Below are 72,089 nucleotides of genomic sequence, written 5' to 3' on the forward strand. Positions count from 1 at the left end.
CCTTCATTGCGGTGTGCACCAGTGCCTTGCAGAACAGCCGTGAATGAGAAATGTTCTAGTATGATGACCTGAATCGGATCACTTACATTGTTCTATGAAAAGTAACCTGAAGGATCAGAGGCAGTTATTAGTATTGGATGCCACCTTGTGGTAATCTGGGACACTGTCAGTGATGACTAAATTATTATCATTGATTTATAAGGTGCCACGGTGCTCTGCAGTGCCGGACAGTGGGGAAAAAAAGAACATACACAAAACAGGGACAATACTTTACAGCCTAGTACTTTATTATTACTGTTTATTTATATAGTGCCACCATGTTACTGAGAAACTCCCCCTCCAAATGGTGGTAATGAAATAAAGCATTTTTTTCTAATAATATTTAAGTTGATTTTTTATTTTTTTACTATTTTATATATATTTTTAAATATGTTTTATTTTTTAATGGAAACCCAAGTCCGGGCTTCCACCTTCGCACGTGGGAACTGGCAGTCGGTCACGCATACGCGGATGCATACTGAGTACTCTTACCGCTGCCCTGGCAACATTCTCTTGGTATAAAGCGGTGATAGGAAATCTTCGATATTCCCATACTATTATGGTAAACAGGCCTTTAAATGAAAGCTTGGGGTATATTTACTAAACTGCGGGTTTGAAAAAGTGGAGATGTTGCCTATAGCAACCAATCAGCCTAATGTGTTCCTGGAAGAACACCTTGCATTGTCTGTGATCAGAGTGGAGAGGAACCAACCCTGTAATGTATATATGATAACATGGGTGATATTGAAAGATAAGCATTGTAGTAAAGCAAGATATTCATGAGCCAGTTAAAATGTAACACTATGGGGTCTATGCATCAATAACTTGCGGTACAGCTAAATATGCATCACTGCACATCGCAGTGATGGATATTTAGGTACTGCTGAGATGCACCCAGGGGAGGATCTAGCAGTTTATTTTACAGGGGGGCAATTTAATCCCCGTCCCCTTTTTGACAGCTAAGGCTGCCTGCGACTGTACACTATGTGCAGGTCTGTTTGGCAGAGACAGGCAGGGAGAGTGTTCTGCCCGGCTGCTCTGATTCAGAGCGGCCGGGCAGCACACTCTCCCTGCCTGTCTCTGCCGAACGGACCTGCACATAGTGTGCAGCCACCGGCAAGCCCCTGCTAGGGGGGGCGATCGCACCTCCCCTGGATCCGCCACTGGATGCACCATGCAGGGGCTACTCTGGGGGCCCCTGCTAAGTGACCCCTCTCCTGCGGTCCGTTTCTCCTGGACCGCAGGAAGTGCTGTGCCATCCTGAGATAGCGTTACCTGTCAGTGCAATGCGAAGCTTATGAAAGCTTCATGCATTGCAGAACATCGCAGTCCCCATAGTAATCTATGGGCTGCGATGTTGATTGGTATTTGCCTAAACGGAGGAGATTTCTGTGAAGTCTCCTCCGTTAGGCAGTTACTGCATAACAAATATACAGCCGTTTCCGCTTCTTTTAAGTAGATATTAGCCCGATGCATAGAACCCTATGGGAGGAATTCAATTCTGCCGCAAGTAAAGCAGTGCTAAATCTATTACCGTTAATACGGTAATTGTAACCCTGCTTTCTGCTCGCGGCTCAGGGAGCCAAGAGCAAAAAGCCGGCGTTGAAATTACCGTATTAATGGTCATTATGCGCACCGTTACTGTAATAACGGTAATAGTGCGCAGGCTGCGTGACTTTTTACAGTAATGCGGCCAATTGAATTCCCCCCCCCAATGAGTACAGATGGTAAACTATGCACACTATTTATATATATATATATATATATATATATATATATATAATTATTGCCATCAAATTTAAGTATTGGGGGATATGAATTTGTTAAACACCCATTAATCTCACTACATATACATATATGTCTACATCTATATATATATATATATATATATATATATATATATATATATATATACATATTGATAGATATATCACTATTTTCCCAGTACTTTAAACCAAAATATACAAAAAAAGGTCTAATAATAAATAATGGAGGCTCTGTGTGTAATATCAGACCTGCCTGGGACACAATCCGGGCGGAACGTGTGTGAGGGCGGAACCTTCATAATCCCGGTCACAGTACAGACGGAACACATTAAGTGACGGACTGCGTGCTGCTTCCGGTGTGAGGAGAGAGAGCCGGTGAGTGGGGGTGATAGTAGTGACCCGGTCGGGTGTTATTATTGGGGTTTTTGGGGGGTACAGGGGGCTCTGCTCCCCTTCCCCGTGTGTTATACTCACCCTGAGGTCGGTGGTCTCTGCCCTGAGTACTGGCAGCTGGAGAGACACCGTGTTACCCGGATGTACGCTGTATCCTTCCCCAGTACTGTGTCCCTGTCTATGTTCCCGACCACCTCCACTGTAGTATCTACACGGGGTCAGAGCACCATGTATTACACGGGGTGACCATCTGTCCTGCTCCAGTGTGATCTACTCCAGTGTGATCTGCTCCAGTGTGATCTGCTCCAGTGTGATCTGCTCCAGTGTGATCTGCTCCAGTGTGATCTGCTCCAGTGTGATCTGCTCCAGTGTGATCTGCTCCAGTGTGATCTGCTCCAGTGTGATCTGCTGCCATGACACTCAGTCTTTACTTCTGCAGTTTGTCTTCCTCTCCTGTCTGATGTTTATTCATATGGATGAATCAGGCTGCGATGTTTTACAGGAATCTGTCCATCAATCTTCTATCATTTAGTGCTTTGATCTGGTGGTTGGAGCATCTCCTCTATGTCTGCACTGCTTTAGTGGCTGCACTAATCAGGGTTGAATAGAATTATAATTAAAAATGTTATTGGCCACTACTACTTACAGCATATCTATCATTCCCTTATAAATGCAACAAGTGGAAGCTCTTAAAACAGCATAGAACTTTTTTATATGATTTCATCCCTCACCCAGAAGCCAGGCCGGTCACCTGATATTGTACAAATGATGTTCAGAGCTACAATTCTGTGTTAAAGCCACAGCAACCCATCATAATCACCATTTATTTATATAGCACCACTGCAGGGCTGTAGCTAGGGCTGAGCGACAGGGGCGACCGCCCAGGGCGCAATGCTGAAGGGGGGGGCACAATTTAGTAATATTTTAGGTTAATTTGGTTGAGGGCTAGGGGGGCGGCTTTTGTCTTTCTCGCCCCAGGCGCTAGAATTCTAAGTTACGTCTTTGCGCCACTGATTCCGCAGCGCTGTACAGAGAACTCACTCGCATCAGTCCCTGCCCCATTGGAGCTTACAGTCTAAATTCCCTAACATACACACACACACAGACACACACACCCAGACTAGGGGCAATTTTGTTAGCAGCCAATTAACCTACCAGTATGTTTTTACTTCTTGTTTAATTAACATTAGACAGATAAAAGCTAATCGGGTGATTTAGTTTTAGTGCAGATTTGCAACTTTGAGCATTGTTATTAAATAACCCTTGGCCAGTAAACTTTATATGAAATTAAAGTCGCCCAGTGACCAATATATTATGCACAGTTACGTAAGAATATAGGATGGCTTTTGCCAGGTGGCTACTACCCACCCATTGCAATAGAAATATAAGGGCACACCGTGGCAGGTATAGAAAGTGATATAAATATTTATCATCACAGGTTTAAGGGAACACGTTCATGGTCGAGCAGCAAACATTGGAAAACAAAGTGAAAATATACAAAACGGTGTTATCTGCTATGTGGCTGAGGATTATTTGTACTTTGTATGCGGTGTAGAATTCTCAAAACCAAACCATTGTCTGGTGGGTGCAGTTAGGGGTCAGTCTATTGTTTGCTGCTGTGTGTTATGTGAATTTGAACATTCCTGCTTTTCAGGCTGATCAAACATAAAACTTTAAAAGCCAAAGAAGCGGCTGTGCATTATTTGGTGCAGGTATTTTATATATCAGTGAATGTAACATGATAACTTATTATATTAGCTTATGCTTCTGGTTTAACATCCCTTTGGTGCATTAAAGCAATGCTTGGCAGGTATTTACACGGAAAAGGCCACATATAAATTGCAACTCTTGTGGTCCTTTGATCACCAGTTGGACAGCCATGCCTAAGAGGAAAACCTAAAGCTTTGAACACCTTATTAGCCCTGTAAATCCTAGTGCTTACATTAGGGAGCTAGTTTTGCTTTCTCTGCACATATGTGTAGCTCCATGACCTGTCTGAACCCATGGATTACACTGAAGACATGACTGGACATTGTGTGTTTACATGGGGATAATAGCAGTGGCTCACTGACCTTATCATTGTTTCTTTTCCGCTTACTCTTCCGCCAGGATTTGACATGCCTTGTATTCCAAAAACTCCTTTGAAATGCTCACTTTTTCTTTTGTGTTTTTGTATATTTGTTCTCTTTAGGAGTTGCAAGATACTTATTGATGCCACAAATCCATTGGAAGATTGGTTCGCGTCTAAGGAAAGTGTCCTACTAGGAAGTTAACTTCGCTCCTCCTCGTATACTTGAAGCGGCATGTTCCTCTGAGGCATTGGTCTGGTGAACCGCTCTTGTGGAGGCCCTCAGCGGAGTTTGGAAGGGGGCCAGTGGGCGTGGTCTCGCCATGGAGAAAATGGCGAGGGTCACCACGGCCCTGGGCGGGAACACCCTGACCGGCCGAACCATGTTCTGTCACCTTGACGCCCCTGCCAACGCCATAAGTGTTTGCCGCGATGCCGCTCAAGTGGTGGTTGCCGGGCGCAACATCTTCAAAATCTACTCCATGGAAGAAGACCACTTTGCGGAAAAGCTAAACCTAAGGGTAGGCCGCAAGCCTTCTCTTAATTTTAGCTGTGCCGATGTGGTGTGGCACCAAATGGACGAGAATCTCCTGGCGACGGCGGCCACCAATGGGGTAGTGGTGACCTGGAATCTGGGCAAACCGTCCAGGAACAAACAGGACCAGCTCTTTACCGAGCACAAGAGGACAGTAAACAAAGTCTGCTTCCACCCCACAGAGGTCTACATGTTACTCAGCGGCTCCCAGGATGGCTACATGAAGTGCTTTGACCTGCGTAAAAAGGACTCTGTCAGCACCTTCTCAGGTGATTTGAGGGTTTTATAATAATATGGGGAAAATGGCAAACAGTTGTGGTAAACGCATAGCATCCATATAGGTTTCTGCTCTGATTAGTCTAGTAACTTTAATGAAATCAAGCTTCTCATTGGTTGCGACAAGTTAGAACATGTTCACGCTTTTTATTAAATAGCAAGAAGACCACGTTTTGACATTACTCTATATCAAATGCTGTGTATCACGGAGTGGCATAATGAAGTATTTATGCTTATGGAAGATTAAGACGTAAATTAGAGGTTCTCTCCTTTGCTAGCCCAGACACACTGCTCCTGGGACCAGTCCACTAATGCGGCCCCTCACCTACCTTTCACTTGCCGGTTGAGAGAAGAGGAGCCGTCATCTTCTAAGCTCTACGGTGCTAGAGAGCTGGAGCCACTGGGTGACGTCTGGTGAGTGTACACTTAAAGGTGCTTAAGGTGGCACCCTTAGGGTTCAAACAAGTGCCAGCAGGGAGTGTACACTATCTGGCGGCTCCATCTCTCCAGCTCCTGACGCTCAGAGGATGGGGTTCTCCCGCATCTGTTCAAGCGGTCAGTGTAAAGGAGTGATACAGCCCCACTGTACCTAAGTTCGGAGTGGAAGGTTGTCCATTGTGCTGTCACAGGAGATTGCATGGGCTAGAAGGGTGAACCAACCTTTTGGCCTTTAACAAACCTTTTCATATTTTAGACATGTGTAACACGCTAAGTCTGCACACGTTACAGCAAACATGATTATTTGTGTCCTGATTCGAAACACTCTACACAACAGACTGGTCTGTAAAGAGCCGCTAGTGCTCGTGCAGTGCTAGATGTGAGTGATGCGGATTTTCTCCACATAAATGTTTGCAGTCTAAAATGAACCTGTAATTCTACATATGTGCGAGGGCTGCAACGTAAAGAGCTTCTCAGTCTGGTATCTCTCCACAGCAGCACAATGTAAGTGACAGACTTGTGTAGCAGAATTGCTGTAAGTGGATTGTCGTGTTCATAAACAGGGGCTTGGCTGGTAATGTCACAGCTAACTGCCATTCTGTGCTTTTTAGTTTGAGCTTTTTGCCCTGTATCAGATTTACGTAGTGTCTTAAGGAAGTGTAATGTAGCTTTGACTGTCTGTAATGAGGGGGATAATCCCACATTGACTAAGAATGAAAAGTACATTTGCATTCATGCTTCATAATTGAGGTTTAATTGTCATTGAAGTGAGCTTTTATGCATCATGTGTATTTTCCATTACTATGAGATAAGCCCACCCACTGGCTTAGGGTAAATGTAGTGTTTTATATAATCCTACATTCAGGGTACTCAGAGTGTGATACATGTGACATGCTGAGATAGAATCCTATTTATAGATTGTTTTGTCCTGATAAGACTCATCAGTGCAGGGTGTGTATTTCTTAGGGCTTCGATAAGGTCGGCTTTATAATTCTTCCTGTACCCAGTAAAAGGCCTGTCCTACAGTGATGAGCAGGTGGAAGCAGACCATCCATAGGTGAGATTTCTGTTTCAACCTGAAGCTTGTTGCGTTGTGAACACCAGTTTCATAAAATATTGTCTTCAAAAGCTGTCTGTCATCTACATTACCCAGGAGTCCTTGCTTCTGAATTGGTTTTATTTATAGTGCTGCTAGGTAGTCCTTCATCTCCTTAGTGCTAATATCCCCCTAACCTTTCTAATTGTTATACGCAGCATGTCCATGGAGCCATTACTCTAATTGTGGGAAGTGAAGACCTCTGCTTGGAGTGACCCATTAGCTCTGCCTCCATTGTATATTATTGACAGGTACACATTCAACACAATGATTTGTCCAGTAAGAGCATTGTACTATTGGAGGTCTATTGGTTGGTACCTAAATGTTTGCCAGGTAAACACTAGTCTTGCTCCCTCTCGGGAAGTATATTGTGATATCTACAAATCCTGTGGACGTCTGCGAACCCCAGAGAAGACTTTGGTAGGCAGGGCTTGCAGGTTTTTAAACTTGTGTGGATTTATATACCGTGTACCCCCAAAAATTCTTACACCCCCATGCATCCAACTTGTATCTGTAACAATGTATACCCACCCCTTGTACTATGTATATGTCGTGTCTCCGGCCCTGATTAGTACAATCCCCCCTTACAGGACAGTCGGAGAGCGTGAGAGACGTACAGTTTAGCATTCGGGACTACTTCACCTTCGCCGCCACCTTCGAGAACGGGAATGTACAACTGTGGGACATCCGGAGGCCGGACCGATTCGAGCGCATGTTTACTGCCCACAATGGACCCGTCTTCTGCTGTGACTGGCACCCTGAGGACCGGTATGTACCCTGAGTGTGAACAATGGGGGTAACTGTACTGGAAACTAACAAGCTACCTTTATCATAATGTCACATTGACTCGTCTTAAATGGGAGCTGTCACATTTTTCAAAGTTCTTTATCTTATAGGACACACACGGTTTATTTTTAGTCACCATTGAAAGCATGGGAATACATTAAAATACATGGGGTGCAATGTTTTTATTTCAGATGTGGCATTGTAAACAATGATGAGCTTGCAGTTTTAGACTTAAGGGGTATATTTACTAATGTACGGATTTGAAAAAGTGGAGATGTTGCCTATAGCAACCAATCAGATTCTAGCTGTCATTTTGAAGAATGTACTAAATAAATAACTAGAATCGGATTGGTTGCTATAGGCAACATCTCCACTTTTTTTAAACCCGCACTTTAGTAACTATACCCCTTAGAAGATTAGGAACAGTGACTCGGGATTCAGGCACCATCGACATGTGAAGGACTAGGGGCATTATAGCTAAATAGTAGCAATAATTTTCTACTAGGATAAATGGCCATTTAACCTCCGTCCCTTTTGTAGGATATCGTGCTAGGGATCGAGAACTGCGTTTTATATGTACTTAAGTCACTCATCCAAAATCGGCAAGTTCTTTCTGAGTCCTTGGCCCGGCAGACTAATACACAAATAACAACTTTTGTTCCTCCTCAGGGTTATTAGTTCATATGTCCCAGTCGTCTGTAATTGATTCTTTTCTTGCAGAGGATGGCTGGCGACTGGTGGGCGTGATAAGATGGTGAAAGTGTGGGACATGAACACTAACCGAGCCAAGGAGATCTACTGTGTACAGACCATCGCCTCCGTGGCCCGGGTCAAGTGGCGGCCTGAGAGGAAGTACCATATAGGCACCTGCTCGATGATGGTGGACCATAACATCTACGTGTGGGACGTACGGCGACCGTTTATTCCATTTGCTACTTTTGAGGAACACAAAGATGTAACGACGGGCATCATTTGGCGTCACTCACACGACCCTTATTTCTTGCTCTCGGGCTCTAAGGACAGCACTCTGTACCAGCACATCTTCAGAGACGCCAGGAGGCCGATAGACAGGGCTAATCCGGAAGGCCTCTGTTATGGTCTTTTCGGGGACTTGGCCTTTGCAGCCAAGGAAAGCCTCATTTCTTCCTCCTCCTCCTCGCATGACTCCAACAGGAAACCCTACGACCGGCGGCATCCCATCTTCTTCCTGAGGAAACCGGACCCCATGGAACAGTTTGAGAACATCTCTAGCGGTCTGACCGTGTTTGAGACGGGGGGTGGAGACATGGGCTGGTTTGTAGCCACAGCGGAGAGATATGTGCTGGCGGGGCGATCTCTGACAGAACTTTGTGACCATAACGCCAAAGTGGCTAGAGAACTCAACAGGTGGCAGGTGAGTCCCCGGATACAACAGGAAGTGGTTAAAATGTGCAGCGTGGTCATTTGTTCTCCATCTCAACAGGTTTAGATGTCTCCTGTCTGAACTGTATGTTTGATATGCTATGCATCCCATTGAAGGACCAACGAGGGGCATTTCTTGTCTGTCTCAAACATGTCCCCTGTCTCTACTCTCCTGCCTCCAGCAGGTCCTCACTTAGCTGCCTACGAGGTTCCCCACTGATCCGTAGATGGGGGTAGTCGCAACTTTTCATTCCTACTGTGGATGATCCCAAACTCCAGGGCCTGAACAGGTTGCAAACTAGCTCCACCTGTGCAAGACTACTCTACGAATTCAGAACTGCATTGTCTGTATAGGTTGCTAGCTCCGGTCCAATGTCTAGTAACGGGCTTTCAGGAGTTGGCGATGACGATAACACCGACACACACGAGACCTACAAGAAAAACACGATTGAATGAAAAAACGACAGGTATATTAACTTTCTTCCGACTGCCCAGCTCTCCGGCGGTGCTGTGTGACGTCAGTGCGCCCTTCGTGCCTTTAAACTTAAAACGGCAATGTCTGGACCCTGTTTAAACTGTCCCTGCAGGGTCCCGACATTGCCGTTTTAAAATTAAAGGCATGAAGGGCGCACTGACGTCACACAGTCCTGCCGGAGAGCTGGGCAGTCGGAAGAAGGTTAATATACCTGTCGTTTTTTCATTCAATCGTGTTTTTCTTGTAGGTCTCGTGTATGTCAGTGTTATCGTCATCGGGTAAGCGATTACCACCGTTCAGGAGATGGCCTAGTAACCTAATGTGTCGAAGCACACACTCAGCCAGGGATGGGTAATCTATGCCACCAACTGTACTAGAACTACAGGTCACACGCTGCCCCCCCAGTTTCTGTCCTGGGCAGGTTTACAATAACTGAAGAGCCGCAGGTTGCGAACATTTGTCTTAAGCTGCTCTGGTATCGCCAAACATTTATAACCGTACTGCTGTATGTTAGTTAGTTGGCAATTTATATTCTCCAGTTCTCTGTGTTTCTTAAAGATGGACCATTACTGGAGTGATATTCATTTAATAATTGGCTGCTCAGTCTATGATGGAATTGGTATCTCTCTGCTTAGAAAGATGGAGTGACTGTGTGACCTGTGTTATGTTATGACAAGGCTACATGACTTGCAGTGTTTGCCATTTGCTTCTCTTGATTGTTTGGTCAGATTTTCTGATTCGCTCAGCTGAAGGGAGAAGACTTGTCCTGCTGAGTTAGCTACAAACACTCAATCTCCCGCACTAATGTCCTATATAGGCTATAAAGTGACTAAGTAGAGGTCAGGTTATCACACTTAGCCCTTTTGAAGAGGGTGACAGAGCCATAAAAGCAGATAACTCATTTTCTTTCTAAGTTGTCTAACCTTTGCGTTATCCTCAGCTGATGAGCAGGAATTTTAAAAAGCATCTAAAATTAATTTCACTCTATCGAAATCCCTAAAGCTTGTAGGGTGCTCCTGGTCGTTCACTTCATTTTCCATATCAGCACTTCTAAATTCCCAAATATATATATATATATATATATATATATATATATATATATATATATATATATATATATATATATATATATATATATATATATATATATATACACATACACACACACACACACACACACACACACCATAGAGGTTCATAATACTGTGTACGTTTCCTGCTGGAAAAGGGTAGGTGATATAGTTGGCCAGTCTTTTCAGTAGTTATTTCAAGCATAGGCAATAATTCAACATGATACATTTTTTATTTTCTATTTTGTTTTGTTTTTAGACCTTTTCCATCAGTGTTGCATATGATTAGATTGCCTCAATTTTGAAACTCGGGACATGTGATGATTTCTAGATCCCTCTCTGTATATGCACAATGTGAGCCGAGAGACCAAGATACACATCTCAAACTTGGGGTACCCCTCTGGGCTCCTGTCAGATGGCCACAGGAGGGCTTAAGATGGTTGATGGGCAGCTTATAAAGAAAGAAAAAACACTTTATATGTGACTTATAAATATATATAATTATAATGAGGTTTTCATATCCAGAACTGTACAAGTGACAACAGGACATCTGGGGAACATACCATTTCAGTATCGGCATAGAAATGGCTGGCGGGGGAAGAGTAGTTCATGTAATCAGTACTAGAGTTTTTTGCCAAAGCAAAGGGGTGACTAAGGCTTATAAAGTGGATTATATACTTTTCTAACAGGACATGGGGGTATATTTGCTGAACTGCGGATTTGAAAAAGTAGAGATGTAATAACAGTAGTCAGAAAAGAAATTGAATTTGTTCTATATATTGAGACGTAAATGTGTTTTTGTTTGTTTTTTTTATGTGTTTTTTAATCTCTGCTCCTGATTTGTGTTACAGCGTTGGATAGAGACGGCAGTAAGCGAGGATGTCGGTGCTTCTGCTTCCTGCTCTTACGTCTGCCTGTAGATAACTTTCTCATTGTTGCTTCTTCCTCCCAGGTTGCTCAGACGTGGACGATGCTAAGAATCATCTACTGCAGCCCGGGTACCGTGCCGCCTACCAATCTCAACCACACCCTGGGCAAAAGTGGCAACACACTGCCCCTTCTCAACAGGTGGGTTATTAATACATAGCGTGGTCCTCTCTGCGTCTGGTGTGACCTCTGTGTAATTGTGATGGTCTCCTTTCAGCTTCAACCTCAAAGAGATGCCTTCAGGGATGGGCAACGAGGCTCGGCTGGAGCACAGCAAGGGAGACAGCCGGGCGGACAGCAGTCTTATGGACCCCACCACCATAAACAACGATGGTAAGGAGAGCGGAATGGCTGCTGCGTGCGCAGCGCTGGTAAAGGTGAGATAAGGGGGACAGATTGGTCAGACGCGGCGCTAGTTGGGTCCGGCCGGCTTCATGTAGGACAAACAAAAGGAATGTTGTGTTTCACTGATTTAACTTTCAATCCCTGGCAGAAAATGAAGAGACGGAGGGCAGTGACGTTCCTGCGGACTACCTGCTGGGAGACGTAGAGGGTGACGAGGACGAGCTGTATATGGTGGACCATGAACATCCTCACCGTGAGTGTTGGTTTCTTCTCCCTCATTAGCTTCTGAGGGTCTAAACCGATGCCATGGCCTTGATGGTGGCTCCATGATGGGGTCACCATGGTTCCATTCCTGGACAATATACCGGGAACGCCAGGTCCAAGAACAGGCAATTCACTACCTCCAGTTATCTAGCTGGGTCGTAAACTGTCCCAAATTGTCCCAGTCAATCCTTTTACAGGGTATTCCTCCCTCGGGACAAGATTTGCTCTCTACAGTAGCTAATCCCTCCATTTATGGACCAATCCAGCACCACCATCTGATATTGTACAAGGGAGGTGGTGACCCTCACCCAGCAGTGTCGTACATCCATGCACTCTATTCAAAATGTCTATCTGCTCTTTGTATTTATTTTTAATGTGGAGATAAAGTGATATCCACCCATAGATTCTAATGGAGGACTGCCATCTAGTGGTTATTTCATTCTATAGCATGGTAGGATGTTCACAAACTATATATATTCTAACAAATAACAAATGGGCAGACAAACAAGGTTCTCTGTGTTTTACTGTAAGATGTAGGAAGGTAAAGGTGAATCCCATCTCATAGGACTTTTTGCATAGAAAAAGTTCTTGCTGTCCAGAGTCATATATATATATATATATATATATATTATGTGTGTGTGTTTCATATGCTTTAAGTGAAGCTTTACAAACACTAGTGTAATAATTTGCCTGATCAGAAATATAATAATCTGAAAGATGGAAGAAAATACACAAATTAAATCTGGTTGTGGGGGTGGTATCTGGTGCCCTAGTTTAGGTAATTAAACAGTGCATATGGAATTGATTCAGTAAAAAAGCTCCACTTATCTTATCTGAAAAGCACTTTTATGTTTTTCCAAAATCATTTTATTTCTCAATGAGCGCTTCAGTGCGTGTAAAATGTTTTTTTTTGTGTTATAGTTCCTGAATCAACTTTTTGCAAATCAAATTCTATTTACAAACAACCACCTAAACTATATAAAACAAAAAAAAAAATTTCATTTGACCAAAAGTAATCTAATATTTTTCTTTATATAATTCTAATAATGATAAATTGATGCCCCTAACTCGTACAACCTCATTATCGTGGTACATTCATATAACCTATACACAAGTCTGGGTTCAGCCTACCATCCTTGTGTGTTGTACGATCTGTTTTGTATTTGGAGACCAGGGGGTATATTTGCTAAACTGCAGGTTTGAAAAAGTGGGGATGTTGTCTATAGCAACCAATCAGATTCTAGCTTTCATTTATTTAGTACTTTCTACAAAATGACAGCTAGAATCTGATTGGTTGCTATAGGCAACATCTCCACTTTTTCAAACCCGCCGTTTAGTAAATCTAGCCCCAGGTCTCTACAGACCTGGTCTCCAATACTTACAATGTCACTTACAATGTATTCTGGCATCTGCAGCTGAGGAACAAGAATACGTCCTCCCTCAGGAGGGCTTCCCCCTGCGTCACGAGATCACGGACACCCCCTCGGCTCTGGACCACCTGCAGGATAAGGCCGACTCTCCCCACGTGAGCGGCAACGAGGCGGAGACGGTGTCCCTGACCCCGGTGGAATCCTTCTCTCTCATCTCCATCTCCCACGCCTTGTACGAAAACCGGCTCCCTAGCGAGTTCTTCAACCCCACCGTGCGGGACATGTTGTGCTTCTACGCCGAGCAGGGGGACGTGCAGATGGCTGCCTCCGTTCTCATCGTGCTGGGAGAGCGAATCCGCAAGGAAATAGATGAGCAGACCCAGGTAAAGGGCGACGCAATCCGTTCACTTAATCCTCGCTCCCACCTCCTGTTCTCTACTACCTCCAGCACCGGAGCGGGAAGCTAGTGCCTACCATAATAGTGTTAGAATAGGTTTATTATAGTGAAACAATATGGATGTTCTCATGTCAACTCCAGCTAAACATAATGCGCTATATTAGGTTTTAGAATTTCTCTAATTATAATAAACTGTTACATTATAGCTCATTATAATGTTATCAGTGGCAGTGCAGGGGGGCTCTGATATTGGGATAGTGTAAAAGGATGTAAGTCTACCAGCTTATGTTTTAGTGGTGGCGGTCCGTACTAGACCATGGATTTCAGGTAAGTATGGCTAATGTCTTGTATTAAAGTATCCTGCCCTGGAAAGGAGGTGAGATTAGGGTAAAATTAAATGTGAAGTCTCTGTAGAGCACACTTCTGACCGGTACAAGCACATTTTATTTAATATTAAATCCCCTCTCCCAAGTTTCGTTCGGATCGTTGTCCGTCTGATGCTCAAGCCCAGTGACAATCGCGAATTACTCACCATAGATCTAAGAAGACCAAACGTAATAAATATAACACATCACACTGAAAAAAAAATAAACACAAGAACAAAGTCTCTAGCTTTTGGTTTTCATAGAAAAGCATCAAATTCAATGATTTACACAATTAAGATATTTACTTCCTGTGACGAGTAGAGAAAAATATTGGCTCATTTGTGTTCACGTTTTCTTCCTTACTCATATTATGGTAAAATAAAAAAAAGGGGCAGTAAACACTCTTTAAAAAAAAATAAAAAAATTCAGGGAATGTTTGTTTGCTCCATGTTTGACAGTCTGTAGTAAAGTCTGTGTGTATCGTCCTCCGCAGGAGCACTGGTTCACCTCCTACATCGACCTGCTCCAGCGGTTCAAGCTGTGGAACGTCTCCAACCAGGTGATCAAGCTGAGCACCTGCAGCGCCATCAACTGCCTCAACCAGGCCTCCACCACCCTCCACATCAACTGCAGCAACTGCAAGAGACCGATGAGCAACAAGGGCTGGATCTGTGACCGGTGAGGGCGGAACCCTGCTCCCCGATGGCCCCCATGTCTGCGTACACGGGGGGGCTAGATCAATAAAGTTATACAGACAGACAGGAAATTCACAAACTTCTGGGTTTACACTAATTTGCTTGTACTACAGAAGTAATTCTAGCAGAAGTATAAACTCCTGTAAACTATATCTAAATACAGTGAGTTCTCATGTCCGCACATCCGCGTCCATTAGGATAACTTTTATGTCAAAGAATAGCAAACGCCCAACTATAAATTATCACGGTTAGCAGACTAAATCTGATATCTGTGGCCTGCGGCCTTAATATGGTCGCAGACAATCTCAGTGACTTCTAATACCTTTATAATTTACAGTAGTGCATACATTCTCCTAGTATTTTCAGCATTTATTTAGCGCCAGGATATTACACAGCACGTCCATGCCCCATCGGAGCTTACAATCTAAATTCTCGTTTGGCCCCAGCGCTGAGGCGCAGCGATACTAACCACTGTGCTGCCCTGTATATGTAATACATCTGCTCATTGTTTCCCCTAGGTGCCGGCAGTGTGCCAGTATGTGTGCAGTGTGCCACCACGTGGTGAAGGGCTTGTTTGTCTGGTGCCAGGGCTGTGGGCATGGCGGCCACCTACAGCACCTCATGAACTGGATGCAGACGAACTCCCATTGTCCGGCGGGCTGCGGACACCCCTGTGAATACAGCTGAGCGTTCTGTTGGGTGTACACTGGATGAACAGCGCCCTCTGGTGTGTACTCGCCCCTTTCCAAGCAGTACAGGTTTCCTCGTACCCCCTTCCTATAACAGAGGTTGTATACCGCTGTCCACGTGTGCCGTCCCCGTCTGATATGAAGAACTCCACATCTTTATGTCCGTTATAGAAGATGCCAATGCAGCCGCCTGTATGTCGCCGCCCTTTTGGCAGAAGAACAAATTCAGGCTGCTTACGCTGCTCTTGCTGTTTCCGATGCCTGTTCTGAGAGGGGGACCCTGCAACTGTCCAATTGCTGCTCCCCCGCCTGCATAAATACCAAAAACAAACTGCTCCCCAGTGTCTAGACCGGCGGTCGGCAAGCTCAGGCTCTCCAACTGTGAAGTACTGCAAGGCCCAGCATGCTCTGAAGCTTACATGGCATGCTGGGTCTTGCAGTTCTTTGCAGCTGGACAGACGGAGGCTGTCTACCTCCTGTTTAGCTATTGGCGGGCCTCAGGGACTCCAGATAAGAAGTGCTTGTAAAATCTTCTTGCAGGGGGGAAACTGGACCCTTCTTGTCATTTTTTGTTGTTTTCTATTTTTTTTTAACATTTTAAATTCACTTCCCATTCTTCAAGGCTAGCAGAAAAAAATGATATATTACACACACGCCCAGAGATTGTGGAATCCTGGAAGAAGTAATCATTGATCACTAAACTCCCCGTCTGTAAAATCAGTTCCTGTTTTCGCTCTTCCCAGAATCTCCTTATGTGGTGTTTTTTGGGACCTTTTTTTTTATTTTATTGAAATGCATTGAGACCCCCAGGTTCTGGGTTTCTACATGTCTCCAATATTACCTCACGGTAACCCAGCTCCTGCCGTTCTCACTTGGCCTCGATGGTTTTGTCAAAAATCAATATTTTACATTTTTGTGTATATTTATTAAAGTCTGAGGCTATTGTGAACAGGCTCCTCAGATGCCGTGTTTTTTGGTTGACCCTCCAGGCCCATAAGGTTGTATTTACAATGTACATAATTATACTGCATAAACCTACAGTATTGCCTTGTCTTTCATGTCCTGTGTTTTTTTTTTTTTATAGGGAGCCAAAGACTTGGTATAATTTGCTTTAATATATGTCACATTCTCTCACATAACGGGAATGTCCCTAAACAGGGACAATAATCCTATTCATAAACTTGACCGATTTGTTCGGTAAAATAAGGAGGATGTTCAGTCGTGTCCAGTCGTGGGTGCTTTGGTTCCGTCTGCTGTAACTTGCCACGCCAGCCACCAGGAGGTGAGGTTAGAGCTCAAATGGCTGTGGGCTCTGACGTTGAACCCCCCCCCCCCCCTCCCCCATTGTACCCCTCCCTACCTTGTATAACATGTACAATGCTTCCTCTTTATTCCCTGCACCCCCATATGCTCCAACCTCTCTTCCCTCCAGATACATTTTCATTGTGTAAATTCCATTTCACGTCGCCCTCGTTATAACACCAGCTTTGGCCTGTGTGTAAAGTTGGCGTAATCAGGGAGCACTGTTAATAATTGTATTTGGCTGGGCCTCTGCTACAACATTGCTTGAAGCGTCCACATCTGATAAACTGCCTATTTGTCCCCAAAAAAATGATACAATTACTTTTATGTCTTATTGCCATTCCTGTCATCCCCTCGCTAATGCCAGTAGCTTTCTCAATAAATAAGTTGTACAAGAAGCTTGGCAATAAACCTGGAATCTGCCATTTATAATATATCTGGACAAGGAAAGATGAGAAAGCAAAGTTTCTGAAATAAAGGTGCACTAAATCCTCTGGTTGATAATATTCATGATTACCATCCTTTAAAACATAACTTTTATTAAGATATAACCTAAAAGCGAAATATACTCAAATATAACTAATAAAATCCCATGGAAATGAATTAAAAAGCTGGATGCACTCAATATAGTACCTATATAATCCCACTATAAGTTATATGGTACAGAGGTATAATAGTTTGATAAACATGCAGATGTGAAAAAGTCAGATTTTATATAGAGAAACATATGCCATAATAGGCATGAATGTACATATATTTGTAATATGTTTCTTATATTAAGTCTGTTAAATAGCAGACTATAAAAATCCCAATAGTATCCAGCTAGTAAGTAAGGTAGGATTAGATGGTAAATCCCAATTATCTCTTACATTGATCACAAACGCTGGTATATAATTCCTTCTAACTTGTTCCTGCAGATCAACAAATAGTTAATATGCAGTCAACCCTGCAGCACACTCCATAGCATAAAGTATCTCAAAAGCGCTATCGCAGAATAAATTTCTGTTATGGGGAGTGTATTGCTATGTGCCTACTAGGTTTTCCCTCTAACTCTTGGCTTACAGGGATAGCTGCCTGAACAAACTCCTCTAGTATAAATAATAAGTGTATCCAGTTAAAACGCCGACGCGCGTTTCGCTGTTGCTTAATCAAGGCATCTTTCCTTGTCCAGATTACACTTTGAGTTTCAAGGTTGCACCCCTATTACTAATCCAGAATCCTTATTAGGAGGTATTTATAGGGATATGTGTATTGATACTGGGTCAAATCCTATAGTAGGTGCGGTGGTACAACTTTCTGCCATATTTATAATATATCGTAAGATCACTGCAAGAAACCAAAGTTAAATATATAAAAAGTATGGTCTGTCAGTGTTGGCTAACCTGTGACACTCCATGCTGGGACTTGTAGTTTCACAACACCTGGAGTGTCACAGGTTAGCCAACACTGGTCTATGTTTTGTTTTTACATACAAATCCAGAGTTGACGTTTTTAAGACTGATTTGTATTCAGGTTGATGAGGCTGACGGATCGGAACTAGGTGGTGGGTGGTAGGATGTATTGTACTAAATTATTAACCCCTGACAGCCCTGTCCATCTCCATGGTATGGCTCCTGTATCATCATGTGTCTTTGGAACTTACCAATGTCATGTGTCTTGTGAGTGTTTGTATTCGCTTTGTGGGACAGAAGTTCTCTTCTGTGGATTGCACAGGTGGTTTAATTTTAGACACGTCTCTTACAAAGGGCCCCAGCCCGGGGCAGCAGCTCATCCATAAAGGTACTCCTATTAAGGTTGAGGGCTCAGTTCGATCTCGCAGCAGACCATTTACGGGGTTGGTACTGGGTAGGGAAGACAGAAGACTTCCAATAGAACAAATGAAAATGTTAAACTTGAAGAAGCGAGAGAAAATGTACTTGCATTAATTGGCGTTTATAGCAGGTGTTCCCGAAACTCAAGTCCATGATCCACCGGTATGTCAGTGCTGGTCTGGGATCGGTGTAGATTACTGCAGGGGTGGGGCTAGACTCTACAGGGCCTTGTACAAAGCTGGGTTCTGGTTATAGTGAGTTTTCTGCAGTGAGGGGGTGAATTTGCCTAATCCCCCTAAGGATTTGACTTTCTTTTTCCCTCCCTACCATTAATTACAATCTGCTTGTCTACTTTGTGTATTTATGTAAGTTTATTGTTTCTTTGTATCCGCTATGAATAAGGGGATCTGTAGTCCCCAAACTTCAGATAAAACTTACTTCCTGATGGTTCTGAAGTGCAGGTGTTCATCTTCTGGTGGTTCCGCTCAAGGCTGCGCACTTCCTGCCTTCGATGCTAGAAGCAGTGAGTCCCAGGTGACGTCTATGTGTGCACGAGATATTTAATGGGACCATGAACATTGTAAGAACATTGGAAATGCTGTAATCTCATTCTGTTACTTGGGTTTATGTTGTTGTTTTGTATGAAATGAGTTTCATATCTCTGTCCCAACCCAGTGACCGAGCATACCCTGGTGTTAAAATGTAATGAGGCTGAAAGGTGTGTGTGTGTGTGTGTGTGTTTGTGTGTGTGTTGCCTGTAATGAACATTATTTCCTCCTACTATATAGAACTCGGGTGCAGAAGATCAATGTAGTAAAAGTATTCATTAGACATGATCATGATAAACAGTCTAAAAGGTACATCCGTCCTCCACAAACGTAATGATAAAGTACAATGTCTGGGACGTCGGCCCCTCTGACAGTCTGTATTGGCCTCCGCTCTTCTATGAGTATTAGACGATACAGGAGGTGGGTGAAATCTAGTGGCAGAAGAGCAATGGCCCAACTCTCATCATCCTGCCCCTGCCCCTGCTACTGTGATAGCGGATGTGGGTGGGGCTTGACACAAGGGCAGCTCCAAAATGCGCAATGTGGGCGTGCCCATATGTACACACGAAGCGCACTTAACGCATTGCGCATCAGTTTTTGCGACCTTTCTAGAGTTCCATTTGGTTTGCTTGTTGTGTTTTACATTTGGGATTTTAGGATGTTTATTTGTTAAGAACCAGTTAGTTTGATTTCTAGTAATAAGAAACCTGAAAAAGAGGCAATTGGAGTGTGAGGTGTTTGTGTTTGGAATGATGTAATTTGGGTCCATAAAGACAAAAAAAAATACACTTAAATATCAACGTATAACTATATTTATGGAACATTTTATTGCAGTACATACAATGACTACATTTTGCACTTTGTGACTTTTTTTTTTTTTTTTTTTAAATGGGTGCAATCATATTAATATTTTTTTTTTTTTTCAAAACAAAATACTATATACCACTGATACAATCAAAAGAACACTAAAATCAATCTGACTTAAAGGAATGGTGGCGAATGTATTGGGATTAGCGGAAAATAAAATTGTTAATTTAAATTGACACATGGCGAGAATGAACGATATCTTACCAGCTGCCTCATGCAATTAAAATGGGGGCAGATAGCCTCCCCCCAGCACCTCTTGTTACCTAAAGGTTGGAACGGCCACCTGATCACCGTGCGGTGAGAGAGGATTGCTATTCTATGGAGTTCAATCAGTGCCCCTTACCCCTACGTGTACTTATTAGGGGACAACACCCCCTCTAGTCAATAAAAGGTTATTTTAAACACAATTACAATCCAATAAAGAACAGACCTGAATATGTAGCACATTAGGTGGACCTATCAGAACGTTCACACTGAATTATAGCCACCTCCGTCCTATCACAGATGATTGATCCCCATGGAGCAGAGGGACATTCACTGAGAGACCTGTCAGTACTCCGACAATCAATAAAGTCCAGCCAAGAGTTGGCGGCCTCAATGCCATATTTGTTAGCAATTTTATGGTGCCCGTGTAATCCACAACCCAGCTGCTTGCATGTAACAGAGAGGGATCGACTCGTCATTGAGTTATTGCAGACAGATCCCCAGCTTCCGTTATAGTAAATCTCCAGTCGTCCTTCACATTCGTTATCTCCACCCACCAGGCGGAGGTCTGTGAATTCTGCAACAAGAATCACGTTGCTGATTGGTCACGGTGGATAACTCTGCAAGGTATACGTTATTCACATAATTCTATCCAGGGTATCTGTTGTGTCATTGTCTGATAAAGTCTAGGTTTCCCTAATCACGGTTCATCATAAAATGTTACTTAATTCTAAAAAAAAGATACTTTTTATTTTTGTTTCTAAGTAAACTGAAAATTTTATATTATTCATTCTTCGTTTAAGCAGGAAAAAAAAAGTTTATGGATAAAATGAATATAAGCTGGAAACATTAATTTTAGATTTTACTCCAGGATCGTCTATTTCTATCTCCCATGTTTAAGTTCCCATACCCTATTATCCTCTGTTACCTCTGTTGGCAGCTGCTTCACCTATCAAATTCCCTTCCAGTAAAGTAATTATTTCTCAGACTTAACCTTCTAGCCTCCAGTTTTAGTGCATGTCCTCTAATACTTCTCTTCCTCTGTTGAATGTTTCTCTCCTGTACCTATGTAAAAGCCTTAACAATATAATGTGTGTTTGTGTGTCTGTGGGGTATGGAAGTTATAATGTAAGCTTAAATGGTGCGAAAGTGAATGACTCCATGTTCTCTGTACATTGCTGCGTAATATAATTGACGCTATATAAATAAACAATAATAGTATGATTTCTGATGTAGACCATGCACCATTTTAGTTGCTTTTCTCTATGTTCTCTCCAGTTTGTCCTGCTGGAGCTATGACCTCAGTGTTGTAGCTGTGGTCTTATCAATGACCTCTATAGTGGTAGCACCAGATCTGTCTATCTGCAAATAATTCCCCTCCCGATGTAGCCTAGCATTGGACTAGGCCGCATAGTTTATAACAAATACAGGAAATGTATGTTTTTTGTACCTGAGCACACAACTCTTGCAGCTTCCTTGTCTCCAGAGTCAGGATGTCCCAGTGGGCCAAGAAGACACTCCCGTAAGGTTTTTTCGTTCCCTGTACATTTTAAACTATCGGGCAAGATGACCACAGTTCCGTGTGCGGGCACGGTGGTTGTGTTAACGGCGTGGCCACAGCGCAGTTGTCTGCAGACTACGTCAGCGTTGGCTTTATTCCACGTATCGCCTCTGATCGTCGCCCACTCTCCGCGGTGATACATCTGCACCGTTCCGGCACACCGGCCAGGGCTCTCCACCAGCCGCACACTTGTACCTTCTGTAATGGTGGAAGGAAACGTGTGAGAGCTTCCTGAGTGTGTTCTACAGTACTGTTCATTACAAAATGCATTTAAAGAAATAGGAACCAAAATTAAGACAAGAATTACTTTAGTTACATAGAAACATACAATTGGACGTAGATAAGAACCACTTGGCCCATCTAATCTGCCCATTTTGTTAACCTATAGTAACCACACACCCTATTTGGTCCTTAGTTCTTTGAAATGATATTTTTATATATATATCCCAAGCATGTTTAAATTGCTCTACTGTATTAGCCTCTACCCCCTCTGATAGGAGGCTATTCCACTTATCTACTACCCTTTTTGGGAAGTAGTTTTTCCTCACATTTCCGCTGAACCTACTTCCCCCCAGTGTCAGTACATGTCCTCGTGTTCTAATACTTCCTTTTCCTTTGAAGAATGTTTCCCTCCTGTACCTTATTATAGCTCTTGATATATTTTAAAGTTTCTATCACGTCCCCCCTTTCACTTCTCTCTTCTACATATTAAGATCTTTTAGTATTTCCAGGTAAGTGTTGTGCTGTAGGCTATGCACCATTTTAGTTTCCCTTCTTCGTACAGTCTCTAATGTATTTATATCCTTCTGGAGATATGGCCTCCAGAACTGAACACAGTATTCTAGATGAGGCCGTAACAATGACCTATACAGTGACATGATTACTTCTTTCTTTCTGCTACTGAACCCTGTCTGTATGCAACAAAGCATCTGACTTGCCTTTTTCCGTGCTTACCTGCCATTAACGCACCTGAAATAGTGACTCCTCAGTAGTTTCCATTATTATGCCGTTAATACTGTATTTAGCCTTTAAGGTTTTGAGACCCAAGTGCATGATTTTACATTTTTTGACATTAAACTGTAGCTGCCACAGAGTAAGGTTACTTATAGTCTATAGCTGACTATCCTGGTCCATGAAAGTCAAATCCTGAGGTCACACTTGGGGTCCCGACTCGGGCTTATCCAATCTTCATGAGGATGCAGCCAATTGTCTTCACGAGGGACCTGTGACATCACTGAGTTGAGAGGCTGCTCTTTTATGAATGTCAGACCCCAAATTTAGTTATTTTGCACCACTAGTCACCTTTTGCTGTGACCAGGTCTCTGGTCCTTAAATCAGCCCCATTCCATATTTATAAAACATGTACATATATTTTTGATCAATACAAGTACAATCATGGGTTCTTTAGGAGGACAAGCAGGGTACACTAACCCACCCACAGCAGCATAATTTACATCCCTTACTGAATTGCAAACAGCTGTCCGGGACTATATAGGCTGCCGGTGGCGACAGAAAACCATAACGGCTGTCTCTGGTAGTTTATTAATGTCATTGGTTCCTAGTGAGCTGATTGGCTGCATTCTCACGAATATAGGATCAGCCCACAAAACGTCTGCCTCCACAGTGTGTATGGTATATTTTAAATACCCATTCTAACGAATGTGGGGGAGTGCTCTTGTTATTGCAATTTCTGGGGGTTTAATGTTTAAAGGATTATGAGTGTTCCAATGAGAGATCGGGTACAGAACAAAGTCAATGGCTTCAACGACACCCATGGTATATTTTAATTTGCCCCTGTCACCTTCTATCCATTATGGTATGCTTTCACAGTATTGTACCGTATGATGTAAGTTTTGGTTTTGATAATTAAATTACCGACAAAACAAACTCTTGGGCTTCCAAAAACAGATTTGGCATCAAGGGAAGCTACGATTCTCATAATCTTGGTTCCATTTATGGAAGAGAGCGAACGGGATGATTTAAACATTGAGGGCCATCTCAACCTGAGCAAATTACTCCAACATCTGTCTCGGAGTCTGTGGAGTCATCTGAAGAGTTGAGTTGGGTTTTCGAACAATCCTCTACGTGGCTTTCATTTCCTTCACAGTTGAGGCTGTTCCACAACACGCTGCCACCTTCTGGTTCCTTAAGAGTGAATGAAGCCAAGGCCTCACCGCAGTGTAGTTCTCTGCAGACCACTCGAGCATCCTTAATGTCCCAACGATGGTCTGTGACTCTGCCCCAGATGTCATTTTGCTGGACTTCCAACCTCCCTTCACAGTGACTAGGTCCATCGACCAGCCGAAGAGACTCTAACTTGCCTGGGATATATTGGTGATAAATAAAGAAAATGACGGTCAAAGTTGAAATATTACCATCTACAGTAGAATATAAAGGAGCAATATACAAGTCACAGATGAGTTCAGATGCTTTAAAACAAAGCTCCAAGTAACTGATAATGTAATGAAGGTGGTCTAGGAGGTGCTCATCTATACTAATTTATCTAGGTATAGTAGCCTGGAGAAATAGAATGTACACATCCAACAGTTGTCAAGGAAGCTGATGGGTCGACTGTCATGGCTCATCCAATCAGCTGCACCAACAACTGCCTAATACAGCCTGTGTGCATTCCAACTTCTCTTGGCTTTTACGCCTGGAGAAATAACCATTACAAACATCGGCATGGGGTGAGCATCTCACCCTCGGTATCCAATGTTTTTACTACTTGTAGTGGGGTCATTGTAAAAAATATTAGTTGCCTGGCGTTCTGTCATGGAGCCTGTCCGATCAGAGGATTGGGGAAGCCCGCAAAAGTGAGATGGTCTCACATAAATTTGCCACAAAACGTAATTTTTTGTTTTGAGTGGAGTTATCTTTTAGTATTGTTAGACAGAGCAGGGTACTTTCTGTTATCACAGAGTTCTTAATGTTGAATACTGATGTCATTTATAACTGTCTCATAGCCAACAACATAACAAATTAAAGACATTATTGTAGTCTAGTTATTGAAGTTCTAGAAAAGGCAGGCCTTAGCAAATGGGAATTATCACAGAGGTAACAATGGATATTTTGGGCAGCACTGATATGATTGATATATGCATAGCATACATATAATTAATGGTATGTATGAATTGTGCCCAAGATTAATAGTAATATAACCTGGACTCCGCTGTGTCATGGTGGTCAGAAATGGTACTGCAGTTGTGTTTAATTAGCTTCTTAGCATCCTTTGGTGGATTATATGCATATGTACTCCCCCTGTAAACACACCGGTCTATAACAGCATGTAATAACTGTGGTTCCTAAATTAGCTGCAACTGTATCTATATTTTGAGATTTTTTTTATTTTTTTTTAAAAGACTAAGATAGTCCACTTACCTGAACATATTACACCTGCTGTCTCCCAGTGTGGGCACTTACTATTACCTAGGGCAGAGTTTGTGCACTCCCTGAGATTAGTCTCAGTGCCTTTACAATGAAACTCATCAGTCCAGACCTGGTCATTCTTCCCAAAGTATCCTCCACTGGGGACTGACACAGCGGTGCCACAGTGTAACTGGCTGCACAACACGTTGGCAGCTCGTAGATCCCAGTGCGCTCTGCACAGAGACCCCCATTTGCCAGCAGAGAGCATCTCTACCCTTCCCGAGCAAGGCCGGCTGCCATTTGCTATCCTGAAGTCACTGCTCAGACCTATGGAGGTAGAGAGTAAGAGAGGGTGAGAGAGCTAGAGAGAGGAGATAAGGGAGAGGAAGAGAGGAGAGGGAGACACGGAAGGGTGAGCGAGAGGATAGAGAGAGTTAGAGGGAGGAGATAAAGAGAAGGAGGGAAGACATGGATGGGTTGGACAGAGGAGGAAAGGAAGAGGAGAGGGAGAGAATAAGAGGCGAAAGAGATGGAGGGAGGAAATAAAGAGAGAGAGGGAGGGGTTGGAGAGAGGAGATAAGAGAGAGAGATAAGGAAAGGAAGAGAGGGAAGGAGTGAGAAGAGAGAGATGGAGGGGTGAGAGAGCGTTAATGAGAGTGAGTGGAAGGAGAGAGAGGGAAAGTTGGAGGAGAGAGGGATAGAGAGAGAGAGGAAGGAGAGAGGGGAAGTTTAGTAAATATACACAGAAAAGCTCTGTCATAGCATATCTGGTTTTAGAGCATGTGTTAACATGCTATAACATAGGCTTTAGAAATCTCTGACATTCAAGCCTAGGATATAGCATGCTGAGACATGCTATTATGTCAACACTGAAAAGAAATAAACAGGTGTGCCCTATAGGGGAAAATAAGATTAAAACCTTAAACAGCACAAACAGAACAATGTATATGCAAACTTTTGTATAGACCAAACACACAGGTCCCAAACTGTAGTACACATATTTGTTATTCTTATAGTTGTGACAGTTTCAGTATACAATTTTAGGTCATTTTCTGGGATGAACTTATTGTGTAAAAGTGTCTGAGAGGAAAAATGAGGGGAAATTGTAGTATCTTTAATTTTTTTTTCCATAAATGAAAAAGATATTTACCAAACAAAATTATACTGAGAATTGCTATATTGTACCTGATGTCAACATCAATCTTTAATTTTTTTTTATTACAATTTATGTATAGTACAATTTTTGTAACAGACACCTGTGTTATTGTACATCTTTCTGATTGGTACCTCGCTAATAATCATTCTGGTTCTCCTGTTGTCTTGATAATTTTGTGTGACAACTGTTCCTTTATTATTTTCCTTTCGTAAATGTTTGGACTTCAATTAAAAAATGTGGAACCTCCCCCCTCAGAAAAACCCAAACTGTGATACTAAAAGAAAGCCCTAATTGTTTCCCACAAAAAATACAAAAGTTATAATATGTAAAGAAAAAAAGCTATCTTTGACAAAACCGACCTAGCTCTTAAATGTGAAAAAGGGTGTGGCTACCTGAGGTGCAAACTGGACACACAGCTGTGGGTGTGAAAGAGTTAAACGAGAGAGAGAGAGAGAGAGAGAATACTGATTCACTAGAAATTGTACTAATGTTCCATAATCTCTTCCATAATTTAGCTCTTGTCCCCTTTATTGACACATACCCATGTTTCTTTCCTCACAGGTCACCCCAACATCACTCCTATGTCCACAGCTATTGACTCCCCACATTCGATGGTCACACTCCCACAGAGCTGACTCTTCTCCTGTACATCTCACGTGGTTTAACCAAATCCTCCCAGAACCAGCTCCAAAGCTGGTGACCTTCGCCTCCATACTGTGTTTACGTAAGCTGCCGCAACCCAGTTGTCTACAAACCACGTTGGCTTCTTTGACACCCCAGTAATATCCACATACGGTGCCCCACTCTCCCCGATGCTTCACCATCACTCTTCCTTCACACTCATTCCTCCCACCAACGAGTTTGAGCTCCTCTGGTTCTCCTGTAAACAAACAGAAGATACATGGATTGGTGAGGTGTCAACAGTATCGAAAACATGGGCCAAGCTTTGACATGAGCGTAGAATTTTCCTTGTGCCTATGGTGGGTCTCAGAGGTACTTGGCTGAACTAGGATGCTCCCTACTCTGCACCGTCAATGTTTTGGTCAAGAGAATTTAGAAAGAGGTTAGCTCAAAGTTTAAAAAATAGATAAAGTTTAGGTGAGCACTATCCACCCATTCTGCAGATCCTTGGACATTTTGGTGGCTCCAAACCTCATTCAAGAGTTGTGACTACACTACTTCCACAGTTACTGTGGTTCAAAGCATCCCTAGTAGTGAGCACCTTGGGCTGGTGCACAAGTCCTGGGGCAAATGAATGTCAGTAAGTACTTTGTGATGTAAAGGAAATAGGGTCTGGTCTAGGTGAAGAACACACTGGCCTGGTTTCTAGAATCCACAAACAGGTTGTTGGTCAAGACCTTTACTATGAACAATATTATTACAGCTGCAGCCAATACAGAAACATTCTCAACCTAATATAACTTTATACATTTATCTCCTATAGCTTTCTCAAATCCTGCTGAAAGCCTAAGGTTCCCACAGTCGTAGTGTAATGCTGTCCTGTATATATCTTGTTATATGTGTTTTTTTAAGCTATTGGGATATATTTATTAAAGAAAACGCTATTGCGGACAAAAATGGGTGTTTTCGCTGGCGATAGTACATCACTCTATACCTTAACTTCCCCGTGATTTCACTGGTGATAGCTTCTTCATGTTTGGGGCTGGGGTCGGGGTTTTGGGGGAGTGTTTAACAAGCGTTGTGGCTGAACATAGCTGGCTAGCCGGGTCATGCATTTGCAGATTCCCTGAGACTTGGCAAAGACCCATGGCCATTATTTTCTTGACAAATTGCGACAATAACAGATTATTTTATTAATAAATAGTGCAATGTCCTTCAGCAGCCACATGAAAGGGTTTCAGAAGTCAGATGGGCATTAAAATATGCACCCCAATGACACGTCTTTTCTCTAAATAACTTCACTTGTGAAATTTTAATTCCATATTTTTTCAATTTGTACTAGATGTTTGAAAGATATCAAGCTGTGTTTTGTTATATTCTTGGAAGAATTAATGCGAAAAACCAAAATGTAGAAAATTGACTCATTGACCTTTGGGTGAATTGAACAATTTTCACACAATATTTCAGAATGATTCATATCTTATGCTGCGTCACTTTGATCTATGTAGTTTTCTCCAACTTTAAAATGATAACTTCTAAAAGTTAAAGTCGATTATTTGTATATGTTGTCATTTTTCCACAATAATTCAAACAAACAGATTTCACAGTGCACACTGCTTCTAGTCGGAGTAAACAGACAGCCCAGCACTAGATGAGATTTGGTATCTACATAAACAGCATATTTGAAATATGTTCTGGAGAATGAGGAGTTCTGGCAGGGTTGTGAAAGAGGAGACTGCCCAAAATTGTTGGGAAAACAGTGAGAGTCTCACACATCTGGAACATTTGCACGTTTCAATCTCTGGGAGCAAAATAAGGAATGACCTTAAGAGGTCTATTTATGACCCACCACAAAAATAGCATGTACATTATCATCCCTCATCACTGTTTTTTTGCACCAATAGGGATAAAGTACTGTGGCGGTTTATCCTAAAAGTCATGGCGGGACAGCGCATCCGATAAGAGGTTGTACTGGCGATGACTCTGTTTCATTTACAAATTCGGGTTTTGACCCAGAGTATTTACAGTGCTTGTGCGACCTAGGGTTAATCAACGCAGGGGAGAGCACAAGACCCACCAACCCCCCCCCGTGATCCTCTTCCCATTTTCTATAATGCCCGGTGAGATTATCTACACCTTATCTATTCCAAACTCACTGGCACTAGGTAGGAAATAGAGAAGACCAACAAGGAAAAGGTTAGATAATTACCTGAATAAATGACAATAGCAGAATCATATATGGCCACTGTGTTCTCCCCTGGTACCTCTTATGTCTGCTCATGAGGTGCCTCATGCCTCAGTGAGGTCTCTAGTTCTATGTGAATTGATAGCTTGCATTGTTCTGGAACTACAAGGACCAGCACAGGGGCAAACGCAGGATTTGTAGAGGGGGGGTTTCCCCCATCACGCCACCAGTGGGGCGTGACCAGCCTGCATGGGGGCGTGGCTATAATATTACACAGTGCTTGGCTGCTCTCCAACTCTTCCTATCCCTATAATATACATGGGCAATGCTGCATGCACTACTGTTAGGTGCACGCAGCTCTCCCTTTTCAAACAGAGCTGTGTGAAGTGGAGGCAGGGTCCAGCCACCTCAATTATACAGTGCTCCAGGCTTGGAGGGGGGTTTCCAGGCACTAGGAAACCACACCCTCGGTTTGCCTATGCAGCATAACCCAGTTCCACAACAGCTGGAGAGACACAAGTTAAACGGTCAGAAAGAAAGAAACAGTCTAAGCACAGAGAACGCAGAAACAATTAACCCTTGCCTGCACAGATGACGCCTACATCCTGCGCGTGCTCGCAGAATGGATTCCCCCACATCTGGTGTTTGCATTGCCAGAGGCTGGGCTCTTTTCCGGTGCACTTGACATCACTGAACCAGATTCTCTCAGTGCCAGGTCCAAACGAAGTCGCCTTGATCTGTGCGGTGTCTCCAAACGAGGCGCTACAGCCCACATGGCGACACACCACTGCTGCGTCGGTCGCGTCCCAGAATTCACCACACACCGTGCCCCACTGCCCCTGGTACCTCACCTCCAGTCTCCCCTCGCACTCCGTAGCTCCTCCCACGAGTCTGAGCTCCTGTGGGCCACCTGTGGGAACCAAACATATTAAATATACATTATAATATGGGATTTATGCAGCTATGTAGCATATTGATCAGGGGCTAAAACATATCTCCCAATATGTTGTCCTGATTTTAGAACACTGAAAGGAGCCTCTCACAGAGTCATACCACCCAGCTGTCCCAATTTTGTCAGGACATCCCGATTTGTGAGTTGAAAAAGGAGCGGGGCTTAACAAAAAGTGGGTGGGGTTTTACACAGATTTGCCCGTTTGTGGGCGTGGTTTGGGCGGAACATGGGGTGTGTCTTATGTCTTATTTTATCCTTATTTCGTGAATCTAAATTTTGAGAAGTAGAAGGAAAGTAGATGGCTTCACTATGTGGGCATGGTTGGGTGTATCTGGGATGAGTTTGGGGGGATAGTGGGAGGGGATTATTTTGTCTCGTCCTGGCTTTTTAAAATATAGGTATGGGTAAAAGCACCGGGATCTGGTGCCAAATATCATCCGATACAACTTCATAAAACCTCACTATTAATAACACCTACCATACACACTAACACCAAGCACATCACCCCTATGTCCATAGACACTTCCCCTGTGTTACTTGCCTTTCTGGGTGTCCTCTGACATTGGCCACTTGTCTGCCCCCTTATGTCTCTCCCATCTGGTCTCATGAGTTCCCTGTCATGCCTACCACCTTACATGTGCCCCCTATGCCAGCTCTGAGCTCAGGTAACATATAGGGATGGAGACTTGGTACGTTATTAGTTCCATTAACTGTTATCACTATTGCGGTGTAATGATTCTATTCTATGCTGGGGATCAGATTTATAGTGATTACTTGATTGACACCCTGGGGATAAATGTATCAAGCTGAGAGTTTTCTGGCTAGTTTGAAAAGTGGAGATGTTGCCTATAGCAACCAATCAGATTCTAGCTGTCATTTTGTAGAATGTACTAAATAAATGATAGCTAGAATCTGATTGGTTTTTCAAACCCGCCGGAAAACTCTGAGCTTGATACATTTACCCCCCTGTGCCTTTAAGCGACTGCTTCATGGTTAAATAATGCTCCAAGAATGAACAGGAGTTAGACTGAGCTTGCCTTGAGAGACTTACTGTATATCCCAATGAAAATGGGGAGATATTACTGTATATTGTACAATACTGGGGGTGTGAGGCTTACTGTGGCTCAGTGGTTAGCACTTCTGCCTCACAGCGCTGGAGACAAGAGTTCGATTCCCGACCATGGCCGTATCTGTGTGGAGTTTGTATGTTCTCCCCGTGTTTGCGGGTAGGTTGTGTTTCGTTGTGTGCATGTAGTAGGAAATTTAGACTGTGGGACAGGGCAAGGTGTGAATGACAAATATTCTCAGTACAGCACTGTGTAATTGAATAAATATTAATATATTTGGAGTGAGGCTTTTGATGTATATTCAGTCCAGAGTGGACATGAAAAAAATGTGAGATAGAAGTTAGTGACCAGGGGGTATATTTACTAAACTGCGGGTTTGAAAAAGTGGGGATGTTGCCTATAGCAACCAATCCGATTCTAGTTATCATTTATATAGTACATTCTACAAAATGACAGCTAGAATCTGATTGGTTGCTATAGCAACATCTCCACTTTTTCAAACCCGCAGTTAAGTAAATCTAGCCCCAGGTCACATCAGGAGTATGTATGAAAGGGGGCACGTAGCTTTAGCAGAGAGTCTTGTGGGCAAAAAAAAGGCAGTGGCTATTAGATTGTGGGCGTGGCCATGACACATTGGTGGATCAAGGGGGTGTCTAATGTTATCCCAATTTTTTAAAATTGGGAAGTTGAGGAGGCAGAACCAGTAGTAGTTTTAATCTGCATCCGGTAAAGTCACTCTTCCTCTGAATAAAGAAATCTAAAAAAGGTAATACACATTAGGAAGCAAGCTAAGCAATATCTATACCAGACCCAAAAAGTATGTGAGGTCACAAAATCTATTATTAAACATATGTGTTTATTTAAATGTCTATATAGATAGTCCCATGACATATTTTACAAATGTACAAGAATACATTACAGAGAGCAAAATACAATTATGGTACATTAATAGAAGTGCCGTAATAAGCATTATTATTGTCTTGCCCAATGAGCTTACAGTCTAATCAGGTTTATATAAAAACAAACAGAAATGTTTACTGCATTTATCAACCTGGACCAATGGGGTCTATGTACTAAGCAGGGGTCATGGGTTTACTTAACTGCTTAACTAAGTAAGTGTAGGGAACTTGATAATGGTTACACTGGAGGTAGGGAGATCCAGAGATAGGGAGCATGGTAATGGTTACATTGGAGGTAGGGAGATCCAGAGATAGGGAACATGGTAACGGTTACATTGGAGGTAGGGAGATCCAGAGATAGGGAACATGGTAACGGTTACACTGGAGGTAGGGAGATCCAGATATAGGGAGCATGGTAACGGTTACACTGGAGGTAGGGAGATCCAGAGATAGGGAGCATGATAACGGTTACACTAGAGGTAGGGAGATCCAGAGATAGGGAGCATGGTAACGGTTACATTGGAGGTAGGGAGATCCAGAAATAGGGAACATGATAACGGTTACACTGGGAGGTAGGGAGATCCAGAGATAGGGAACATGATGACGTTACACTCGGAGGTAGGGAGATCCAGAGATAGGGAACATGATAACGGTTACACTGGAGGTAGGGAGATCCAGAGATAGGGAACATGATAACGGTTACACTGGGAGGTAGGGAGATCCAGAGATAGGGAACATGATAATGGTTACACTGGAGGTAGGGAGATCCAGAGATAGGGAGCATGATGATGGTTACACTGGAGGTAGGGAGATCCAGAGATAGGGAGCATGATAACGGTTACACTAGAGGTAGGGAGATCCAGAGATAGGGAGCATGGTAACGGTTACATTGGAGGTAGGGAGATCCAGAGATAGGGAACATGATAACGGTTACACTGGGAGGTAGGGAGATCCAGAGATAGGGAACATGATGACGTTACACTGGGAGGTAGGGAGATCCAGAGATAGGGAACATGATAACGGTTACACTGGAGGTAGGGAGATCCAGAGATAGGGAGCATGATAACGGTTACACTGGAGGTAGGGAGATCCAGAGATAGGGAGCATGATGATGGTTACACTGGAGGTAGGGAGATCCAGAGATAGGGAACATTATAACGGTTACACTGGAGGTAGGGAGATCCAGAGATAGGGAGCATGATAATGGTTACACTGGGAGGTAGGGAGATCCAGAGATAGGGAACATGATGATGGTTACACTGGAGGTAGGGAGATCCAGAGATAGGGAGCATGATGATGGTTACACTGGGTGGTAGGGAGATCCAGAGATCAGGAGCATGATGATGGTTACACTTGGAGGTAGGGAGATCCAGAGATAGGGAACAGCATAGGAAAAGTGTTTTAATTGGGAAGAAGCCATGATAGTATACGGTGTATAAAATAAACCAGCCACAGAGGACCACATGGAGGGGACAGGGGTCCACATACTGCTACATTGCTGTTTCCAACTTTATTCTCTCTTAAAATCCTTGTGCACAGGGATTGAGTAACCCTCTAACCCCAACAGACACCTTAAATATCAGCACATGTCAATCAATGCAACAATATACTAACACAGAATAATATCATAATATATCACGTATAATATAATTATACCTGAGCAGATAACTCCAGCGTCGTCTCGGTGTTTGCATCGGCTGATTCCCCACATACGATGCTTACAGTCCCAGAGAGCGGACTCATTCCCGACGCATTTCACGTGACTAAGCCAAATTCTCCCCGATCCGGCTCCAAATGAAGCTGCCTGGGCCTGGCTGTCGTTGGTGAGGTTACAGCCCAGCTGTCTGCAGACCACGGCGGCGTTGTCGGTATGCCAGTCCAAACCACAGACGGTGCCCCATTCTCCTCTATGCCTCACCTCCACTCTCCCCTCGCACTCCGTGCTTCCCCCGGACAGTCTCAGCTCCTCTCTTTCACCTGGTAATAGACATAGGAGAGGTCAGTGACACATGTACACACTGCAGCTGGAGCACATAGACTGTAACTATAGGGGGGCTTTACACAAAAATGTTTCTCCATTATGCCCATTATCAGAATTGAGTTGTCCTAAGTGACATCTTAAGTAGTTTTGAAACTTTAAAGGAACATTAAATAAAAGACTAAATGATTTAATGTTGTTTAAATCTAAATATGGAACACTAGGGTTGAATTATTAACTAAATAATATGAGGGCGAACAGCACATTTAAGAATCTGCAAATGTGTCCTCTATGTAGTTTTGTGCTATATTGTGCTTTTCTCCAACCATATTATATACACTTATATATTATATACATTATATATATGCCATATATGACCCTTCACTGGATTGTGGGTGTAAATAGTAGTACATACAGTGAAAGGAGTGTAGACATCACTTCACAGTCCCGCCTACTGTCAGTTTAGGACCGCCCCCTTCATTCATTTCAACCTTTATGTTGATCTTGTGACGTAGCGTAAATCTGATTGTACTGCAAGCTAGGGACATGACCCAAGTCATATATATATATATATATATATATATATATATAAAAAAAAAGGAATTTAAATATTTAACAATTCATCCCACATCCCCTTACTGTAACGAATGACGTTTAGAGGTGTTACCCATAACAACCAATCAGATTTCCGGTGGTCTTTATCTATAATGTACTAGATAATTGATAGCTAGAATCTGATTGGTTGCTATGTACAACGCTTCCACTTTTCCATTTTAGAAGCTTTGAGAAGTCCACTCCTTGCTCTCTCTAAATAACCCCTACAGGGTCCTGTCTAAGTGTCTGATTCTCTGTTTGTTTGGATGGTTCTGACACTCCCGGACCCTTAATAGCCCATAGGAGCAAGTTACCTGCAAGTTATATATTCTATATTGTCTTTAGGACTGTCCTTCCTTGTACTCAATATTCTATAATGATATGCCACCATTTTCCCGCTACTTATGCCTTTTCGTATGCTAATGAGTAAAAATAGGTGTGGTCTACATGATGTCTTCACATTTATAGGCTACACATTATGTAGTTATTGTTTTCTCGTCCGAACCAGCGCTCCAAATTAACACTACAAGAATTATCCTGTTTTAGTATAATAGAGAACGACGTTTAAAAAATGTCGTTAAAAACTTTGTAATAGAATATGGTGTAAACATTTATAGTTCTTCCAAAGACATTTAAGAATATTTTCAGGTTCCTCCACTGTTATAGAATAAGGGCAATTTAATAGCAGCCAATTAATCTACTAGTATGTACATTTTTTGTGGGAAGTAACCAGAGCACCCAGAGGAAACCCACGCAACCACGGGGAGAACAAACACCACACAGATAAGGCCATGGTCGGGAATCAAACTCATGACACCAGGGCTGTGAGGCAGAAGTGCTAACCACTGAGTCACCATGCTGCCCTATATTATATTCTTCTAAGCAGACAATGGGCCAGATTTACTAAGCTGCGGGTTTGAAAAAGTGGGGATGTTGCCTATAGCAACCAATCAGATTCTAGCTTTCATTTATTTAGTACCTTCTACAAAATGACAGCTAGAATCTGATTGGTTGCTATAGGCAACATCCCCACTTTTTCAAACCCGCCGTTTAGTAAATCTAGCCCAATATCTACTTACACCTCGGTTTATAGTGTTATCAGCAGTTCTTACCTGCACAGACCACTCCAACGTCGTATCTGTGGTCACAGATGTCTCCTTTCTCAATGGAATGTTTACAGTCGCTCAGAGATGTCTCTTCTCCTGTGCACGTCACTCCCGTCAACCAGACGCTCCCAGAACCTCCTCCAAATGAGGACACCTTGACAGCGTGTTTTGTGGCGCGGGTACAGCCCAGCTGTCGGCAAACCACCTCCGAGTTCTTCTGATTCCAGTCATCGTTACACACCGTGCCCCACTCTCCCCGAATCTTTACCTCCACTCTACCTTCACACTCATCCGATCCCCCTGCAAGCCTCACGTCTTCTACGTCATCTACGAATCACACAAAGAAGCAAATTTATAACATGGATTATACTTGTTCGGCCTGAGTCATTAAGGAGAGCAAAGCATAAAAAAGGAGTAACTTTGCACCTGGGCAAAACCATATTGCATTGGAGGGGGAGGTAACTTTAAAATGTGGGGACAGATTTATAACTGGGGTGGGGCATGTCCTAGGTCAACTTTAAATTTCAGTGTAAACATGAAGCTATCAATTATTTGTGTGCTACATGAACAGTATTTAACTTACGTGCAAAATAATAAACTCATTTGCACCCCTTGCATTGTAACATGGTTTTTCCCTGAGATTTGCTCCTTTTTTTGCCTTAATGACTCAGGCCCTCTGTGTCTTTGGCTCAAACACATTGGACAAGGAGTGGAAATGTAAGTTTTTTTTTTTTTTATAAAAGCAGGAAATATACTGCCTACTTTCCTATGGAGCGCACAAATACTGGACAGCTTTAATTTTACAGCTAAGAGGCTTCGACTCTAATTTTGACCCCCCCTGCAGCACAACCTGTAGGTTTTTTGTACAAAATTTACACCTTTAGGCTGGATTTACTCCGAACTCTAAATGTGTCCATTATTGTCTGTGTTCTTTTCCCTTTCTCAAGGTCATTATTCTAATATGACATAAATTAAAAAAAATAACTAATCACAAAATGTGGCAAGTTGTACTTAAACAGAACTGAGTGGAAGCTGATCAGTGGATGGCACCTCTAGGGAGTGGAGTTTATACTCAAATGTCGCATAGGGTGACAGAGGGAAATGTAGGATTTCAGGGCACTCGTTAAATAATGGTGAATAAACAGGGACTAATATCCAGAGGGGAGGTCGGGTGGTAAGTCAGGAGGGGGTGTTACTGCGTCACCTGTCCCCCACTCCCTGCAGGGGCAAACGCAGGTATTGTAGAGAGCGGTTTCCACACCACGCTGCCAGTGGGCGTGACCAGCATGCATGGGGGCGTGGCTACAATGTTAGACAGTGTTTGGGTGCTCTCCAACTCTTCCTATCCCTGTAATATACATGGCCAATTATGCATGCACTACTGTTAGGTGCAGAGCTGTGTGAAGTGGGAGCAGGGTCCAGCCACCTCAATTATACAGTGCCTCAGGCTTGGAGGGGGGGTTTCCAGCTACTAGAACCAAACTCATCCAACCAGACTAGGAAACGGCTGAGTCCTTATGTGTATACTCCAGGTCCACAGCAAAAACTGTTTGTAGACTTAAAAGGACCACTCTGATATTACTACAGTACATTCGTATTGACACTAACATGATATTAAAGGCTTAGGGGGACTGGGTTTTTGGGTTTCATGTGCCTCATTTTTGCTTTGAGTTCTGCAATGGAAACTTTCATAAACAGGTCTGAGGGTATTAAAATATAACTTTTCATATTGGATCATTTTGTACGTTGGGTTTAGTTCACCTACGTTCAATCAGCCAGTACCTACCTGAGATGAGGCAGGTGACAGCCTTCAGCAGGAATATCAGAGTCCCAGCACTGAGCAGCATGTTCTGTCCCATCGCAGCTCAGATAATACGCTGCTTCTAGTGAGAATACGATATGTTTCACATCTGGCAGCGGACAGACCAGTACAGGACTCTCCTGCCAGATCCTGACTGACAGCTCAGCGGGCTTTAGTCATCCAGAATGTGGAGCCTGGAGTGTAGACTGAGTCTTATCCTTTTCTATTTCAAGGACAACTCTGCCAACAAATATTGCATTTTGCAGTGCAAGATGATTTGCTCTGCCTCATTGCTGCTTATACCTCAGAGCAGCTTTGTTTAAATAGAAAACAATTTTTAAGTTGCTTGATGGATGTGACCATATTTCTTTGGAAGTCCATACCACATCCATAATCTCAGTGATCAATAAATAAACTGCCGTGTTAGCAGTAATGTATGTCACAACCGATGTTTCTTTACCTGTTTATATTAGAGATGCTCAGGCTCAGTTTCCCGAGAACCGAACACTCCCGAACTTAGGGGATCCAAGTACCAAGCCGAGCTGGCTCGGTACTTTTGCGCGCCCTCGGAATTGAAAACAAGGCAAAACGTCATTGTGACGTCGTCGGATTTCGGGAGTTTTGGATTCCTTTTTAAATCCAGCATAACGGTGGGTGGGTGGTCGGGAGGGCACAAGGACAATTCCATCTTGCACCACTTTTCTTTTCTGCCACTGCTGTGTGCCAATGTGTCCTAAATGTGCTAGGAACTGCCGTGTGTTTGTGCCATTGCTCTGTCGCTTACCATCCAGCCAGGTCGCTGCAGTATTTGTCCGAAAGTGTATGAAAATAATATTGTGATCTGTGAGGTGGTCAAAATTGACTGCAAATGACTTGAAATTAGTGTTATTGAGGTTAATAATAATGTAGGAACAAAAAAAAGAGCAAAATTATGTTATTTTAGCATATTTTAGGATTTTTTCTAAAAAATCCAAAACCAAAACACATGAGGGTGGTTATGCCAAAACCAAAACCAAAGCACGAAGCTAATCCAGATCCAAAACCAAAACCAGGTCACGGGGGTCAGTGAGCATCTCTAATATTTATGCCCTCCCTGCTATTGTAGCATTAATATCGCTTATAACAAAAATCAATGAAATTAATGGACTTAAATTATAAGCATCAAAATGTTTCAGGGAGTATAACTTGTATTTTGCTGACATCTAGTGGACACTCATAAGCATTACACATGCAAATAAAACTTTTTATGCAGTATCCATTGTAACTGCAAGGACGCAGCTCAAATGCTTTTCAATTTCTGTCCTGCACACACTCAGTCTCTGCCCAACAATATGTTCATATTATTTTCTGGCCAGAGATTGAGTCCATGCTATTTTGAATCAGCATTGTACTGCTTATACAGTCTATGTTTGTTTCTTAACCATTTTGATTACATTAACCTATTATATGTATACTCTATAGTTTATATTGGTCATTACACATCCCTACATTACCTACTATACTTATTTGCATGTGTACCTTTTTGCCTTGGAGTTTATATCCATTTATTTGAATTTTATTATCTGCCGTTAATCGTGAGTCCTCCCTATTCTATATCTTATGAGATGCTTTATACCTTTTATGTGCACTTTATATTTTCAGACCATTTTATAGGTGTAAGTATTTTATTGGCGTATAAAAAATGATGGGGTACAATAAGTAAAAAGTGAGGGGTTAGGGGAAGGGCAAAATAAAGGAGGGTGGGGGGGGTGTAAATATTGGGCAGGAACACATTAAACAGTATCAGTAATACACTTTAAATATACATACGGCATACCCTTCTTCTTGGGGGAAAATGACCTTATTTATTGACCACGGGAGAATGTCTATTGAGTCTGTTGTGGAGATTCGATTAGTATTTTAGAAGAAAATGAATGATTGAAGGCTGCTGTCCTAAAGCATTAGTAGGCAGGACTTTGAATAGATGTTTCTAGCATATGATCTGCGTCATCAAGTGGGCAGACTGTATGCATAGTAACGCTATTTGGGTCATTACACCCCACCCTCTCAGTGCTGAGTTTGCAGACAGGTGAGAGTGCCCTTGTAGGACAATTTCCTGCTCTCATGTGAGGTCTCTCCCTGAATGTCAGGAAGTCTCCCTGAAATAGGGGTGATCTCCCTCACTCCCTGAAGAGTCTGGTATTCTCCCTGATACTGAGCCAGTACAAGACGTGGTTGGCTTCGCCATCTGTGGCATGATGACACAGTTCAGAAATTGTGTCCTATGTCCATGTATTGATGTCTATGGAGGTGGCCATTTTCATGGAGACCAAGATTAATTCAAAGACTGACAGTTAAGACAACATGACTTCTGTAATGGCGATGGAAATGTAAAAGACATTTCAGTCTCTAGGGATTCATTAGCTGCTTTTCTTTAATGCATAGTTGCCTACTCCGGGAGACTCCCGCATTTCTGGGAGACCTCCTGGGCTCCAGGGAGAGCAGGGGAACTCCTGGTTCTCGCCCCGAAAAAGATAAGTGGCAGGGGCGGGGCCTAATGACGCAAATATTGCGTCATCAAATGATGTGATTTGTTAAGCCCCGCCCCTGTACGCCCACCTCCCCCGGGATCTCCATGAAGCCAATGAGGAAAAGTTGGCAAGTATGACGTAGGTGGCATTCATGAAATACCCCTTTCCACTCATTTCACTAGAAAACATTTTAGGGTGATCGAGTGGATGATGATTTCTTGTGCTTTCATTGTTGGTACAGTCTATGTAAAGCAATAAGTGATTAGGTCGTGACAAAGTCATTTACTGCCGTTGCACAAGGCGCAAAATGTGCACTAAATCACAGCAACCTATTCAGAAATCAGCTTTAATCTTATTAGTACAGGGATGGCCAACCTGTGGCTCTCCAGGTGTTGTGAAACTACAAGTCCCAGCATGCCCTGCCAGTAATCGGCGGACTATCTACTGGAAAAGCATGCTGGGACTTGTAGTTTCACAACACCTGGAGAGCCACAGGTTGGCCAGGCCTGGTTTAGCGTCAGGTGGACAATGAAAGCCAGATTCTGATTGGTTGCTATGGTTCAGTGTCAATTTTGTGCTGAAATTGCTCTTTTTCACAGATAACCTATATATTAGTTATACTACAGTAAGTAAATCTGTGCTAAGTCCAAAAAGCAGCTAGCAGTAAGGGAGTTCACTGTGAGACACTAAACTATATATATTTAGGGTTTCGTATAACATATTCGATAGCTCCAAAAGTACTACAGATACCAGAGGTTATTCAGTTGTACTACAGAATTATTAATAACATACATTAATTGAGTTGAGTTTAAATATACAGATTAAGTTAGAAATTGGGGCTCCAATCAGATAATCTTATAAGAGAATGCCTTACAATAGATAAAAAAGATAAAAACTATAGAACATAGTTAATGAATGAACAAAGCATATACTATATTTAAATAATTTTCAGGCACCCAGGTTAATAATTAACGAGCATCCATAAAAAGTTAATATTTTGCAGAACTCGGCACACAAAAGTCAATGTTCTAGTTGGTAATGGCGTCATTCATCATCATCATCATCATCATCTATTTATATAGCGCCACTAATTCCGCAGAGCTGTACAGAGAACTCACTCACATCAGTCCCTGCCCCATTGGAGCTTACAGTCTAAATTCCCTAACATACACACAGACCGTGAGAGACTAAGGGCAGTTTAATAGCAGCCAATTCACCTACTAGTATGTTTTTAGAGTGTGTGAGGAAACCGGAGCACCCAGAGGAAACCCACGCAAACACAGGGAGAACACACAGATAAGGCCATGGTCGGGAATTGAACTCAAGACCCCAGTACTGTGAGGCAGAAGTGCTAACCACTGAGCCACCGTGCTGCCGCCTACATGCGATATACAGTATTAGCTGTTTTATTAGTTAGAATTTAGGCCATGATAATTCCACCTCTAGTTGTTTTTTTCTTACCACTGGGAAAAACTAATTTTACAGTTTTTCAAAAATGTGATTCCTTTGGCCGATCCTCTCAATTTATGTTTGTGTAGATAGAACCACCCATGATGAGGACTGGACTTTGCATCTCTGCCCTTTATATTTGCATTTGTAATTGAATTACTTTACAATTTGTTCTGCTTGCTGACACATAAATGAGCACTTTATCAGTGACCTTGTTGCCTTGTGTATGTGCTCTTAAAGCCTTGAAATGTTCTTCTTCCTCAGTGATATTTCTCTGTCCTTCATAAGTATATACTATTGCTGTACATCTTCACTGCCCAGACACTAGTCTAATTCAACCATTGCCTCTACTAACCTCATCGTCAGGGGAGAGCTGGCCAATTTTAGCCTGGGGGGCCAAGACTCGGCTCAGCAGGCAGCCATTTAGGAACATTTTAAAGGAAAAAAAATTCAGGTGGTCCAGTGACCCAGCTCAAGCTAGTCCCCTATGGGACCGACTCATGGAGCAGATGCCCCCCTGGCAACCAGCCCAACCTGTCCCTGCCCACCGTAGATACCGCCGCATTTGTCCTCACTAAGGCTTATTCCTTGTATACAGTATATTGACCACTCTTGTTATCCCCCCAGTCTCTAGTTTACATTCTCAGCCATTGGCTCACTATCGTTTCTCCTGAGTCCTATCCCAACTGTAAAGTCTGACGACGATAAATTGTCCAAGTTATCCATGAATCCTAAACACTCCTTCCTACGCCAACTTCTCAGCCACTTATTAACCTCCCTAAGTTTCCGCTGTCTATCTGGTAGAATACACTGCACAGGTAGAGTTTCAGAAAATATTAACTTGGAGGTCCTTGCTTTACACTGTCGGCCTTCTTCCCTGAAACGATTGTTAAGTATTATCCATCTAAATCTAAACTTGTCATTGGCACCAATGTGTACCAGAACTACTCGATCATGCCCAACCCCACCCAACAATCTCCCCAATCCGCAATACGCCACACACAATGATCAGGAAGACAGCGTAGTGTTAAGAATTCTTGGTCCTGGTGACAGATTACCTTTCAGTTCTAAAGATGTAATCCCCAAAAACCAGCACCTGTAGGGCCTTCACTACAGTCATGTTACGTTCTTCATGGGAGAAGGCATTTCCCTGGTTGGTAGTGGAAGTACCCTGCTTCAGCAACGCTACCCCTCAACTGATATCGCCCATATGGTATATTGGTCGGGGTTTGTAAAATCAGGATTAACCCCATTGATACTCTACCGCTTCTTCTAAGTTTGACCCAACTGTCTACCTCAGGTTCCTGCTCATCCATGTTTCCATACCCAAGACAGTGCCTGATCCATGAACAGTAGACTCCTCTTCATGTTGTCCATGGACCTCAGTGTTGCTCGTTGCGAATTTAGATCCATAATCTGGGCTTCCAAAGAGGCAACTCACTCGCATCCTGACAGGCAATATTCACCCTAGAATGGTTGCTTCAGAGTGTTTACGTAGACCAAGATGCAAGATTTAGGGGTATACTTTTCGTAAAACCACCGATTCCCGGCGCTTTGAAGACATTTTCTTCAAAATGGCAATTTTTTTAAAGATATAAAGCCAATGGGCTTTGTCTTTAATAAAAGTGCCTTCAAAGCGCCGGTAATCGGCTGTTCTACAGAACCGCTACATGGTAAATATACCCCCTAGACTTTTACGAGCAGTGTCCTCTCTACCCTCCACCTGTCTCATGTTCGTTTCTGTTTCATCCACTCCTTATGTCCTCTTTGAGTTTCTTTTTGGTATTATCTGTTTTATTGCATGTTATATTTCCACGTTTTACGTATATATTTCGTTATCACATCCAATTTATGGCGCAGTGGAATTTTATGGCGCCTTATAAATAAATATATGATGATGATTATGACGTACATTGCAAGCGTTGGAAAAATACTGTCAATTACTATATGGTACATAACAAAAAGATATATTTCAGCATAGATTAAAATACAACTAAAATGTCATATATGCGGTATAAAACAGTGAGCGGTAGATTTATTAAACCTTCAGACCTACAATGTAATAGATAAATGAAAGCTAGAATCTGATTGGTTGCTATGGGCAACACCTCCACTTTTTCTGTTTAGACGATTTGATAAATCTACCCCTGATTGTGGCATGGGCAAAATATTGGGCACTACTCCAGATGATTTGTTAATACTTTCTTGGGGATGAACTTGATTGAATTGTTAGGCCTTATATTAAGTTAGATGAAGTCCATGATTTTTGTCATTTCAAAGTAATGGGTATGACCACCATTTATTTATATAGCGCCACTAATTCCACAGCGCTGTACAGAGAACTCACTTACATCAGTCCCTGCCCCATTGGAGCTTACAGTCTAAATTCCCTAATATATATATACACACACACACACACACACACACACACACACACACACACTAAGGTCAATTTGTTAGCAGCCAATTAACCTACCAGTATTTTTTTGGAGTGTGGGGGGAAACCGGAGCACCCGGAGGAAACCCACGCAAACACGGGGAGAACATACAAACTCCTCACAGATAAGGCCATTGTCGGGAATTGAACTCATGACCCCAGCGATGTAAGGCAGAAGTGCTAACCACTTAGCCTTAACTCTGGGTAACAGAGTTCTCAAACTATTTCGAGTGCCACACATTTTTTTCAATCTGTTACATTCAGCAAATAATTATGTGCATTAAAATGTGCAGAAATATGTAACGTTTAAGTTTGCGTCCTGCAGGTTGTATTCACGTCTGTTCAGTTAGAGATTCGGTGAAACATGCAAGTTGACCAGGGGTGCCCGTTTTCTTGCACTCATCTGTAATGGGGTACTTTACCTGTCCTCCTCTGGCTTAATTGCTTTCAATTGAACTTACGTATGACAGCGCTGAGCAATGATAGCCTGCCTCTAATGCACGCACACCTTGCAGGGTGCTCTGTCAAGTGGGTCTACAAAAAGTTGTGTAACCAGTTTTCAGCCTGTTGGTGTAATCCACTCTTGTTCCTCCTATGTGACCCCCGCAGTTTGCATTTTCTGGACTCCGCAGCCACCCAGTTAGGAGCCTCCTCTTACACTAGCAACATGTTAGAAAGGTCTGTTAGAATAATTCTAAGTAAATATATGAGCACAACTTCCAAAGGCTGCAATCTCCGGGGATGGGGACACCCACCAGTGAACAGGTCTGGGGGAAAGGCAGATGTGCCTTTAGAGGGGTTTACAGGTGCCCAGAAACCCCCCCCCCCCTACAATTAAATTACGACAATTCTGTGGTTTAGAAGAAAGACATGGCCTCCTCCTGTCTGCATTAAAAAAAAAACTATAGCAGTCTGCAGTCTAAGACCCAGTTTTGTAGGGATCTGCCTATGTTTTAATAATGTATGGTTCAACAAAATGCCCACCGCGACTGTTCTCAATTTTGTCTCCGGTGCTTCAGTGACTTTAGAGAAAAAGGACAATGCAGCAAGATTAAGTCATACTTGTCGACTCTCCTGGAATGTCTGGGAGACTCCCGAATTCTGTGTGGGTCTCCCAGACTACCTGTAGAATAGGGCATCCTCCCGCACCTGCCCACTTCACAAGTGGGCAAGATTAGAGTCGCCATGATGCAATTCTCAGGGATTTTCGTCATTTTGGCACCGTCCCCACTGTAAATTGACGCGTAAGCGTTATTACGTCAGTGGGAGGCGGGGCCAAGATGATGCAGGTTGCCAAGCCACGCCCCCCCCCTCATAACATTGGCAAGTATGGATTAAGCTACTGGCGATATTTTGCATTTTATTGACTGCAGAGAGGTGTGTAACTATAACACTAATTGTATTTTTTGTTATTTGGATGTGTGAGGGAGATTAGTATTCCTTTTGTTGCATCACGTTTCAAGGAATTACATTATTTATTTTGGTAAGATGGTCAAGAATAATTTATTTGAGGGACATTAATATTAATGTGTTTTTTAATGTACAGCTTACTTTATGCCTCATATGTCATTAAATTTATATACATTGTACTTTTTTATTTTTCTTATTATTGCAGCAAGTGTTTATTATTATTATTATTATTATTATTATTTGTACTATCATCATTATTATTTTTTTCCCACTGAAACCACGCATTTGGAAAACCACCTCTAGAAATCCTGCATTGGGGTTTGGAAAAACAGGCAGGCACATAATCTGACTGGTCGCTATGGACACATAATCTGACTGGTTGTTATGGACACATAATCTGACTGGTTGCTATGGACATTTAATCTGACTGGTCACTATGGACACATAATCTGACTGGTTGTTATGGATATGGGTTTTCATAAATGCCCCCCGTGTGTGCTGCCCAATTTAGAAGCCCTACTTGATCTTTACCCACTAGATAAGTCCTGCGGTGCAGTTTCTACTAGTGGCAGGAACATAACTGGCAGACGTGGACTATAGTGTTAATTTCTCTGGATCCACCTCTGCTCCTCTTCCTTTATCAGTTGGAGTACCACAAGGTTCAGTCCTAGGTCCTCTGCTATTCTCTATCTACACCACTTCTCTTGGAAATCTAATAAGCTCCTTTGGATTTTAGTATCATCTCTAAGCGGAGGATACACAAAGTTATCTATCCTCTCCTGATCTTTTACCATCTGTGTTGTCTCGCATTACTGACTGTCTTCCTGCCATTTCATCTTGGATGTCTTCTCGCCAACTCAAACTCAATCTTTCAAAAACTGAATTAATAATATTCCCACCAAAAACAGAAGCTTCCTGCCTGACATTTCTATTTCTGTTGATAACATGACCATAAATCCCACCCTGCAAGCTCGCTGCCTAGGTGTAATCCTTGACTCACAACTATCATTTATTCCCAACATCAACTCTATATCTAAATCATGTTACATACACCTAAGGAAAATTTCCAGAATACGCACATATCTCACACAAGACACTGCAAAAACCTTATTTGTGCACTCATCATCTCCCGCATCGACTATTGCAATTCCCTCCTTACTGGTCTTCCCAAAGTCAGACTTGAACCCCTACAATCTATTTTGCACACATCAGCTAGATTGATTTTCCTTGCAAACCGTTCTTCCTCTGCTGAGCCACTCTGTCGGTCTCTACATTGGTTGGCTGTACTTCAATGAATCCAATATAAAATTCTTCTACTAACATACAAGGCCGTCAACAAAATTGCACCAACAAACATTTCCTCACTTGTCTCGAAATATCTCCCTACTCGACACCTCCGTTCTGCACAAGATCTGCGTCTCTCTTCCACTCTCATCACATCCTCCCATTCTCGGTTACAGGACTTTTTTCGGGCTGCACCCACTTTGTGTAATTCCCTCCCTCACACAGTAAGACTTTCCTCTAGTCTTCAAACCTTCAAGCGTTCTCTGAAAACCCACCTCTTCAGACAAGGTTATGATATTCCTCAACCACCATCTTAATCTCCCTAGATTACCCTATTACCACCCTCTACACAGCTAACACAAGACAACAACCCTCTGACCAACATTGGTACACACACAGACCACTCAGTACTTTTACCTTTCTGGTCCATTGTGCAATATGATGTAGCACATGCCCTTGTGTTTCAAACTCCCATTGTCCTATAGATTGTAAGCTTTGCGAGCAGGGTTCTCTTACCTCTCTGTCTGTATGTACTACCCAGTATTGTTTTATTGTTTGTTCCCTATTGTAAAGCGCTACGGAATTTGCTGGCGCTATATAAATAAATGTTGTTGATGATGATGATGATATAGACTGGACATTTTCATCTATCATTTCTTATATATTCCTAATAACACTGTTGACCTATGTGAGCTTCATCACACATGCAAAAAATAGTATGCAAACGATTTTTAGAACAGCTTTCTTTTATTAGTACAGTGTTCATTCCATTGTCTTTATAAGAGTCACAAGGATAAACGGTATATAAGACATGGGAATCACAGACCGTCCAATATGGCCCCTTCAACCCGGAACAAGACACTCCCGAACCTCCCACTTACTTTACTATTGCAGGGTGTTCTTAAATGTCAATTCATAATTCCAGCCCAAGTAGCAGCAACAGTAAATTATATGGGAGCTTTGTTAGCTGAACATTTGTATCGGTTGGATTTAGAATCATCTATATATTCTAAATATTAAAAAAAACAAACGTATCCATTGCAAATGATTGTAAGAGATTCATGTGAAAAACAGTCATTTTAAATTACAGGTATAAAAGTATGAAAACAATCACTTCACTTTGTCAAAATGAACATACATATTAGGGGTCGTACACACGGATGTTATAAACAACAGTCATTAGGTACCGGATGTTACCAATGTATACGAACCCTAAATCAGGATAAATGGGACATTCACTGTTGAATGATAAAAATTCCATGCACAATAATCTATTTAGCTTTTTATGACTATAGATTCCATAACATCACATTATATACATTTATCAGATAGACCTAAGCTAATAAAACAAAATTTGGGTGCATAGAAATATCTGTTTCTGATTGCAGGTTAGTTGATTAGGTCAGACAAATGTTTAGCACAACAGTGTTTGTGGGGTCATCGACTGACGCGTTTCGTTGGTTATACAGGAACTACAATAGAAAACAGATGATTTTTTTTATACACAACCAATAAAGAGAAGAAAGCACAATTAATCAGATACTGTCTTCTGTGGCATTTAACACTCCGGTCTATTTAGACTTCTCCCGATTGTCTAAATCCATGGTTGTATTCTATGTCATTAGCTGGACAACCACTTAAAAATGGTCTTGTCAACTCTTGCAAATCTAAATTACGCCCTGTGTGTGCAAAGTACAACACAGATGTGTATTTTGTAAATATAACCTCTATTCTAGGCTAGGGTGCTTACATGTACTGCAAATTCTGCCCTTGGTGGTGTGTGCGTGGGGCGTTTGGTGATGGAGGGTTGACGAGTGGCAGAATCTACAGAACAGGTCAGCACTAGATACAATATATTAAAGAGTGCATGAAACAAACAGTTCTATGTTGGATAAGGGTTAGTAACTTTGGACATATTTTGCACATATAGCGCCTAAAACTAAAGTCTACTTAGGTGGCCCTTTCATTTAAAAGACCCCTGAGCTTCAAAATTGAAATGCTAAGATATAAACCATATAAGTCAAATACATTGTTCAGGGATAATCTTATTTTTCACTTTTTATGTCAAAAAGTAAAATATAATCTCTACAGTTTGCATTAATCAAATGAAATGCTGATACACAAGACATTTGTTCCCCTAAGTACCCTAATCTGTTTGAGGACTGATTTACTAAAACACATCACTTGTCAAATCTGCCTATAAAGGTAGGAGATATAAAAGAAAGTTGCACATATTCAAATTTCTTCCAACTGTATTAGGTAGATGGAGGTGAACACGGATCTGACAAGATTCTGGAAAGAAAAATTATTCCCCTAATTCTCAATTAACCACTTAATGCCCTCTCCAAAGAAATAAGCTTGAATGTATGAACTTTGCTTCATATAGCGATCTATTGAACACCACAATTTTACAATATTTTGTGGTCTTTGCAGCTTTAACCACAACGTTAGAATCACATAGGTGCCAACTGTCCCTAATTTATGGACAGCCCAAAATCTTTAAAGCTATGTCCTGATTTTTGCAGGACTAAAAATTGCATAATAAAATCAATCTTTTTCTGCAAGCTACGTGTAATTCTTACCTTCGTTCTTATCATGCAGACTTTATAGCTCAAAATTTACTGAAGAGGAGAATTTAAAATGCAAAAAAAAAAATTGCCACTGATAAAGATAAATAAAAACACATTGATGTAATATAAACTAGCTAACAAGTAATATAAACCGAAATCTGTAACCTCTTCATAGATATCAGTAGCTGCAGTGACGTCTACATGTCATCAATGAAATTTAGGACCTTGGCATCTAATGTCAAGTTGTTTTATTTAAAATAGCTAGTAACATTAACACATATATAGGTGTAAAGGCTGGTAGCTCATCTGAACTGAAGATAGCTTAGATAAATATATATCATATGGAAAAAAAAAATCCCTACACGTAGATGTCCTGTCTATGAGACTGAAACAGCTGATAACAGACAAGTTAGAGGGAAAGAGGGAAAAGAGAAAAAAAGAGAAAGGAGAGAGAGAGAAAAGGAGATAAAGAGAGAGAAGGATGAGAGAGAGACAGGGGGCCTGATTCATTAAGGATCTTAACTTAAGAAACTTCTTATTTCAGTCTCCTGGACAAAACCAATGTACAATGCAAGGGGTGCAAATTAGTATTCTGTTTTGCATATAAGTTAAATATTGACTGTTTTTTCATGAGGCACACAAATATCAACTTTAAATTTCAGTGCACAAATAAGCTATCAAGTATTTGGGCTAGATTTACTAAGCTGCGGGTTTGAAAAAGTGGGGATGTTGCCTATAGCAACCAATCAGATTCTAGCTTTCATTTATTTAGTACTTTCTACAAAATGACAGCTAGAATCTGATTGGTTGCTATAGGCAACATCCCCACTTTTTCAAACCCGCAGCTTAGTAAATCTAGCCCTTTGTGTGCTACATGGAAAAGCAGTCAGTATTTAACTTATGTGCAAAACAGAATACTAATTTGCACCCCTTGCATTGTAACCTGGTTTTGTCCAGGAGACTGAAATAAGAAGTTTCTTAAGTTAAGATCCTTAATGAATCAGGCCCAGAGAGAGAGAGTGGGAGAGGAGGAGAGAGGGAGAGAGAAAGAAGGAGAGAAAGAGAGAGAGAAAACGAGAGAACGAGAGAGAGGAGAGAGAGAGAAAAGGATAGAAAGAGAGAGAGAGAGAGAGAGGAGAGAGAGAAAAGGATAGAGAGAGTGAGAGAGAGAGAGAGAGAGAGAGAGAGAGAGGGGGAGTGAGCGTGAAAGAGAGAAGGAGAGAAAAGGAGAGAGAGAGAGAGAGAGAGAGGGAGAGTGAGAGAAAAAGATAGGAAGAGAGAGAGAGAGAGGAAGATGGAGAGAAAAGCAGAGAAAGAGAGAGAGAGAAGAAGAGAGAAGGAGAGAGATAAAAGGATAGAAAGAGAGAGTGAGAGAGAGAAAAAGGATAGAAAGAGAGAGGGAGAGGGAGAAGGGGAGAGAGAGAAAACGATAATGGACAATCTTCTTAATATAGATGCCGTTGCCTGTGTCAGAATTTAAATAAAGAACAACAAGGTTGTCATTCAGGTTTGCAATCAGGAAACATTTACACAGCAGGAACTTGAGAAGAAAACACTTGAACACTTGAGCTGGTGCTGGGATCTCCAGGACCCCTCTGCATGAGTTTGCTAAAAACACAAAAAAAATTCAGTACAGGTGGTTTGGTAGGGTGCCCCAGTAATCATGGTGCCCTCATACTGAAGAACTTACTGGGCTTTCCATGTTCCCGTCGGCCCTCCACTCGAGAAAGAGACCACAAGTGTCTTGAAATGTTGCTGCAGTCTGGATTGAAAATTTCCTGATTGCCATAAAAGTCAGTGAAAGAATTTTGCCCAATTACATACATGCACTGTTTTGAAGGGGCTTCGTTTTTATATCTCAAGACGTTTACTTTCTGAGATTCAGTCAAGAGGTTCAGTCAGTTTCTTTCAAGTTCTCATGTTCACAGGTATTCGGTCTAGCTTTTAAGTTTGATGCTGCTGTTTTCAAATATGTAGAAGGCTGCTAGGATGGGCTCCGTGAAGGTGGCACTAAAAGTGTGCAGGTGTCTGGTGGGTTGTAGCTGGTAAAACGACAGATACCCACCATCATAGTTCAGGTGTATTCCCACAGCCTTCACTGGGGAATTCGAGGCCACCGTGTTCTGAATGTTGTTGTAAGATGTTCCAAGATATTTTTGGAAAAATAATGTCCACGACTTGTTGTTATAGCCAATAAATGACTCGTTGCCAGCCACCTTGCGCTGGATGCTCTTGGAGGCCACTCCCACAATCCATCTCGGCGCTTCACTCACGTCCACTTCCCAGTAATGTTGTCCTGAACTTAATTCGTTTATGCTTAAAACCTGACAGGATTTAAACCTCTCCGGTGTTTCTGCATACTTCTGGGATGCAGAGGAGTACGAAGCGCATTTCAGGTCACTTGATATAATGATTTTGCTATGCGCCGTGTTCACATCTAGCGACAGGTTGGTTTTCTTCACGTCGGAAAACTGTCGTATGGCCTTCAGGTCGAGCAGGCTGTCGGTGAAGCTTAAAAGGCCCATGTGTAAGATGAGTGACACAGAACCCTCATCGACACTCCCATTCACTTGTGCATCACCTTCACTGAGCTTTCTAGAGCCACTACGTTTTAACTCTTCAGTAGAAGTTCCTCGTAGTACAGTTAATGGGTCAGTCATGTTGCGCAGTCCCTGGATGTTGCTTATGTTTTTGGAGATCTCACCCCTCCTTTTTTCCAGTTGTTGAATCGAAGCTTTGACGCGGAACAAAGCCTGCTCTTCCTGTCTGGAGACTTCACTCATGGCACTCTGCTGTAGAGCTTCCAGCTGTTCAGTCATGTCCCTAAAAAGTGCGGTCACTCTTGCGTTGACACTAGCGGCTGCTCCTTGCACGTCTGCCTGTTTTGTCAACAGTCTCTCGAGTTTTTTCTCATTTTCCTCGCTCTCTACGTTCAAGTTGTCTATGATGTCGTTCAGACTTGCCTTCCTCTTCTCAAACGCATCCGCTAGTGGGTCCACCTTGTGGCCTCGATGTTCTCCCACAATGCAGCACGACACACAGATACAGGCTCCATCCTTGGAGCAGCAAAATTCAATCAGCTTATCGTGGATAGAACATTTCATGTCCTTGATGGAACTGGTGGGCTCGACCAAAACGTGTTCCTTGGACTTGGCGTGCGTATTTAGATGCTCATCACACATAGACGCCTCACAATGTAGACATGTTTTAGTGGCAGGCACCTTCGAATTAACGCAGTAACCGCAGAGGATCTCTTTTTCGGAAGGATTAGGGTGCTCCATCTTGCTACTGAATCTTTAGGTTGGGAAAATTTGCAGTGTTCTTGAAGAAGCTCTGCTCTTCCCACTAACCTTCAGTGCTGAAGGGTTAGTCACAAATGTTAGATCTTTCTCAGGGAAGCAGACGCTGTTCTTTCCTTTCAAGAAGCGAGTAATAAAATGAATATTCTGGCAGCTAGAATTTATGGTTGTAAGTTACATAGCTATTGTGTCACGTGAAGATCAGAGTCCAGATTATATAAATACATGAATACAACCGCCCATATGCAAGGGCAAACAATTGTTAACTGTGATTCTAGTTCAATATTATTGATTATTCAAAAAACAGAAGTTTAGGGATATGAAAATAGAGCCCATGCACGGAATGGTTGGGGAACAAAGACGAACAAGTGGCCCAGAGTCTATACAATATAGTCTCATGTCTACTATATAAAACACAACGCATACTATTCAATGCTAAGCAGGTTCTAGGTGCCACTATAAAATACAGGCCCCCAAATCTCTGGTGACTTTACAGTTCAGGTCCCCCTAAATCTCTGGTTGTGTTATAGTGCAGGATCCTAGAATATCTTTTGGATTTATAATGCAGACTAGCCCAAATCTATGAAAGCTTTACTATACAGACTCTATAGTGCAGCCCTCTCCAATCTCTGCTGGCTACAAAAAGTAGACCCAAGTGAATGACTTACCCGTCCTGCAGTCCCATGCTGTCTCTCAGCACTCTAGTAGACATATCAAAACACTCTGATGAACGTACCAGTCAGACACTGTAATCAGTGATTGGCTAGCATCATCCACCAATCAGAGTTCTTGGAGCCGTCTGCTGGGTATGATGGAATACAGTCCAATTTTACAGACCCAGGGGGACAGATGCCCCCCAGCCCCGCCATCCCCTGTGGTGATGTATACCTTTAACTTAACTCATTTTTAAGAATGCACAAACCTCTAAAAATATCTAATTTAAAAATCTCATATATCATCATTATTTATGTAGGGCTTATCATATTACCTAGTGCAATACAGCTAACATGTAATCACGCACATCAGTTCTGGACTGTGAGAGGAAACCCATGCAAAAAATTGGGAGAACGTACAAACTCCATACAGATAGGGCCTTGATCAGAATCTAAATCATGACCCCCAGCGATGTGAGACAGCAATGCTAACCATACTTCATCACTGTATTTAAATATAAAAGTCTCATATCTATCTATCTATCTATCTATCTATCTATCTATCTATCTATCTCATATCTATCTATCTATCTATCTATCTATCTATCTATCTCATATTTATCTATCTATCTATCTATCTATCTATCTATCTATCTTTCTATCTCACATCTATCTATCTATCTCATATTTATCTATCTATCTATCTATCTATCTATCTATCTCATATCTATCTATCTATTTCATATCTATCCATCTATCTATTTATCTATCTATCTATCTATCTCATATCTATCTATCTATCTATCTATCTATCTATCTATCTATCTATCTATCTATCCCCTATCTATCTATCTATCTATCTATCTATCTATCTATCTATCTATCTATCTCATATCTATCTATCTATCTATCTATCTATCTATCTCATATCTATCTATCTATCTATCTATCTATCTATCTATCTATCTATATATCTATCTATCTATCTCATATCTATCTATCTATCTATCTATCTCATATCTATCTATCTATCTATCTATCTATCTCATATCTATCTATCTATCTATCTATCTATCTCAGATCTATCTATCTATATATCTCATATTTATCTATCTATCTATCTCATATCTATCTATCTATCTATCTATCTATCTATCTATCTATCTATCTATCTTTCTATCTCACATCTATCTATCTATCTCATATTTATCTATCTATCTATCTATCTATCTATCTATCTTTCTATCTCATATCTATCTATCTCATATTTATCTATCTATCTATCTATCTATCCTCTATCTATCTATCTATCTATCTATCTATCTATCTATCTATCTATCTCATATCTATCTATCTATCTATCTCATATCTATCTATCTATCTATCTATCTATCTATCTATCTATCTCATATCTATCTATCTATCTATCTATCTATCTATCTATCTATCTATCTATCTCATATCTATCTATCTCATATCTATCTATCTATCTATCTATCTATCTATCTATCTATCTATCTCAGATCTATCTATCTATATATCTCATATTTATCTATCTATCTATCTCATATCTATCTATCTATCTATCTATCTATCTATCTATCTATCTATCTATCTATCTATCTATCCATGTATCTATCTATCTATCTATCTATCTATCTATCTATCTATCTATCTATCTATCTATCTATCTATCTATCTCATATTTATCTATTTATCTATCTATCTATCTATCTATCTATCTATCTATCTATCTATCTATCTATCTCATATTTATCTATCTATCTATCTCATATCTATCTATCTATCTATTTATCTATCTATCTATCTATCTATCTATCTATCTATCTCATATTTATCTATCTATCTATCTATCTATCTCATATTTATCTATCTATCTATCTCATATCTATCTATCTATCTATCTATCTATCTATCTATCTATCTCATATTTATCTATCTATCTATCTCATATCTATCTATCTATCTATCTATCTATCTATCTATCTATCTATCTATCTATCACCGTTAGGTGAAGTCTCTTTACCTCTTGCACTTATACCGTACAGATATAAGCAGTGTGACTATTCTGCAGGGTGAGGAATGTATGTATAGAGCACTTATATATAATATATAATATAATTACACTTCTCCGCCTTGGTTGTATTTACCTCTCACCACATGAACTTTACATGTCACGTATTTCAGATTTTATTGCTTTTCTGACTTATGAGCTTCTAGCCTCTTGATACGAGCAGTTCTCTGCCTGTGTCTGATGTCAGTAACCCGTCCTTGTAAGTTGTTTATTAGTCTATATTCTGTTATTTTTATCTCCATCACATTCTTTCACTTGTCATCTTTATGGCTGGCAGTTGTAATGACCTGTTTTATCTCACATTTCTGGCATTTTCCTTCTGCTTTTATTTTTACAAATGACAGTAAAAAATAAATAAAACAAAACAGGACTTGAGGTTGCCGTTCTGATCGGAAGGAGGGGCTGCACCCCAATAAATGCCTTTATTTAATATGTGGTATCATGAAATCTTAAAGGGAGTCAGGACAACCCATGTTGCAACACAAGGGGAGCAAATACATTTAATTATTTATTTTTCTGCATGCTGGGTAAATGCTGGCTGCTTTGGGGTGTAACACACACATAGTAGATAGTTTTTATTTTTACACTGCAATTTAGAATTGGGACGAGGACATAACCATACTTGCCAAATTTTTGGACCTCCATCGCCAAGAGAACCCTCAGGAGAGCTCGAAGGGACAAGTGCAGGGCTCCTGATGAGGTTTGTGTAATCAAGGCCCCACCCACTGCAGAAGAAAGTGAGTCACGTCCGGGAGGGTGGGGAGATTCGAAAGTCTCCCCCCTGCTGTGTAACATGGTTTTGCCCAGCTCCTTTTTTAAACTTTTGCACTTAACTCTTCATGATGCCGTTAAAAGTCACTCTTACTGCACACCGATCTCAGTATTCTGTTGATGAACCAACTGAGTAGAGTTTTGTATCACCGCACTGACTATAAGATTTTACCCAATATTAATACACATATCCCTATAAATATCTCCTAAATAGGGTCTCTGGATTGGTGATTGGGGTGCAACCTTGAAACTCCAGGTGTAATCTTCTAATTGATAATATCGATGATTGCCATCCTATAAAACATAACTTTTATTAGGTAGTAACTTAAAAGCGAAATATACTAAAATATAGCAATTAAAATCCCATGGATATAGATAAAAAGCTGGATACACTCAGTATAGTACCTATATAATCCCACTATAAGTAATATGGTACAGAGGTATAATAGTGTGATTAATATGAATAAGTCAGATAGTAAATAAAGAAACATACACCATAATAAGCAATTGTTATGTCTCTAATATAATGCCTGTTAAATAGCAGGCTATACAGGCTTGATAATGTCCAGCTAGCAGATAGAGGTTGAAATAAATATCCCAATTACCTCTTATATTAATCACAAGCGCTGGTATGTAATTCCTTCTGACTAAATCCTGCCGATCAACAGTCAGTTGATAAGCAAACTACCCTGCAGCACACTCAATAGCGTAACATGAAAAGTATATCAGAAACGCTATTGCAGAATAATAGTTGCTAATATGCAATCCCTTCTGACTAGTTCCTGCCGATCTATAATCGGTTGTTGTGCAGACTACCCTGCAGCACACTCAATAGCGCTGCATGGTAGATGTCTCAGAAGTGCTATCACAAAATGATAATAGCTGTTATGGGGAATGTATTGCTAACTGCCTGCTATGTTTCCCCTCTAACTCTGGGCTTATAGGGGTAGTTAAATAATCAGACTCCTCTTAGTACAAACATCAAGTGTTGCCAGCTAATACGCCGTATAGAGGAGTCTGATTATTTAACTACCCCTATAAGCCCAGAGTTAGAGGGGAAACGTAGCAGGCAGTTAGCAATACACTCCCCATAACAGCTATTATCATTTTGTGATAGCGCTTCTGAGACATCTACCATGCAGCGCTATTGAGTGTGCTGCAGGGTAGTCTGCACAACAACCGATTATAGATCGGCAGGAACTAGTCAGAAGGGATTGCATATTAGCAACTATTATTCTGCAATAGCGTTTCTGATATACTTTTCATGTTACGCTATTGAGTGTGCTGCAGGGTAGTTTGCTTATCAACTGACTGTTGATCGGCAGGATTTAGTCAGAAGGAATTACATACCAGCGCTTGTGATTAATATAAGAGGTAATTGGGATATTTATTTCAACCTCTATCTGCTAGCTGGACATTATCAAGCCTGTATAGCCTGCTATTTAACAGGCATTATATTAGAGACATAACAATTGCTTATTATGGCGTATGTTTCTTTATTTACTATCTGACTTATTCATATTAATTACACTATTATACCTCTGTACCATATAACTTATAGTGGGATTATATAGGTACTATACTGCGTGTATCCAGCTTTTTATCTATATCCATGGGATTTTAATTGCTATATTTTAGTATATTTCGCTTTTAAGTTACTACCTAATAAAAGTTATGTTTTATAGGATGGCAATCATCGATATTATCAATTAGAAGATTTAGTGCACCTTATTTCAGAAAAACAATACCCAGCCTCTTTGTTAGAACATACACTACAGACTTCTTTTTCTATTAATAGAGAAGATTTATTGAGAGAAAATGGGTCTCTTAAATCAAAAACTACAGTTTGCTCCTCCATAGAGCATGAACCATTATTCATTACTAGATTCAATAAGAGTTCTATGAAAATTAGAAATATTATCAATCACAATTTCAATATTCTGTGTTTAGACCCCCTGTTAAAACCTATGTTGGGGACTAAACCTAAAATTATTTTTAAAAAAGCCAAAAATCTAGGCAATTATCTAGCCCCTAGTCACTTTGTTAAAAGAAATGTTTGTTCAGATAAGGTCCAATCCACTTGGGTACCGGCTCCCCAAAAATCTTTGGGATTCTTTAAATGTGGATTAAATAGATATACTACTTGCAGATTTATTAATTGCATTGATCCTTTCGAATCTTTTTCTACTAAAGAAAAATTCCCTATAAAGACATACATTAATTGCAATACCGAATACATTATATATTTAAATGTTAAATGTTATTTTATATATACCCTATATTATCTGTCAATTTCTCCATATTCCCAGTGAGCCTAGCATATAGGAAATATGTGACAATTGCTGTGGTCACTGCAGTACAAAATAACTCTGCCCATGAAGAGGTTAATCATGTTTTACATCTTTTCCAACTGAGTTTACATATCAAAAAATGGTACAATCTCTGTAAGTTAATGTATCTTAGTGGTTCCCTTTTAAAAGGCAGCTAAATCCATGATGTAATCTGTTCGTTATATGAGGGTTGGAAGGAATATTTACAAAGATGCCAAATTGGGAAAGTATTGCACAGTGCGTGGCCTCATCTTAAGCAGCCAAAATGACATTTTATCTAATTTGATTAGATTTATCTAGCAGGATGGAAAACCAAATTGGCCAATAGCTGCTTACGTACCATCCAATTGAAATGGGTCAATACAATCTGATTGAAACCATGTAATATTGTCTTCAATATTTGCCATAATTGGATTGGGTTACAATGTGTGTATTCAGAATATATTTATTTTTTAATAAACTAGGCATTCTGAATGCCCACGTGTAGGTGTCATTCTGTGCATTAGCAACAGAAAACAAAGTATGTATTTGTACAGCATAGCCTATGGACTTTAGAGTTTAGATTACTGACTGATAATGCTGAATTTTACAGATTGTTATCTCCCAATGCCAATCCCTGAAACAAACAGAAGAACAGTAGATACAAAAAGTCTACGCTCCCTTATTGAAATTGCAGGTGTTTGTGATGTAAAGCCTGAAATCTAGATAAACCATGTCACACCTTTACCCGCCCTCGATTGCAACTAACAAAATGCAAGTGAAAAACAACTAGACAATTCCTAGTAAAATTGTAAAAACTTTTAAAGCCGTAGTTGCATAGGTGTTCATGTCATTTATAGAATGGGCCTGTAGATGTGATCGGAGATAACCATTCACATTCAACATCACATTCAGAAGGGATTACACATGACAGCAATGCAAGCGATTGCGATAAATCCCAAATAAAGATTGTCTGTTCCCGTAGGATTCCCTTGCGTTTTTTTTGGTTGCATAATACTGAGATAGCCATGGTCCGCAAATGAGCTTTTAAAACACCTATGGGATCTCATTGTTGAAAGATACCAGTCAGGAGAGGGGTATAAACGAAATTCCGAGGCATTCCATCAATAAGTGGAGAAAACGGGGCACAACGGGGACATTGCCAAGATCAGGATTGGACATCCCACCAAAGCTGATGACAGGACAAGGAGAAAACCCATGGGTTAGGCTACCGAGAGGTCTACAGCAGCATTAACTGAGCTGCAGGAGACCATGATTGAACTTTTTGGCCTTAATTCTAAAAGACATGTTTGGCATAACAACAACACAGCGCATCACCCAAAGAACACCGCACCTACTGTGGACCATGGCGGTGGCAGAATCATTGTTTTTAGCTGCTTGTCTTCAGCTGAGACTGGACCACTAGGGCATAATGAATTGCTCCACATATCAAAATCTGCTGGCAGAAAGCTGAAGATGAAAAGGAATTCCACCTTCCAATATTATAACGATCCTTAGCACACATCCACGTCAACCTAGGAATGGCTTCAGAAACGTAAGAGCAAAGTCTTGGAATGGTCCAGTCAGAACCCAGGCCTCAATACTTTTGAAAGCCTGTGGAATGACCTTAAGAGGGCTGTGCACAGGAGATCCCCTGGCAATTTAATGGATGTTGAACTGTTGTGCAGAAAAAAGTGGTACAGAATTGCAGAGTCCAGGGGGTATATTTACTAAACGGTGGGTTTGAAAAAGTGCAGATGTTGCCCATAGCAACCAATCAGATTCTAGCTTTCATTTTGCAGAATGTACTAAATAAATGCTAACTAGATTCTTTATCCTGACTGCATGGACAGCCACAAGGTACGTCCTGCTTCACACTGCGCTCTTGCACTGCTTCAAGTGGAGGAGGAGTGAGGGCGTTGTACTGCACTAGCGCTAAAGCGCTGCAGAATTTGCTGGTGCTATATAAATAAATGTTGATATTGATGATGATGATGATGCTCCATGATATGGACAGACTGTGCGGAGTGTCAGTGACATCAGTGAGAGTCACCGGCACTGGACACCACAGCAGAAGGGGATTTGAGTCACACGTGATAAGGGGACATTGGTGGGGCAGTATATATGACAAGGGAAGAGTGGGGAAACTGTATGTCACACGTAAACGTGTGTGTGTGTGTGTGTGGTATGTGTATGTAGAGCAGTGGTCGGGGAACAGGGGTGAATAACCCCAAATGGGGTTAAAATTAATTTACTGGGGGTAATGCTGGCAGGACACACCGCCAGCAGTCTTGTAATTTTTTTCAATCACATGCCCGCGCGGCGGCTCCCAGCAGTCTCCTCTCCTCCTCTCTACCACTGAATGTCGGGCAGCCCGACGTAATTTTCAGTGAGGAGCAGAGAGGAGCAGCGGCAGAAAAAAACAAGACAAGAACAGAGAAGAAGAAAAAAGAAGAGAAAAAGTCAATAGAAAAGTAATTAAAATAACAGAGGCACATAGGGTGAGGGAAGTAAGAGAAGGGGGAACAAAACTATGTATGCACATAGGGTGAGGGAAGTAAGAGACGTGGAACAAAACTATGAATGCACATAGGGTGAGGGAAGCAAGAAAAGAGGGAACAAAACTATGTATGCACATAGGGTGAGGGAAGTAAGAGACGTGGAACAAAACTATGAATGCACATAGGGTGAGGGAAGCAAGAGAAGAGGGAACAAAACTATGTATGCACAGGGTGAGGGAAGTAAGAGACGTGGAACAAAACTATGGAGGCACATAGGGTGAGGGAAGCAAGAGAAGAGGGAACAAAACTATGTATGCACATAGGGTGAGGGAAGTAAGAGACGTGGAACAAAACTATGGAGGCACATAGGGTGAGGGAAGTAAGAGACGTGGAACAAAACTATGGAGGCACATAGGGTGAGGGAAGTAAGAGAAGGGGGAACAAAACTATGTATGCACATAGGGTGAGGGAAGCAAGAGAAGAGGGAACAAAACTATGGAGGCACATAGGGTGAGGGAAGCAAGAGAAGAGGGAACAAAACTATGTATGCACATAGGGTGAGGGAAGTAAGAGAAGGGGGAACAAAACTATGTATACACATAGGGTGAGGGAAGCAAGAGAAGAGGGAACAAAACTATGTATGCACATAGGGTGAGGGAAGCAAGAGAAGAGGGAACAAAACTATGGAGGCACATAGGGTGAGGGAAGTAAGAGAGGGGGGAACAAAAGTATGGAATTCCAATAATTAATAATATACGACTTGCTTCCTTTCAAATCAAGGGGGTAACATCAGCGTATCTAAATATATTTTGAGATAAAAGGTAAAAAAGTTCCCTGACCCCTGGTGTAGGGGGACAGAAGCAGCAGCATTCACTTCTCTTGCACTCAGTCCCACTGAATTTATAAAACGCCCCTGATTTCAGGGTTTGCTTTGTAGATAGTTTCTATAGTAATTTACTGCAGAAATTTTGCTCAAAACTCAGTATTACAGAATTAGCAACAATCTCCCAGTATTTGATGCACCTCAGCTCAGTAGATGCCATTCTGTACATTAGCAACAGAAAAAAGGTGTAATTGTCTCTGCCCATGGACTTTAGAGCTCAGATAACTTTCTGTTAATGCTGAATTTTACTGATTTCCACCAGATAGTGGTCACTGCAATATATCTACATATCTTACTTCTGGTGTCAGTGTGTGTAAGGATCACCTCCATAGATCCTTAAATAACACAGTGCACAGAGACGTGATTAAACTCCACCAGGAGTCACACAAACGTTAGTCGTGTTCAGAAAAATGAGATCTAGATTTCTTCTTAGTGCTTTGGCTATGTAGTTTCTCAATCCATTTTGCTTCAGAGGGAAGAAGTCATTTATTTATCCCCTTTTAGAGGAAGGGACATAGATGGCAATGTTTGTCAGGAAAATAATGCAAAATTAATCCTCTCCCCTGGTCCTGGGTCACATGCAATGTCCCCACTCCCAGCATGACTTGCCACTTATGCCCCTCCACTCTCAATGTAATTGTGTGTGTTTGTGGGAGATAGTATTCATGCAATGTGTTACTATATAGTGTATTATGTATTATGCATGTACATATTAATATAAGGCGTGTTGTAGGGGATGGTAATAATGCAATGTGGGGGATAATAATGTAATTTGTGTGTATGTGTATGTGCGTGTGTGTGGGGGGGGGATCATATTAATATATTGTGTGTGGGGGAGAGTATTAATGTATTGTGTGTGTTGGAGGGAATATGGTATTAATATAATATGTGTATGATGGACAGTAATAATATAGTGTGTGTGTGTGACTGTATTAAAATAATATGTGTGGGGGTAGTGGTAATATAATGTGTGTGGGAGATGGAATTAATGTAATGTGTGTGTATGGAGGTAGTATTAATATACTGGGTGTGTGGGTGCTATGAGTGTAATGTAGTTAGTAGCACTATTAATATAATGTGGGGGCTGGTAGGGGCTATTAATGTGATGTAGGAGTTAGTGTGGCCAATAAGGTTATATAGTGACCTATTAATGTAATGTGGGGGTATAAATGTAATTTTGTGGGGTTATTGATGTAATGTGGTTGCTTTTCGGGACTGTTTAATGTTTTAGCAGGTAGAGGCTATTCATTTAATATGGAGTCTGTCTTTAACAGTTGGGGTAGCTATTAATGTAATGTGCGGTTGATGGGGGCTATTTATTTTTGTAAGGACTAAAAATGCAATGTGGGCTCTCTGTATTAAATGTGGGGACTAATATTTTAATGGCAGTGCTAGTTGGGGGGGGTATTTATTAAATGGATTTGGTGCTGATTTAATGTTAGTGCTGTTCTGGCTAAGCAGCAACTGAGCTTAAGACACCAGGAGGAGCAGTATATAGTAAAAGGTACAAAAAACAGGTAAGAGAGACCAGTACAGTCTGGATCGACAGTCCTGAAATTGATGAACAGATTTCCATCCCACGTGGAGCAGCAGAGGTGGGAGCTACTGTGAAGACCAGAGACATCCTGATTTTAGGGTTTGCTCTTTAAGTGGTGGCTGTAGACATCTGCTGCAGAAGCTCCACCCACGACTGAGCATTACAGGGTCAGTAACAATCTCCCAGCACGCGATGCAATTAGGCACAGTTCTCAGGTCATTAGATGTCATTCTTTACAAGAGGAAATAGGATGTGTATTTATTCTATGCCCATGGACTTTAGAACTTAGATTATGGATTGTTAATGCTTTTTGCAGATAACACTTTCCAGATGCAGGTAATTAGCTATATAAGCCGGAGTACACGAGGAATGCATAGAATATTGATGGCAGGTGCAAATAACAAAATCCAAACCTCTGTGCACACCTGTAACTTCAATCACTCCTTAAATCACAGTGCGCTCAGTGCTGTGTTTAAATGCCATCAGAAGTGCGTTTAATCCGGGATAGTAAGGGAGACCATGGGGACAATTCCTTTTAAACTCCCCCTTTTGTGGCAATATATGCAATCATTTCTAGCCGAAATTTCTAAAAAAGACAGATGAGTGTTAATCCGCTTACCCAGCGATACCAGCCTGGAGTGGTAAGAGTTAACTTACTGGTTTGCAGGACCGGTCTCTGTAGTTGTGTGCATGCTCAGTAAAATGGGAAGACTACATTTAGGCTTTCAGTTCCACTCGTTAAAAAACCCCCAAACCCCACACACAACATAAACAAAATTATGCGGCTATTGTAGTGTGGGATCTGCGCCAATTTGCATAAAATAGCTTGAAATTTCTTTGCGCATACCTCGAAATTGGGCGCATGGAAATGCCTATGCAGATTTTCACATATCTGGCACTTACGTCTGACTGAGTCTGCAGAGGTAGGATGGGGGAGGAAAGGAGCTTTCTAGCATTGGTCGAGTACAGTACAGGTGTCGTTATGCAAATGCGTCTCATGCAGTCCTTCAGAAAGACATGTATACACCTGTCAGGAGGTGTATCTCTTGCACCTGCTATAGGGCAGATGCAAATACTCACTGATTATGATGAGTTATCATAAGTCAGGAGCATTTACTGCTGATGCAGAGGTGGACGTATTTGGAGGGGTGTGCGCTTCTGCAATTGGCTTGTTTTCCGTGCTATTTGTTAAAGTGCAATTTACTCCCATTTTGCATTCAACTGTGCATCAACGCCTAGGTGTTTTGTGTAAAAATAACACAATAACCTACATATAGTAGGCAACAAAACATAAACCTATACGCTATAAGCAGCACAAAAGTATGCTCCCAAACTCTATCTTTTCCTTTCCCAATTTATTACTAAGAATGTACTTACTGACATGTGAGCAAAATGAGAAAATGTTCACTAGTATGTAGCGATATAACCATGGTGAATAGTGATAACAAGTGTAATTATGTCCCATCATTCATATTAAAACCTTATTATCACAAATATTGATGACCAGAATTATCCTAGATATGTATAATAAAGGGAAATTAGTCCTTTTAGAGTGATTATCAAACTAAAACAGTAGTTATGTACTGCTTGCTGGTCATAGAGCCCAACTGTCCCAATTTAGGTGGGGCAGTTCATATTTGAAGACTGTCCCACCTTCCCACCAGTGGTGGGTCTGTTGATTTGCGGGAAGTTAGCAGGTATGTTGCCGCTCATTGTGGTGATTAGTGACTTGACCACGGTAAGTGGGTGCTATGGGCAACGCTACTTAAGGAGAGGAGGTTTGGGGGTTCCCTAGACTCAATGTGGCATAACCATGCCCCCAACATGGCTCGACTATGCCATATCCCTGAAACCATCTGATTTAGGAGGGACAGCCCTGATTTAAGAGTCCCGCCATCCCAATCGGGGCAGCTTTGTCACAGGGGTGGGAAATTTGAGAGGTATGTCTCATTTGCACTGTTGCGCACGACAATGAAGGTGTTTGGTGGGGAGGGGAGCAGAGTACCTGGAGCCTAGCGCTTTAAAGTGCTAGACACACTCCTGGGGCACAACCCCTGTTCCAAAGCTGGATTTCCAAATGTATGCTATACCCTTTTATGAGCGTGCCGACATGAAGTGGCAACGTGCCCAATTAGTCCTACATCTAGGATAATATTGGGAGGTATGATGTAGGTAAAACCTAGGAAAATAATAGTTACTCACTGACCTTCTCTGCCCCCACCATGATCCTGTGATAGGTCAGTACCTCTGCTGGCTCTTGGCAACTCACACCGCTGCCACTCTTCCAGGTGGCAAAGAACAATTAGCAGAGTGCAGTTGACTCCCGCTGTTGACATGCATGAGCGCCACCCCACTTTAAGCCGCGGAACATACCAGGCACGTAGCTCAGACCACACCACCAGAGCAAACCATGTAAACGCTGCAAACGCTGATTACCTCGGAATACTCATCAACGCCCAGTACTGTACCAGCAAACACAGGACAGGTGTCAACTAGCACCCCATGCTGAAATTACATTATATTTGTTAGCTGTGTCAGTGACATACTTTGCTGCACTTTAGGAATTTAAAAGCTTTGTTTTGGAAAATCAGTTGCACTCACTATGTGGTTGTGTTTAGTTTTATTACAGGTTTACCGGTAAATTCTCTTAAACTACAAAACATTTGAAGACTGCATTTAATAAGTAAAATTACTGGTGCTCTTATATTGTGAAATCGTCATTCTTTTATAGTGTTTTCACTCCCTATCCATAAACAGTATTTGCACTTCTGCATTGTCACATACAAATAGTTTTATTTCAGCTTTCTAAAGTGTGTGCACCGTTTATTCTATTTTGGGAAATAAATGTGTAGGTTTATTTAACTCTTTGTACTACAGCCAAAGGTAAGTTTCTGATTCTGATACTGAGAGTGGTGGAGAATCAAGAAGTAGTACCCCCCCCCCCACCCACCCTATTCCGATAGTGGGGCTAGTGCATAAAGACCTTTTTAAAATAAGTGATCTGTTTAACTATGATCCTACAGATGTGGGCTTTAAAGTTCCACTATAAAAAAATAGTTCAAAATTAAAATAAAGTATTAATAAAAAACAAGACACAGAAACACACATAGACAACATTAAGCATATTCTTAAAAGTTGCAAAATTTTGTTTTTATCTTACATTATTAAGCTTTTTTTTAAAAAAAAAAAGTACAAAAATTAATGCAAAAAATACTGTATTAAAAATGGATGTAATTCCTAACTTGATAAATAGCTTCCCAATGACAATTGACAGCAGGATCCAGCAAGAATGATTGGGGTCATCGTTGGTGGTTATCACTGGTCGTATCCTCATTAACAGGATGGTCAAAGTGAAGCCAAGCGCTCTTGCTGGAAACCCCCATGGGGATACTGGTCGTATCCCCATTAACAGTTTGGTGGAAGTGAAACAAAGCCCTTTTTTGTTAAGTAAACCCTTTGGCCAAACTGGTACCAAAGGTCACATTATCTTAACTGTTGCTACCTGATCTTCAAGGTAGGTGTTGCCCAGCGGTAATTGAATGCCTCTGGTTTTTGTGTTCAACAATAATTATACAATCAACACCAATATAATCTTAGGGGCAAATTTATCAAGCTGCCGGTTTGAAAAAGTGGAGATGTTGCCTATAGCAACCAATCAGATTCTAGCTGTCATTTTGTAGAATGTGCTAAATAAATGATAACTAGAATCTGGTTGTTATAGGCAACATCTCCACTTTTTCAAACCTGTATCTTGATAACTTTATCCCTTAGACTCTTAACTCAAGTTCTAACATTAACTATTAGAAAGAATGTGGAAACATGTAGGGCCTGAATCATTAAGGAAAGTAAAGCAAGACAATGAGTAACTTTGAACCTTGGCAAAACCACGTTACAATGCAAGGGGCGCAAATGATTTAATTATTTAGCACATAAGAAAAATACTGGCTGTTTTTTCATGTAGGAAGCAAATACTTAATAGTTTTATTTTTACATTTACATTAAAAGTTGATTTAGGACATGCCCTACCCCAACTATAAATCTGTCCTCACATTTTAAATTTACCTTCCCCTTGAATACAACATGGTTTTGCCAAGGTCCAAAGTTACTCATTTTTTTTGCTTTACTTCCCCTAATGAACCTGATCCGTAAAGTCTAAGAAACAGTAACAAAAGCAAAAATATCTATGTAAATAAAGAATGAAAGGCAACATTAACTAAACAGTTTAGTCATTGTAATTGTTTTACTTGATTAGAAAAAATAACTATATTTCTTATACAAATAATTATCAAAACGGTACAAGTGTAATACAAAATAGACTAGCAGTGGCAAGTTTATATGATAGTAATACAGAGAAAAAAAATAACTATAGGGTTAAACTCCTTAAGGTAATCATTATTCTTAACTTTTGATTTGGACGCAACTATTAAACACATAGAAGGCAGCATGCAGGGGCTCGGAGAAGGTGGCAGTGAAGGTGTGTAAGTGTTTGATGGGGTCACACAGCTGATAGAAAGACAGACGTCCGGCCTCATAGTCCAGGAATATCCCTAGACGTCGACAGGAAGAACTGTCATGTAACAGTGTATCTGTAGAGTTGTGTACCGCAAAGTGTTTATTATCAGACATTTGCAAACACCAGGATTTATTATTATATCCCACATTGCAACTTTGCCCTTTCCTATCAATGCTACCATAGGCCACCCCTACGCTGCAGACCCCCAAACCACTCGTCTCCACTTCCCAGTAATGCTGACCTGAGAAAAAGGTCCTATTGCTTAGAACCTGACATACTTCAAAACTTTTCCTTGTTTTAAGATTATGGTGGTCTATCAATGACCAAGATGCAGATTTCAGGTTACCCGTCACAACAACATTATTTCCTGCAGTTTCTATATCCAATAATACATCTGATGCCTCTTGTACATAAAACCCTTTGTCCTTTTTTACTTTAGTTAAAATATCAGTAAAACCGGTGTGTAGCGTCAAGTCAATCAGAATCTTATCCAAATTAGCAACTGTCTTAGTGTCCTTTCCAGGTTGCTCTTCAGGATCCCAAAAGTCAAAGCCTTCTAAATCTCCTCGCAGGACAGTTAAAGGGTCGGCCGAATTGCATAGTTCTTCAAAGTGGATAATCTTCCCTAACAGTTCATCGCTTTGCATTTCCAGCTTCTGTATTAGGCTAGTAAGTTGGAGTGAAATGAATTCTTCTTGTCTGGAGATCTCAACCAGGACTCGATTTTCTAGAGTTTCCAGATGTTCTCGGATGTCCTTAAACAGGGCAGTGACTCTCTCGGTAAAACTGGTTACTCTTACATCCATTTCTCTTTTGCTCACCTTTAGATTCTGCATATTTTTTTCATACTCCTTCCTCTTTAAGTTCATTTTCTTCATCACATTCATAAGTTTTCTCTTTGTTTTCTCCGAGGCATCATCAAGTGACTCAACCTGGTGTCCCCGATGCTCTCCAACCACCGAGCAGGATGTACAGATACATACGGCGTCCTCGGTGCAGTAATACCTGAAAAGTTCATTATGAATGTGGCATTTTTTATTCTTCATGGACGCAGTGGATTGTGTTAGGTCATGATTAGCCGAAATACTGTGTACCCTCAGGTGGTTATTACATAGAAAAACGGCACATTGTAGGCATGTTCTAACAGCGGAGTGAGCACAGTAAGTGCAGACCATCTCGGCGCGGTCTGGCTGAGCAGTTTGATACCGGCTCACAATATTGCATAGTCTCAGATTCCTTTTCAGCTCAGGTCTGTTCCTAAATCTCTGCCTGCACTCAGGGCATGTTGATTCTCCTTGGTCCTGGTGGTCCCAAGTTCTCTTAATACAGTCCATGCAGAAGTTATGTCCACAGCTCAGAGTTATAGGATTTGTATAAATGTTCATGCAGATGGAGCAGCTCAAATCGTCTCTCAGGTCAGCAGACGCCATTCTTCAGACAGACAGCAAGCACAAGACGTTACAACCCAACCCGTGATTCGGTAGTGTATTGTTCTTTATCACACAGAATATCAATGCTACAGTTCAACTACTGACGGCACTTACTAAGCAAGTTATATATTGCTATATAATATTTAACTGCTTTGCATGTACGTTTCAGATATGTACAACTTTTATTGCTCAAAGGTTGATAGAAAATCAGTAATTGGTTATACATTTATTTCTTAACCCTTAGCTGGCCTAAGAAACCTGTTGTTCTTCATGCTTTGTCTTGTAATTCCACTACATTTGCAGAGCCATAGGTTACAAGGGGGGGTCAGTAGATTAGGTACAGTTTCTGATATACATGTGAAATATACCTGATTTATAAGTAGTATTTTTTTAAAGTTATTTTTCTAAAATGTTCTGAAAAAAAAGGACAGCTGCATGATGGGGCCATTTTCTTAGCTCAATACTGTCACTTGTCCAAAGTTCTCTAATAAGTAGGGTGGTCGTCTGGTTGGATTTTACCAGCCTTGTCCTAGAAAGTAAAGTATTAATTATTCCCAATAAAAATTGCAACTCCACTGCTAAGTATGGAAAGCTATGTGCAGCCTACATGCTGGGACTCCATGTTAGCAAGAGTGGAGCATCTTTGTTGGATAGCAAAAAGTGGAGAAGGATGTGAGAGGGAGATGGAGGAAGCAGCTCAGAAAGAAATGAAGACCAAGAAAAGAAACGTGGTTCCAGAGAAAGTATCACCATCATCATCATCATCATTTATTTATATATAGGGCCACTGATTCCGCAGCGCTGTACAAAGAACTCACTCACATCAGTCCCTGCCCCATTGGAGCTTACAGTCTAAATTCCCTAATATACACACACAGAAGACTGAGAAATCAAGAGAGTGAGACTAGGGTCAATTTTGATAGCAGCCAATTAACCTATTAGTATGTTTTTGGAGTGTGGGAGGAAACTGGAGCACCCAGAGGAAACCCACGCAAACACGGGGAGAACATGCATACTCCTCACAGATAAGTCCATGGTTGGGAATTGAACTCATGACCCCAGTGCTGTAAGGCAGAAGTGCTAACCACTTAGCCACCGTGCTGCCCAAAGTAGGCCTGTGTACTGGTGATTCACCATATTCCTGATATCTTGGATCGTCATATAACCACAGATCCTAGCTAAGAATCTTAGGGACTTTCTCTAGTGTTCACTGGTAAATTAACAGTGAGTGAACTCTCTGTATGTTCTTGTGTTTTCAATGTTTATTAGGTATATGTTTATGATCTTTATTTTTCACAATTTGTTTCTAATGTTAGGACCAGTTGCTTGGATGCTCCTAATTTTCCCACTTGTTTTCCTACTACACTATCTTGTACTTAGTTAATGAGAAGGGTGTTTTCACAAAAGGAATTAATTATTATAACTTTATTTATAAATAAACATGTCTGCTCAGTCTTCTAACCCAAAACACCTCCTCAATGTCTTTAAATCTCAATTCTCCCACACCAACCTGTCTGACATCACTGTGCGACGTCAGACGTCAAATTCAGAGAATGAACGTCTAGAACCAAACCAGCCATGTTCTTCGCCTTTAGCAGCCCACTTTCCCTTAGAGTGGAAGGTGCCTACTGGAATTTAGTTTCCCCCAGGTCTTAGGCACACATTAGTAGAGGCTTATACTGAGACTGGCACTGGATACATACCATTAATCAAACCATTGTTGGTATGTTTCTGTACTGCAGTCAGGTATACTCCAGGGAGTAGTCAAAGTCCAATACAGGGTTCTGGGTGTGCAGAGGTCCAAAGAATAGTCTGAGTTCAATGCAGAGGTCAGGACTAGAATCCGTACAGAGAGTGATCAGAGTCCAAGGTTAATGTCAGAACCAGAATCAAAGTAGGACAATCTTACAGCAGGTGTTTCACAGGCTCAGCATGACTACAACTATAATTGGCAAAGCAGCATGGGGGTTCCTGCACTATAAGAGGCAGAGGGAGCCAATCAGGAGGCTCCTGATTGGGAGCCCACCTGTGATGATTCACTGCCGTGAAATCACATGATGACACAACACTGACTGCCCTGCTGATTGGAGGTGGCCATGGCAACCAAGCAGCTGGCAGAGAAAGAGGAAGGTCATGGTGGAGCATGTTTGCACCTATCCGTCTTTAAACTGTCCGAGAGCTTGCTTCCTTCTATAAAGACCAGATTGACAACATCCCATGTGAAATGGTATTCTCTTCTCCAAGCAATTGCATGATCAATTCCTTTATCACACTCTCTCTTAATTTGATCCCATAAATTAAGATGAAATCACTACCCTCTTCCTCTCTTCCCACTCTATCATCTGTCCCTTTGACCCCATGCACTCACAAATCAGTCATTCTTGGAACTCCCAGACTTATGTAAAATCTGTTATCTCTCCCTCTCAACTGGTATCTTTCCATTCCATCGTTCAAGCATGCAGTTATTACTCTTATTCTGAGAAAAACAAATTCAGATCCAAACTCTCTGCAATTAACATTCCATCGCTCCACTCCCATGCCCCTGCAAGGTTCTAGAAAGAACTCACATACTCCGTTTCCTCGTCCCAACACACCACAGAGACAGCTCTGACCAAGGTGGTCAAATATTTGATCAGTACTAAAGCTAAAGACCCTTCTTCTACTTCTCCTAGACCCTCAGATGCATTTCAAACAGTCCCATCGAATCCTCACTTCTCATACAAATGCTACATTCCCTAGCACTTCAGGAGACTGTGCTATTGTTTGTTCCCATCCTACCTATCAAAATGCGAGTTTAGTGATAATTTCTTTGGATCACACAGTTCTGTCCTAGATCATCTTCTCTTCTTTACCTGTACCCCTTCTCTTGGAAAACAAATTATCTTGTTTGGGATTCAGTATCACTTCCATGAAGTACAAATCCTCTCTGGATCTTTCACTATCTGTGTTGGCTTGCATCACTGAATGTTTGTTAATTCCCATTACTACTTTGCTTGTTGCCAATTGTAAAGTGCTATGGAGTATG

General features: G+C 41.4%; 4 protein-coding genes across 4 annotated transcripts; 1 reads left to right on the forward strand and 3 right to left on the reverse strand.

Annotated features, from left to right (window-relative positions):
• Positions 1–2,114: 2,114 nt before the first annotated feature.
• Positions 2,115–16,448, forward strand: WDR24 (WD repeat domain 24). The gene is made up of 10 exons (XM_075179114.1): positions 2,115–2,180; positions 4,390–5,070; positions 7,202–7,379; positions 8,118–8,790; positions 11,296–11,411; positions 11,488–11,603; positions 11,764–11,868; positions 13,295–13,632; positions 14,505–14,689; positions 15,225–16,448. The coding sequence occupies exons 2-10, from the start codon at positions 4,590–4,592 to the stop codon at positions 15,391–15,393; spliced, it is 2,361 nt and encodes a 786-aa protein (XP_075035215.1). The 5' UTR covers positions 2,115–2,180; positions 4,390–4,589; the 3' UTR covers positions 15,394–16,448.
• A 3,586-nt stretch (positions 16,449–20,034) lies between these two features.
• Positions 20,035–37,591, reverse strand: LOC142097357 (scavenger receptor cysteine-rich type 1 protein M130-like). Its single transcript, XM_075179115.1, has 9 exons — positions 37,399–37,591; positions 35,619–35,939; positions 33,591–33,911; positions 29,600–29,926; positions 26,752–27,090; positions 25,067–25,381; positions 23,692–24,009; positions 21,578–21,886; positions 20,035–20,704 (listed from the first exon to the last, which is right to left on the reverse strand). The coding sequence occupies exons 1-9, from the start codon at positions 37,469–37,471 to the stop codon at positions 20,370–20,372; spliced, it is 2,658 nt and encodes an 885-aa protein (XP_075035216.1). The 5' UTR covers positions 37,472–37,591; the 3' UTR covers positions 20,035–20,369.
• Positions 37,592–51,010: 13,419 nt separating this feature from the next.
• On the reverse strand, positions 51,011–52,354 carry LOC142098458 (tripartite motif-containing protein 16-like). Its single transcript, XM_075181304.1, has one exon. It carries the CDS (start codon positions 52,352–52,354, stop codon positions 51,011–51,013), a length of 1,344 nt encoding a protein of 447 aa, XP_075037405.1.
• A 15,165-nt stretch (positions 52,355–67,519) lies between these two features.
• LOC142098459 (E3 ubiquitin/ISG15 ligase TRIM25-like) lies at positions 67,520–69,064 on the reverse strand. Its single transcript, XM_075181305.1, has one exon. The coding sequence runs from the start codon at positions 69,062–69,064 to the stop codon at positions 67,520–67,522; it is 1,545 nt and encodes a 514-aa protein (XP_075037406.1).
• Positions 69,065–72,089: the final 3,025 nt, after the last annotated feature.

This window comes from Mixophyes fleayi, chromosome 7, assembly GCF_038048845.1.
Source record: "Mixophyes fleayi isolate aMixFle1 chromosome 7, aMixFle1.hap1, whole genome shotgun sequence".
Classification (NCBI taxonomy): Eukaryota; Metazoa; Chordata; class Amphibia; order Anura; family Limnodynastidae; genus Mixophyes; species Mixophyes fleayi.

Coding starts and splice junctions, on each gene's coding strand:
- WDR24 (XM_075179114.1), top strand. CDS start 4,590: ATGGAGAAAATGGCGAGGGTCACCACGGCCCTGGGCGGGAACACCCTG. Junction 5,071..7,201: donor CTCTGTCAGCACCTTCTCAG/GTGATTTGAGGG, acceptor CCCCCCTTACAG/GACAGTCGGAGAGCGTGAGA. Junction 8,791..11,295: donor GAGAACTCAACAGGTGGCAG/GTGAGTCCCCGG, acceptor TCTTCCTCCCAG/GTTGCTCAGACGTGGACGAT.
- LOC142097357 (XM_075179115.1), bottom strand. CDS start 37,471: ATGGGACAGAACATGCTGCTCAGTGCTGGGACTCTGATATTCCTGCTG. Junction 29,927..33,590: donor CGCTGGAGTTATCTGCTCAG/GTATAATTATAT, acceptor TGGTTCCCACAG/GTGGCCCACAGGAGCTCAGA. Junction 27,091..29,599: donor TGTAGGCGTCATCTGTGCAG/GCAAGGGTTAAT, acceptor GTTTGTTTACAG/GAGAACCAGAGGAGCTCAAA.
- LOC142098458 (XM_075181304.1), bottom strand. CDS start 52,354: ATGGAGCACCCTAATCCTTCCGAAAAAGAGATCCTCTGCGGTTACTGC.
- LOC142098459 (XM_075181305.1), bottom strand. CDS start 69,064: ATGGCGTCTGCTGACCTGAGAGACGATTTGAGCTGCTCCATCTGCATG.